Raw genomic sequence first — 60,948 nt, forward strand, 5'->3', positions numbered from 1 at the left:
AACCAACAAAGATCAAAAGAAGGCCATTACATAATGGTAAAGGGATCAATTCGACAAGAAGAGATAACTATCCTAAATATATATGCACCCAATACAGGAGCACCCAGATTCATAAAGCAAGTCCTTAGAGACATAGAAAGAGACTTAGACTCCCACACATTAATAATGGGAGATTTTAACACCCCTCTGTCAACATTAGACAGATCAACGAGACAGAAAGTTAACAAGGATATCCAGGAATTGAACTCAGCTCTGCACCAAGCGGACCTAATAGACATCTACAGAACTTTCCACCCCAAATCAACAGAATATACATTCTTCTCAGCACCACATCGCATTTATTCCAGAATTGACCACATAGTTGGAAGTAAAGCACTCCTCAGCAAATGTAAAACAGGAGAAATTATAACAAACTATCTCTCAGACCACAGTTCAATCAAACTAGAGCTCAGGATTAAGAAAGTCACTCAAAACCACTCAGCTACATGGAAACTGAACAACCTGCTCCTGAATGACTACTGGGTACATAATGAAATGAAGGCAGAAATAAAGATGTTATTTGAAACCAATGAGAACAAACACACAACATACCAGAATCTCCACGACGCATTTAAAGCAGTGTGTAGAGGGAAATTTATAGCACTAAATGCCCACAAGAGAAAGCAGGAAAGATCTAAAATTGATACCCTAACATCACAATTAAAAGAACTAGAGAATCAAGAGCAAACACATTCAAAAGCTAGCAGAAGGCAGGAAATAACTAAGATCAGAGCAGAACTGAAGGAGATAGAGACACAAAAAACCCTTCAAAAGATCAATGAATCCAGATGCTGGTTTTTTTTGAAAAGATCAACAAAATTGATAGACTGCTAGCAGGACTAATAAAGAAGAAAAGAGAGAAGAATCAAATAGACACAATAAAAAATGATAAAGGGGATATCACCACTGATCCCACAGAAATACAAACTACCATCAGAGAATACTATAAACACCTCTATGCAAATAAACTAGAAAATCTAGAAGAAATGGATAAATTCCTGGACACATACACCCTGCCAAGACTAAACCAGGAAGAAGTTGAGTCCCTGAATAGACACAATAACAGGCTCTGAAATCGAGACTTGTTTCTATTCTTTTCCTTGTGGTGTAAGATAAGTTGCTGTGTCTTTAAAATAACTTGTTATATCTATAAGATTTTTAGTAAGCCTCATAATAACCACAAGGCAAAAGCCTGTAATAGATTCATTAAAAATAAAAGCAACTAATTAAAACATACTATCAGAGGAAATCACTAAACCACAAAGGAAGACAGTGAGAAGGGAAGAGAGGAGTTACAAAACCAGAAAATAAGCAACAAAATGGCAGCAGTAAGTCCTTCTTCTCAATAATAACACTGAATGAAAATACTAAATCAATTTTTAGGAGAGGTAACTATTGAGAAACATTTTCAAAACAAAGTTTTGGAGACAGTTTTCATTAAGAAAAAAAGTCCTACCTCAATAGTATCATCTGTAAACTAGGCAATTTTATCCTCAAACTTTATTAAGTGCCTACTCAATGCCAAATACTATGTTGGATCCTAGAAATACAAAGAGGTAAATGACAAGTTATCTGCCTCAGAAAAGTGCACTGTGCAGTTACGAACATAGAGTGAAACATGAAAAGACACTACAAGACTGGCCAGGCATGGTGGGGCATGCCTGTAATTCCAGGTCTTTGGGAGGATGAGGCAGGGAGATCACTTGAAGTCAGGAGTTCGAGCTCAGCCTGGCCAGCATGGCGAAAGCCCATCTCTACCAAAAATACAAAAAAAAAAATTAACAGGTGTAGTGGCATGCACCTGTATCCCAGCTACTTGGGAGGCTGGGGCAGGAGAATTGGTTGAACCTGGGAGGCAAAGGAGCCAAGCTCATGCCACTGCACTCCAGCCTGGGCGACAAGGCGAGACTCTGTCACAAAAAAAAAAAAAAAAGAAAAAAGACACTACAAGACTGACAAAAAAAAAAGTGCCACAGTACCTCAGCAAATGAAAAGATTAATCCATTCCAAGACCATCAGTAAACGTTTTACACAGAAGTTACTGTTAAGGCTTGTTGTTCACTAAAACATGAAGTCATAAAACATCAGACTTTTTCAAAGGCTGACATCAGCACAGTGGTTTTTTCTGGCCTCCCAGAGAGGAGTTCCAGATTTCATTCACTTCTGCTGTCTACTCCAAGCTTCCCTCATCCCACTGCTGACCTGGATGTTATACTCTAGCCTCTTAACTGTATCACAGTGGAGTGTTCAAAGAGGTCAAGGCCACATACTTGGGTGATGGCTCCCCTTCCAAGATATTTTAATAGCAATAAGAGAAGAAAATGCCTAAATCTCTCCTTTATCTTTGCTTTTCTGGACTCTGACTTCCAGGAGTGTAGTGAAGAAAGGCTAAGCTTGGGACCTATTCTCCTTGGGAGAAAGCCTGCTCCCGTTTCTTTCTCTCCTCTCCCTTTTTCTTTCTCTTCTCTCCCTTCTCTTTCTTTTTTCTCTTCAGCTGGTCTCATACTCATCCACAAGGAAGCTGAATCAGTTGGCTTACCAATGCAGCCCAAGAGAGTCCATGGAGGGCTCTCTCCATCTCCATCTGTCCTTATGTCTCACACACTGGGACCTGTGAGTGGAGTAGTCACCACATGGGAATGCTAAGACCTAAATGTGGATTGAATATTGAGGTAAAAATGGTCTGAAGGGCCTTTTGGTCTTCTTTGCTTCCAGGATATTCAAGCCTGTATATACTGTATAGTTCAATATATACTGTATAGTTCAATATATACTTCAATATATAGTTCAATATAGTTTAGAATGTTTCATGAAGTCTTGATTTGTTCCCTTTTATTCTGCTTTGGAGTTTGAGAGTCAAGTCCAAGCAGCTATTTAACATGATGTCACTGTCCTCTGTTGGTCAGTGTACCCTGCATGGATCTTTATTTTGGGTATTTCTCAGAGAAGGATAGCCAATGCAGGGCAGGATTTGGATATTCACGAGTCCTCTGGCCAAATGCCATCCAAGTGTCATATTGATAGCAACTCAACTGCTCCTGTTTCTTTATTTTGAATAACTCTGTATAGAAGCCATAAGAACAAGTAAATAGGAACAATCTAGTCTGTCATGAATGTGTCCTCCCTTTGCCTTTTCAAAACATGAGCAACTAGTTGAGGATCAGAATTGACTCCTAATTTCTCTGACAGAAGGAGCCCAAGAACCTGAAAGATATTGCCTTTTATTTTCTATGATTACATATTGGCCAGTCAAACAGGATTTTCTTCATCTTCAATTTTAGCAACGAAAATAGCCAGATTCACCCGAAAGATCATATTCACTTTAATAAACAAGTTTTAAAAAGAAAAACAACGGCCCAGCAGATTGATGGCAATGGGCCCAGACCTGCTCTCTCTTGGTTGGCCCTTGGGTAAGTTTCTGAACCTAATTTTGGCTTCCTTAGCAGCAATCTTTAGAATCTGAGGAATTTAGCCCCTCTTCTGCTCAGTTTTTGGCCTTAACTAAAAATCTGAAACAATGAGAAAGTCCTACTTAACCTATTAAATTTATATTCTTGCTCCAAATTTGGTAAAATGTCAGCAAAAACAGCAATGTATAATATAAACTCTGGAAATGTCAAAATAATCAATGAAATATCATAATTATTAAAGTTTTCTTCACAGTTGGAAAAATTATCAAACCTCTTTGCCACGAGCAGTTCTAATTTTATTCTCAAAGTCTCCCTAACTATTAAAAATATGTATATGCAATATATTTATAGATGTGTATCACACTCAGAGGATGTGCCAGATAGATATGCCTACTCGGAAAAATGATAATATTCACAAGTCAGTTGCTGACTTTCCCTTCAAACTCTCTGGGCTGGCTATATGTCATTTGGCTCACAACAACCTTCCCAGCCTTCTGGAATCTCCTCTGTATCATAAGATGGCTGGGAGCCTGCAAACTATATCTCACAGACTTTCTCACCAGCTGCTTTCCAGTAAGGTTCTGCCAATGGGAGGCACTGTTGGGGGACTGAAAGGCAAAGGAAGGGAGAAATCTGTTTATTTGTGTGTGTGTGTGTGTGTGTGTGTGCATGTGTGTTTTGTTTCTGGAGGTGCATGAAAGTGTTAGAAAGGGGCCAGGGCAAGTGCATGCTCTAGGTCCTGCTCAAGCAGTGCAATTCCACAGCAGTGGCAGACCTGGTGGTCCTGCATGGTGCTTATGGGCTCTGGCTCTAGCAGCAGCAACTGCAGCCTCTATAAAAAGAGACTGTAGACCTCGGTTGTGCAGCCCAGCAGGGTCATGGGCTTCCAGCTGCCTGCAAAAAATGGTGATAGTTGCAGCAGTAGCAGAAGTAGAACCTCAATAGCCTCTTCATCACAACAATCCTGGTCTCTGGGTAACTCCATTTCCTTTGCTGCTTCTATTGCCAGACAGGTGGTAGGTAGGAGTACTCTCACCTTCCCCTCTTCACTTCCTCAGTCTTCCAACAATTTCCTAACCAATTCCTTAAATGCTTTAGCAGTTTTCCTGAATGAACACTTATTAATATGCCACCCTATCTTTCTTAATTATAAAAAAATCAAGAGAAAATAATAAAGATATATAATTTTGCTAATTTTTCATATAGGTATGTACATACTTGCTGAAAGCTGTGAAATCTTCTAACGTAAAAATAACCTACAGAGGCAGAATTAGTAAATCCCTTAAGTGCAAAATATTAAAAAGTTACAGAATGCAGGTTAAACATAATGGATTAAACACATACATTTAATCTTGAAATGGCACTAAAATTACACTAAAGGAAGTAAGAATGTATAAAACCAGAAAGACAAAGAAAATGGAAGAGAGAAGGAGACATCAGGGATGGTAGACAAGAGAAATCAACACAATTTTGTAAGATGAAAAGGGCATGGATTCGTTTTTTGTTGTTGTTTCTCTTTTTTTTTTTTTTTTTTTTTTAGACAAGGTCTTATTCTGGGCCTAGGATAGAATGCAGTGACGTGACCATAGCTCACTGTAACTTCAAACTCCTGAGTTCAAGCAATCTTCCCACCTCACCCTCCTGACTAGCTGGAACTACAGGAACACACCACCAAGACCAGCTGATTTTTGTAATTTTTGTAGAGATGGGGTCTCACTCTGTCTCTCAGGCTGGTTTCAAATTCCTGGCCTCAAGTGATCCTCCCACTTCAGCCTCCCAAAGTGTTGGGATTACAGGCATGAACCACTGACAAGCATGAGCCACTGACAAGCATGAGCCACTGTCCTGTGGTCTGCCAAAACAGGGATTAATTGAAATTGATTAGCAGAACTCAGAAAACTGAAGCTGAAGATTCAAGTAGCAAACCCTCAAAAAAAGCTTTGTATAGGAACCAGGTAGTTCTGAAGGCAGGAGTATGGGATAGAGTAGGGCTGAAACAGGAAGACAGATTGAAAATTTATGTCAAGCATAGTTTGCTCCTTAGAGCCCCCACCCCAGCCCTTGCAATTATGCTACTGTCCCACCCGACTTATCTTTTCATTCTTTAGAAAAGATGGACCAAAGTGTCTAGACTCAAGGAAAATAGCATAACTGACATTAGGAATGCGGCCTTAGTCTAAATGTGGTTATAAAATGAAAGTTTTTATACTGAACATTGACATCACCACCCCCACTGGCCAACCATTTTCTGCACAGTAGGTCAGCTGGGTTTTTCCCTCCAAGAAGAAAATTCGAGGACTACCCTCTAGGGAAATTTGCCGGAATAAAAGAAAAGATCTACAGAGACTAATATTTTGGCATCCCCCAAGGAAATTGCCTTACAACTTCTTACATGTAAGAAGTTTTATCCATGTGCTTAGAACTTCCAATTCAAATTTTTCTGCCTCAATTTAAATAGGAGAAAATGGTCAAGGATGACTAGATATGGGAAGGAACTCTCTAACATTAAAAACCAGAAACCAAAATAAAAGAACAGAGAAGAAAAACTGAGTAAAACAAAGGCAATATTGAAACAAAAGTCTAAATATAGTATGAATATTCCCAGGGAGAAGATATTATACACATGAAATAAGACTGGAATACTTTAAAAAATAATGCTTAAAAAAATGAAAGAAAGAAACATTTACGAAAAGAGCTATGGGAAATTAAAAATATAATTGCAGAAATTCAGTAGAAGAATTGGAGATAAAGCTGAGAATGTTTCTCAAAAATATAAAAGACAAAAGGATGGAAAACAGAAGAATAACATTTATTCAAATTAGGTAATCATTCCTGGAAGTCCAACATCCAAATAGAAGTTTCAGAGAGAGCAGGAAAAAAAAAACAAAAAACGAATTGAAGAACTTAACAACAAAAAAAAGTTTACAAAAATAAAGAATTTAATTTTCTATATTGAAAGTTTGCAATTGGAGTCTAGCATATTGAATTTTAAAAAGACCTATATAAAAATTCATGGTGAAATTTCAAAATATCAAGGATAATAAAATATTCTAAACAACTTCAGAGATAAAAAATCCAGTCTTATACAAAAAAAAAAAAAAAAAACCTGGTATCTGAGTAGTATTAGACTTAACAATTGCAGCAACAAATCAACAGAAATCAACAAAGTAATGCTTCCTAAATTCTAAGAGAAAGTTATTTCTAATCTAAAACTTTATCATCAGCTATAATTTAATCAAATGTAAAGGTAGAATAAAAAACTTTTTCAGCATCTCCAAAAAACTTTACCTTGTATGCAGCCTTTGTGAGAAATATTAGAAGATGTGCTTCATCAAAACAAAGAAAGAGACCAAGAAAGAGGATGACATAAAATCCAAAAAAATCAGGGAATTCAATGCAGAGAGAAAAAAGATAAATGAAAAACAAAGAGTAATTCCTGGTAATGACAACCTACAGTGTCAGTTAGGATACTTAGTCTAGAGATCCATAAGTCCAGATTTTCACAGGAGGACAATGGACTCCAGAAGGACAGACCTAAAGAAAATTAAAAATGGAAAAAAAAACGAAAGAAAGAATAAAAACCTGGAAATTATGTGTTCAGTAACATGGACTGTAGTGAAACCTGTCTTACAGTTCTGTGAGAAAGTTCAGGGCTAAAATAGTCTTAGGGACCTGGATTAAAAAAAACCCATTGATATAATAAAAACTGTAGTAAAAAGGGAGAGAGGAGATATATAATCACAGTACAATGCAAATTTAAACTGTGAGTACTAATACCTTATAAAAGCATGATATAATTATATTGGGAGAACAGGAGGAGAAAAAATAAGTGTATGCATTAAAATGGGTTGAAGAAGGAGTGTGAAAGAGATAATCTTCTTTAGAAGGGAGCTAATAAAGTCTAAAATTGAAAAAAGCAAAAAGCCATAGAACTAGTAATAAAGTATGGTAAGAGAAATTGAAAGGTAAATATCAGAACAAACAGCTAAAACAGATTGAAAATAAATGTTTCCAGAGAAAGGGAAGAGGAGAGGGGTTTGCTTCTATTTATTTTTTTATGTACTGTTGTAGTACTTTTAAAATTAAGCACAAATATTACTTTGAGAATAAAAAGTAACATCTTTAAAAGTAAATAAAAGATAAGAAATTTGGAAAATTTCACATGCTTATAGAACCCTAACCAATAACAAATTGTAGCATAAGTCTAGTCGTATTCTCTTTAATGAAATTAAACATTAGCTGTTTAATGTATTTCTTGCAGTCTTTATGTACTAATGCACACTGCAATTTTCATAATATGAAAAGATTAATTTTAGATCAAATCAGTTAAAACTTCTATAAATTCTGGATTGTATTTTGATTACTAAGGTATTCTCTTAGGTCCCGTTTTGATTATTATTGCTACATAATGAATCATTCGAAAACATAGTGGCTTAAATCATTTTATTATTATCTCTCTTAGTTCTGAGGTTCTTGTTCGAGGTCTTTCATGCAGTTGTATTCAGATGACTGTCGTGGCTAAATCCAGAGTAATCCCAAAGGCTTCCTCACACACATATCTAGCAGTTGATGCTGGCGGTGGTCTAGGAACTCAGATGAAAGTGTCAGCCAGAATATGTATTCATGGCCTTTCCATGTGGTCTGACTTCCACACAGCATGGCAATTGGGTTCTAGAAGTGAGCCTCCCCAGTGAACCAGGCAGAGCTTTATGACATAGCCTCAGAAGTCACACAGCATCTCTTCCTCCATATTCACAGGCCTCTCAAGGTCCAAAAGAAGGGAAAATGGATCCTCACTTCTCAATGAGAGGAGTGTCAATGTCACACTATAAGAAGAACATGTAGGACAGGAGATCTTGCTGCAGCTCTTTTGAAATATACAATCTCCTGTAGGTCCCTTGGCTTTGATATCGAAAAATCTACATTCACATAATGTTTAGTAACCATTAAGTATCTTTTTCTTTTTTTTTTTGAGACGGAGTCTCGCTCTTTCGCCCAGGCCGCACTGCAGTGGTGCTATCTTGGCTCACTGCAAGCTCTGCCTCCCGGGTTCACGCCATTCTCCTGCCTCAGCCTCCCGAGTGGCTGGGACTACAGGCACCCGCCACCGCGCCCAGCTAATTTATTTTTTGTATTTTTAGTAGAGACGGGGTTTCACCTAGTTAGCCAGGATGGTCTCGATCTCCTGACCTCGTGATCCGCCCTCCTCGGCCTCCCAAAGTGCTGGAATTACAGGCGTGAGCCACCGCGCCTGGCCATCATTATCTTAAAAAGGAGACATGATCAGACCAGCCGAGTTCAAACTGGGATATGTATACTTTGGTGGCATGAATAATTTCAAGGAAATAATTGCTACATCCTGAACTTAACATGTACTCTTTCCTAAAATTTGACTGTCAGAATACTTACTCTGGTTTTTCTTATCCTTGTTATCCTTGTCACACTTTCAAAAAGAGGGATGCTTGTCATCCATTTTACCATGGCACATTGACCCTGACTGATTTCCATAGTTCTAGGACAATTCAAAATATTGGTATTAGTGTTGAGAAAGTAAATGACCCTAATAACTGAATAATAAAACCTAGAATTAGTTTCAATTCTTTGCCTTTAACAAAATTGAAGGAAGACCTAATTGAGATGACAGCTGGTACATCATTAAAAATAATTTTTGATGATAGATAACTATGTGATTTTTGGCATATAACTTGGAAGGAGTTCAAATATTTGAATGACACTGCTAAAACACAACTCTTTCCATTCCCATCTACTTATTTATGAGAATACATTTTCTCAGATCTCGTATCTATAAAAACAAAAATAGAATAGATTGATGCTAAGCTTTGACTCATTCTAGCAATAAGTAATATTCAGCCACAGATATATACATTTATTAAACAAGAAATAGCTCAATCATGAGAATAATGAATAGAATTCTAATATATTTTAGTTTTTATGTATATTATCTAAAAATTATTCATGATGTTTAGGTTAATTATATATTAATATGAATAATGAAAATTGAATTCAGAAGAATTCTTAACACCTGGAGTCTACATCGCCAAATTTTTAATTACTTTTTCAATGTGCATCCATATTTTTATGGTAGGAAAAGGGTAATTACTAAAAGACTTTGAGGCAGAAAGAATACATTGAACTAGGCTAAATCCTATTGAAAAAGTGGTATAGAAATAGAAGTTCAGGGTAACTTGTGACTGTTACAGATGAATTAAAGTACTTTAATATCGATTTTTCATGAGAATCAAAATGTATATATCTCAAAGAAGATACAACTTTTATGTCGATATTTACAATTTACAGTAAACTATATATTTTACAATGATTTAAGCTTAAATTGAGAAATTTTAGAGGTCAATTTATTTAGAGTCAATTTTAGAGGGATATAAGTTTTCAAGATGTACTTAAGATCACTGATTTATAATCTTAAAATAATCAACAAAACAACATAAAATTTGAACCTGATTTAACAGTATTTTACTTAAGGGTTATTTTTGTTAGTTGAGGCCAGGCGCGGTGGCTCACGCCTGTAATCCCAGCATTTACAGGCCGAGGTGGGCAGATCACGAAGTCAGGAGATCGAGACCATCCTGGCTAACACAGTGAAACCCCGTCTCAACTAAAAATACAAAAAATTAGCTGGGCGTGGTGGCGGGCGCCTGTAGCCCCAGCTACTCGGGAGGCTGAGGCAGGAGAATGGCGTGAACCTGGGAGGCGGAGCTTACAGTGAGCCGAGATCGCGCCACTGCACTCCAGCCTGGGCGACAGAGCAAGAGTCCGTCTCAAAAAAAAAAATAAAAAGTTATTTTTGTTAGTTGAAAGGAAGAATTTCTGAACATTTTCATATCCTGTTCACCTATACAGTTATTTTTATTGTACATTGTACATGTAATTGTGAGGCAATTGAGTAGCACAATGAAAGAAGAAAACCTTGTTTCATTAAACCTGGCAGAAGATTGGTATGGCTGAATTTTATTATCATGCCTAAGACTAATTAATTAGAACTGAGATTTCTGGTATTGCCTAGAACTATTTTTACATACACAAAGGAACATGCCTAGAGTGTAATTAGAAATCTCTTTATTATGACATTTTTGAGGAATATGAGGGATATGGAAATATGGGGATAAATGCCTGTCCATTTCTTTTAAAGATTATTAGTGATATTTACTGAATATAAGACATCAATATCTAGATATGTATTCCTTGCTCTTTTGAATGACTCAGTGCCCTGCCAAAAGCAAGCTGGTACGCCCAGCCTCAGATAATCTTAATGATATTATTTACTCCAAGGCTCATCGTTGGTGCCTGTCACAGGGTAGATGCTCAATGTCTGTTTGTTCAATTATTGAATGAATGAAAGAACTGGAATTTATCCAGTTAGTGAGCCAGTCAGGAAGACTTTTCCACTTTCAGAAATGTTCTATTAAAGTACAAATGTACATCGTACAGTGTTCCCAAAAGTCAGCTCATACTTTTGACTACATCAGTGTTACTCAGAGTGTGTTGTAAATTTAACTTCCTGTACCCCACCTCATACTACTACTGCTAAATACTTTAAGCAACATGAGGTCTAAGAATCTTCATTTCTAACAGTCTCCCCAGTTGATTGACATGCACAGAATTGACAGGAAGCTGGAGAATCAGTTTGGAAACAAAAACTAGGGCAGATTCATTCAGAGAATGAGAAAAGAGGAAAGACAGTCAGAGGCTCAGGGGGAAAATAGTCTGGTCAGGGCACCAACTACTGCTGGAAATGAAACAATGCTAAACATTTGTTTCACCGTGTTCAAGATTCAAATTTGAGAAAAGGACTGACTACAGGACTACCCGGGGTCAGGTTGGTACCTTTGTTTAGGGTGAGGTAAGGGTCATGATTAATAGTTTCCCTAGACTGTATCAGATAAAGAAGACATTTTTCTATAAACATAAACCAAAATGCTGGTAGAAATTAGGAGCGTTTTCTAGGAAGCCAAAAATAAAAATTACAGACATAAGGCTATACACAAGGAAATGGAGTGCCTCATAAAGCAGCATGTGTCCTGTCAACACAGAACTTAACACCAGACTTTTGCTCAACCTGAACAATATAGAAAGAATTCCTGCCTCAAGTGCCATTGGATAACCTTGAAATTTGTCTCCCATTCTGAGAGTCTGTTGCTCTGTATTACTAATTGAATCCCAAAATCATCCAATGCAGCGTTTAAAAATCAATCAAACATTGTTTGAAATCCTTTAGAAAAACTAAATAATTGATTATGGTGGTAACTTTTTTGCTTTTACACATTTTAATTGTGTCAAATGATAGAATACTAGGTAATGTTTATTGTAGGAAAGAATAATCAATCATAATCTGCTCAGCTCTTGGCCCTTCTAGCCAACCTAACTCCTTTCACTCATCATATGCCCACTGTTCCCTAAAGAAAAACCTCAGTTATCTTATCCTCTACCATTGTCAAATTAGGACATTGTCAAAGAACCACCTATTCACTCCCGAAAGGCTTTTGCTCTTTTCATATCCTATTTCTTCGCTAAAAGTTTTTTGGCTTAATTTTTGGCCCAGAAAATCTAATGTTCTTTCTTTACTCTGATAGATTTCTTCTTTCTTTCTTCTGACAGATTTGCCAATCCCTTTGGCTCACTGCATTCCCATGGTCCTGGGTAAGAATTGCATACTCTTCACCATCCTGGAACCTAATTAATAATCCCTTCTCAACTTGGTTCATGTTGGCCAGATCATTCTCCAACTCCCATTTAAGCAAGAAAGTTTAATTAAATATGTGACATATTTAAATAACTATGTGACGTGGTTGAATATGGAGAGGCCCACTATTTAGCCAGGAAGTAAACTTTGACAAAACATCGAAGTAATTCAGTAACTTCATAGCCACATCATTTTTCAGGGATTTAAATGTGTATGTGTTTGGCTTTTCTGATTCATGTCATTATTCTTTCAATGATAGAATGGACACGGTACATTGCGCTGAGAGGAATACCTCATTACCTTTCACAGTTCTCTGAATTGCATAGTGTTGCCTAAAAATATCTTTTCACCAGAAGAGTCTAGAACAGCACTCAAAAGAGAGCCATGTTTGCCCTTACACTGATTTTAGTCAGTAGACGCCAAAATGGATTATTGAGCTGCATGCTGCTCATAAATCAACACACATTATGCTTATACTGTCCTGCATTTTAGTCTTTCATCTATGTACTAAGGGACATTTAATGTTAAACTAATGTAAGAATTGTCTTTTATCTGTATGGTTTGTTTTGGATTATTTTCTTTAGTATATTTACCAATGACCAACCTCTTCAAAACTTCATATATACTGATGATCTATGTAATGTATCGAGGGAAATAATTTTATTTCTCTCAAGAAAAATGTCACATATTCAATGAATCAATATTCAGACTGTGATGAAAACCAACTTTTTGATAACATAATCATGCTATAGTTGAAGCTTTTATTGGTGCCACAAAGAGGTCAATTCTAAAATAGATCTGTAATAGAAGCTCACTGGCTATTCACCTGAACTCTGTTCACATAGGTGGTGATATTGGTTCACGTATTATTAAAGCACATGAAAAGATAAAAAGTAAGCCTTATGCCATAAAATTAATTCCAGAAAATTGACTAGTTCTAGGTGATACATTAACCTGATAATTTTGAGAATGTCAGTTGTTGTCTAAGCTAAGGTATATGAAATCAATAGACATATAATTCTTACCTGGCAAGAATATAGCTCCTAATTAACATTTGAGGGATAACAGGAAATTCTACACCAGATACCAAAGGGATAACAGGAAAATCTACACCACATGCAGATAAGCAGGATGGAGGCACTGGCTAATAGCCCTGAACCTAGGATTAGAAGATCAGATTTGATCTTACACAAATCAGTAACTGTGATACTACATATGTCTTTGAGCCTACATTTCTTGATCTTTAAAATGAAAGCAAAAACACCTCTTTTACAGGGTGGTGGAGACAGTAACGGGAAATAATAGATGTAGAAATGCTTTGTAAATTCTAAAGTGGTCCAGAAATATAAGACACTATCTCTTCTGTTTCTTGTTAGTGCCATCCCATAAGCTATCAAGGCATAGTAATAAACCTGGAAAGCACAAATTTAAGGCAAAACATTTGTCAAAGAAACCCAATTGGAAGAAGCAATATAAACAAGTTTAATGAACAGTCTTTCCTATGTTTCTGGATACAATGGTAAGTAAAATATTACCAAAGATACTAAATAAAAGCTTCTATTAAAAAGGCTGTGCTAAAATGCACACAGAGCCTAAGAGATCCATTCCATAGGAATTCATACAGTCAAGCCTAGCAATGTCTGAACTGTTATCCAAGCAAACTGTCTCAAAAATTAATCAATTGATAAAAAAATCAATCAATTGGAATTATTATCGCAACACCAACACAGGTGAAGGTAGTGGCATGCTGTTCCTGGGGTATCTACATGTCTGCTAGATACCTGTTAATATCCAATTAAATAAATAATAGGCTGCAAAAATGGAAAAAGCCATTGCTTATGTCAGTGATATAAAAAAAATGTCTAGAAATAAGGAAAGAATTAGTGATAGAGTTGAGCACATGGAACAGCTACCACTTTAAAAGCTATGTGGACTTAGGCTTCCCAGAAGTCCCAGACCTGTCATTCTCCTAGCTACTATCACTCCTTACATGAAAGCTGTCAGGTTTGAATAATAGAAAAGCTTCTGTTACTTTCTCTGGATACCGAGCTCACTGAGAGGGAGGCAATTTAACTATCCCTCCATAGTCCCGGTTTTTTCTTCCCTGACAGTTGCAATGTCTTCCGAGAATGATCTTCCATAGCAATGATGAAAAATGAGAGTTGAAGAAAAAGATTGTCACAAATTCAAACTAAAGGATTGGTAAAATAGTTTAATAAGGTAAGCAATATAATTTTAGAGTTAAAAACAATATACTCCAAACCAGAATTTTCTTCTAAGCCTCCTTTAGTTGGTTAAGACTCTACTGTTCTTGGCAGTTACTTAAGCTCAAGTACATTTGATCACCCTTATTATAATCTTCAAATTCTACAAATAACAGTCACTTGGATAAATTGTGGTATATTTATATACCAGAATATCATCAAACAATGAAAATATGTGAACCACAGATACATTCAACAGCATGTATGAATCTCATCAACATTGTTAGGTGAAAGAAGTTAGACATAAAATAATACATTTTATGTAATGACAGGTATATGGAATTAAAAAATAGTCACTCCTGGTCTGTGGTGTTAGAGGTCAGTGGAGTTTCCTTAAGAGAGAAAAAAAGGTATGTTCTTTGAAAGGGCTGAATGGGCTTTCTGATATGTTGGAAATGTTTTATTTTGTGACCTGGGTAGTGATTTCATAGGAGCATTAACTTTGTAATAATCTATGAAATGGACACTTATATTTTATGCACTTTTCTGCACTTTTAAAGAATATGTAAGTTCTTAGTTTGGCTTTTAAGGTTGACCATGATTATTTCCCAATGTGTTACTCCAACCTCACCCTCAAGTTGCCTCCGTAAATATTTTATTCTAACTATGTTGCTTTATTCACGCATCTCAAACAAGATTGTATTATTTTTTAACCCTGTTCTTTTGCTTTTGCTGTTTCTAACTAGAAGTCATCTTCTATGTCTCTTCATATCAAAATCCTAACCATTTTTCAGAGTTCAATTATACCTCTTTTATGTAGCCTTCCCTCATTTCAGCAAATGTTCTTTCTCCATCTTCTGAGTTGCAATGATCATTTGAACCTCTCTCATCAATTTGATTTTAATTACCCCTGAATTAAAAATAAGTTCATTTGTTTTATTATGTAACAGGTATATAAATTATTGGAGAGCCAGGAACTGTATATTACATATCTTGAAATTCTTTTCCTTACTTCACAGATTAGCTGTATCTGGTGCTAAGTGGATAATTGAATGAGTCTGTGAATAAATAAGCAAAAAAGCCATTGAGTCAATTATTTATAAACATCTATAATTATTATAAACATCTGAGGGGCCCTTGGATCAAGCTTCATCCTAGCCCATGAATAAGTGTTGGTAAGTCCTCCAGTGTCCTCTTGGTTCTGGCCAACAAATCAGTAGATGAGTGGTGGAAAGTTATATAATATGTTGTATCTTATTACACCCCAAAAGTGAGAGACAAATAGACTGAAAGTCTAGAATTAGTAAATATACTACCTGCCCAAGACAAAATTGTGAAATAAGAAGTTGATCCTTCTCTATCTTTCCTCCAAGGATCATGCCTTTGTCCAATCCCACCTCCACACTGCCTTTCTCCTCTTCCTCCTTTATTTTCAGAGGTCAATAGTAACATATGTTGATTGCTATATTCGAGTTCTCTAAAGAAACAGAGCCAAGAGGATATGCGTATGCAAATTTCCATGTCAAGGGCAAAGCAAGAAGATTATTGCAGGATCTACTCTGCAAGGTTGCCAAAGGCCTATGTTCTTGGCACATGACTGAGGCAAAGCTTCACCAGATGTCCTTATACCCACGCTACTGCCTTAAGGGATGGCAGGCAGCTTGACACCTTTTTCCTGAAATGTCCATCCAGCATCCTCTGCTGAGAAAGGTTAACATAGGTCTCACTTTAAAGGAGAAATACTAAAAGGAATTGTCTGTTATCATAGAATATATACTGAAGGGTGAATTTGGAGCCAAGAGGTAATAACTTGATAACTGGCATATAGGCTATGAGTATCAGTTATGAGAGCCAATAAATTCCCTTTTGGTTTTAGATCTTTTCAGCTGGATTTTCTGAATATTGTACAGAAAGACTGTTAACTGACAAAAGGCCCAGTCCTCATACAACCTAGAGTAAAGCAGAGTTTTTCATTGAATATTCTTTTCCGAGTCTTTCTGCCACTATTTTCTCTCAAAATCTTTCTGCCCTGCTCCCATTTTTTTTAGTTAGAATTCTACATATTCTCTTTGATATATATGTTAAAAGCCTGTCAACAACATATTTTTATTTTAATAATAGAATTATAGAAAATGAAGGCTTTAAAACAGAAGATTGATAGAGTTAGGTATCTTTAAAAGTTTATAGAATATCTTAGGACAACAGGCACTTTGGTTTCCTTCAAATAATTAAGCTATAATCTATAATAACAAAACATAGTTAGAATTTTAAATTCAATTAGGATTGCTCTCAAATCTGCCTGGTAATTCTAGAATTGCACCTTGACAACAAAACATGGTCCCAAAAGAAAGCATTTATTTTCAGTAAAAAATAAAAATACCTAAGTAAGCAACTTTAATAGGGTTTACATGAGTTTCAGTTAAAAGTAAGATATCTAATGCAAAAGACAATTGCTTTCTGTGTTATTTTTAAAAACAGAAGTGCCAGAGAGTAGAGGAATTAAGAAAGTAAAAACTTTACACAATGGTAAAAAATGTGTTAGTGGCTAAAATAATTACGTTATGAAGTAGACTCCCAAGGAATGTATAAAAGTTACAAAATTGCCAAAATAAACTGTAAATTCCAAATTTACACACAATAGTTAGCTACTGGTTTCAAGATTCTAATCAATTCTATCAGACTAATAAAGTTAGCACATAAATCCAAAAAAAACAAACAAAAAAAAGTTTCCAATTAGACAATATTGTTTCTTTGAAAAGTTTCATTTTAAGATTTAGACTAACATATATCTTTTTTTATTCTTGGCTTCAGCAATTTCTTCTAACTGCCTCAGTAGTCTTGTCTTCCTCGGGTTTTATAACCACAAAGTTTATTATTAAAAAGTTTTAGTTCACCTCAAATACTTTCTGTGCTATTTGGTAAAAGTATCTAGGGGAAAATTCACATAAGAAGAGTAAACCCAATTTAACAGAAAACATGAAAAATTGTTGATGAAGGGGTTTCTGTGTGTGTGTGCTCAGCCCAAAGGAAGCATTGGACTGGCTCTGGGAGTGAGAGGCAGCGTGAAAAGATGTAGTATCTCCTCCTCTGCCTGCTTGTGTTGGATAAATGGATCATTTTATTGTCAGGTTGGCTGAGACTAAACATCAACATTATACAGGAAAGTCCCAAAGGTATGCAGCAGAGGGGATGCTATACCAGTTTCCTTCACTTGATGCTATTAAATGAGCTCACAGTCTGTAAGATAAAAGTTAGATACATTGAAGGACAATAAGTACCTAGTTTTATAGCAGTACTTTATGTTCAAACTCCTCATGAGTTTATACACGTTTCTACAGAAAGACTGCATCTAAAACAATGCTCTTAACAAATGAAATTTACAAGAGAAAACAAGCCCTGTGAATTGCTATACTAATAAGTGTTTTTTTCTTTCAATAACAGTAGTACAATAGTCGCTTACAATGTCTGAACATTCTAAGCCCTAACAATAGATATTATATTTGATTTAAAATTTCATAAATATGTTCTATGCTCATTTAGAAATTTTTTCCTGTGTTACACATAAAGAACATTCATCCATTCATGCCACAAAAACATATTTGTTACCTTCTATATGCCAGGAAACCATGATTTCTGCCTTTGTAAATCTGTCTAGCGTATGAGAAAGATTTTTTGCTCTAAAAAATCTGTGATTATCATGTGTTAAATGGGCACCACATTTCAACCAGGAATAATAATCATTTTTATATAATGATACAATTTCCAGAGTGCACACACGCATACATATATGTATGGAAAGAGAAAGAGATAATGGTAATATTCAATATATTTACCAACTGCTACAGTACAGGTTCCAACAAACCTAAATGCAAATGGAATAAGACTGATTTTGGAAAAGATCTATAGAATACAGAATCTCAGCCATTATGTCCACTTGCAAGTATGGTTTAGCAAGCTCCCAGTGATCCAAAGACAGGACCTTAAACTGGGACCTTTTCCCCATCTTCTCACTGTAATATGAGAACTTAAAAGAGGTTATAATATTGGAAACTAGAAATTGATCATTAATACGTATTTATTACTTTCACACTTTATGTCAAAAACTTTGCCTGGTATTCAATCAAGACAAGCCTAGTTTCAGGTTACTAAGGAATAAATATAAAATAAACAATAAGCAGGGGTACAATGAGAGAATATTGATTGTGGTAGAAGCATGGCTGAGGAGGAAGTTGTAGAAAGAGAATGGAAAAGCAACTAAAAAAGGGGATCATTATTAGAGCAAGAACTTGCAAGAGGGAGAAGGTTTGAGGTCAAAGGCAAGAGGAAAGGGTAAAAAAGGAAGAATGACTATGTTGAAAGAGGAAAGAAAATAAGGATGGAGAAGAACTGTAAATCAATTTAGAGTTGTAGGAGAAGTAGAATAAGTCCAGAATGATAGGAATCTGGAAGGAAAGAAAGAGGATCATCCAGAATGAAAAGAATAGATGAACTCCAGGAAGAAGTTATAAAGGAAAATTTTCCTGACTGTAACAACTATTTCCTCTGTGAAGTAGGGAAGGTAATCTGCGAAGAATAAAGAGTGCATTATTAAGTACAAAGTTTAAAAAGCTGTAAAAATTTTAAAAAGAAAGTATCACGGGAAACAGGTAAGTATCTGTAAAGATTTCCTAGAAAAAGATTAAGAGTCCAACAGAGGTCAGAAATCATAAATGTATAAGGCAGACAATCAATATGGTTATGTGATTTGCTCCAGGATTATTCAGTGCCTGGTTTCAGGATCAGAACAAACAGATGGTTGGGTTATTCTAGAATTGAGGATTAGGAATAATGGAATGAGAAGAAGGTCGTGAGAGTGTTGGGAATTAAGAGCGTCAGTGAGAGAGAGGTTTAACTGAATGACCACGGATTGTCAGCTGGAGTGAATAAGGAAATGAAGCCAAAGAAGGCTTATTTGATCAAGAACATATGAAACTGACAAAGTACGGAAGAATCAATGAGAATGAAGAGCAGTCATTCCCCTGAATGAAACCCCTCAGGGTATTCTGCAGCCTGGATGATAAAGTGCCATTTACTTCTTAAAACATGCAAGACTGTTTATAATCTTGCCTGCCTCTCAAGCTCATTTCTAATTCCTTTTCCCAAATGCCTCCAGGCATTCTGTATGTCCTGGCAGGCAGACCAAATATAATGCTTTCTGTCTTCATGTTACTGCTGTTCTTTCAAAGGGCTCCTCTTCTTCTCCTAAACTTCCTGTCCTCTATTCACTAATGAACTTCTCAGTTTTCAAGACCCACTTCAAGCATCTCTTTCTTATTAAAGTCACGTGTAGTACTTAGTATGAAAAAAAATGGCTGCCAAAGTTTCCTTCCACCCTTATACACTCATGCCATTACTCCCACCAAAAAACCCCTTGATTCTGGGCAAACAAACAGAATGCTGTAGAACTGACACTATTCCAGTTCCAGCCTTACCCAATTGCCATATTGCAAAGAAGTTCAGGCTATCTTGCCTGGAGTATGAGATACCATGCAGAGAGAAAATCATAGAGAGGAGAGACTGCATATAGCAACTATACCTCAGACATATGAGTGAGATCTTCTTGGCCATTCCTGTTCATCCCAACCACCAGATGAATGGAGGTGGAGCCCAGTCAACCCACAGAATTATGGGAAATAAGGAATCATTTCTATTTTAAGCCACTATGTTTTGGGGTTTAGTTATTCATTTATAAATAAATGATATCTCTCCCATTTTCAACTTATGTGTAACTGTTCAAACTTTCCACTGTATCACACTACTGCACCTATAATATACCTGTATTATTTTACTTATCACACTAGGATTGCAACATTGTTTTTACATACCTGCTCCCTTCCTATTCTGTGAGATGAAACAATGTTTCAGTGCTAGGGTATGTTTACACTATGTGTGTGCATATATGTGTCTTTTGTGTGAGTCTGTATTCTAAGTCCTAGCACAAAACATATAATAAGTATTTAATAATTGACTTGAACTACATTAAATATGGATTGAGTTAGTGGAAGGTAGAAAGAGAGAGCTATGAGGTTCAGTCATTAGAATTTTATGGCTTATTTCATAAAAGGAGCAGTTCCCTGGTTGACACGGAAACATGTTGGAAGTGAAGTTGGCTTAAGGATAGTCCAGGAATTCAGGTGGGGTGGTAGAATCATCAAGGATGTGGACTTGTGGCCTACTACAATTACAAAATTTGTGTGGAATGGAATATGGTGATATCCAATGGGAAGAGATTGTGAACTTCAGAAAAAGAGATGCTGTGAGTGACAGCTTTCCAGTGAAGAAAAGGCTCTTAAAGTAATAGTAAACCATTAAGAATATGCAGTTTCAGCCTTCTCCCCAATGCATGCTCAAGGGAGAAAAAGTCAGTCTCCATTTCACAGACTTATGTGGAAGTTGTACTTTAACTAAAGGAAGTTTTCCTTTAAGTCATCCGAGTGCACCTTTTCAGTCTCCTCCAGGGACCCCTTTTGTTCCACTGCCACTGAAAGCTTTCTACACAGTCCTCTGCCATTCTCACTCTACATCTCTTCTCTGGGCCATGTGAGCCACTCCCATGGCTTCAATCATTTCTGGTATCTCCTACAGCTGAACTTTCTGACTCCATTTCCTTTATGAGCATCAGAACTATTATTTACGATTCTCTTCTGAATATCTCCAGTGTTTTGCCTACCACTTATGTAAAACTCAAGATGTTAAGGGACGAACTGATTATCTGATATTCAAAACATGTTTTTTTCCTCCCATATTTCCTAGTCCAGTAAATGGCATACTGGCCACTCTGTGAGTATAGAAAGAAACAGCCAGCACACTGGTTAAGAGCTTGGATTCTGGAATTAATCAAACAGAATGTGCTCAAATCTGGCCTTCAGAAATTACTAACTGTATGGTAATTCTAGTCTGCCCAGGCTGCTGTAACAAAATACCAGAAGTTGGGTCACTTAAACAACAGACATTGATTTCTCTCAGTTCTGGAGGCTAAGAAGTCCAAGATCAGAGTTCCAGCATGCTCAGTTTCTGGTGAGGGCCTTCTTTGTGGCTTGCAGAAGCTGCCTTCTTGCTGTGTTCTCACACAGAGCTCCTTCTCTGGTCTCTTCTTATAAGGGTACTAGTGCCATCATGAGTACCTTTATGACCTTATCTAAACCTATTTACCTCTTAAAGGCCCCATCTCCAAATGTCATTACATTGAGAGTTAGGGTTTCAACATATGAATTTTGGGGGCACACAATTCAGTCCAAAGCAGTAACCTTGGCAAATTACTTAACTTTTCAGAGATTCATTTTTCTCACCTGTTAGAATCTTCAAAAGCTTGTGAAGAGGATTAAATAAATGCTTATCCAAACCCTCAAAACTAATCATACCAACTAGATCTCTTGAAGCCATTCTTACCTTCTCCCTTTCCCTTAGTACCCACCTCTTCCAAGCAACTGACCGCCAAATTCTGTTACTTCCATTTCTAAAGTGTATCTTAATATATGCATTTGCCCATTATCAGTTCCACTGTGCTAGTACAGACCTGAACATATTTCAACCAGACTATTCTTGACTTTGTCTAACCCATCTTTCACACCATTTCCAGAGATAATGTTTTTAAAAATATAAATCTGATCATATCCTTTTTCTTCATTTTCAATTTTTTTTTAGTAGCTCCCTGTTTCCTACAAAAATCATGCCAAACTCTCTAGCTTCTGATTTTTGCAGTCTTTCTCTGAACTACCTTTCCAGGGCCACTCCACATCATTTCCCACCATTCCCTGTATTTAAAACTGTCATTCTGTGAACATATTCTTCTGCCTTCATGTCTATTTCCTTTACTAAATCCTCACCCCTACTTGTCCCCATGAGAATTCCTGCTCAAACTCCAAGACCCAGCTTGAATGTGATTTCCTTTCTGTTGTCTTCCCAAAACCCCCAGGTGACATAGGTTGCACCCTCATCTGTTTTCCCACAGGGCTGTATACAAACCTGTCTAGGCTTTATCACACTATAGTATAGTTATTAATTTACTTGTCTATCTTCCCAGCTGGAATCTGAGCACTTCCTCAGAGGCAAGGATAGTGAAATATTTATTCTTGCATTAAAAGTCCATAATATAGTTCCTGGGAAATACTAGTCAGTATATGTAAGATGCTTGATAAATGTTGGTTGAAAGATTGAATAAATAAACTATGTAACTTTAATGGTGCCTGCTGTATATTAATTAAGTTCAAATTTTTCAGGTATAAGTCCAATTTTTCAGGTATATATAAAAAGTAAATCATTAAAACTGGGCATTGAAAGGAGTAGATTATCTACACGTATTTTTCCCAACTCTAAAATTCTATAATCTTATTGTGAACTGGGCTAAAGCTCTTCTCCAGGCATATAGGATTAAAGTCTTGTCTGAGATAGACTTAAATTTGTAGATAGGATCTAGTGGGTTGTTTAAGGTATGTTTCCAATTTATTCTATTACATTAACTTTTATAAACTGTATTTTGTGAATTTTACACCTTTCAATTAAACAAAATTGAATTATATGCAATAGCTGATCTTTCAAAATGATAACATGGTGAAGAAAGTGTTTTTTTCTGAAACCTTGTCAGCTCGAGTGACACGTGAGTATCCAGCACTAAGCATCTGTTAGGGAAATCTTATTACTCTGTGTCTGTCACTAGAAAATTGGAACAAACGTTGCAAGACCTACATACTTAAAATGTTATGATGTGTTTTTAAAATTTCTTTCCACATAAGGTCTTTTATTTTATTAGAAAATTATAAGCAAACAAGACTTGTTTAATTGCTTTCAAAGTATAAGCACATTCCACGTCAAAATTGTATCACTTTCAACTGCTGACTTGTGTGAGAAAGCTGTCAGGCCCTGGTGCCCAAGAAAACAGGGCACCATGGCAGAAATTTCTTACTGAAGGGTATAATGTATGCTCAATTAAACCAATGCAATGTGTGTAATGGTCTACTTCCATCTTAGAACGTACTGCTAGCTTTCTGTTCTGGAATCAGAATTTTCCTAATGCCTGGACTTTTTGTTGAATCCCATGTAAGAAGTGATGCAATCTTTGAGTTTATATCTCAGGGAAGGTTGGGCTCTTTTTTTCTCCTTTTAGCATTCAAAAATTCTCAGATATATTACCTTCTCATTCTGATAATCTATATATACTCTGCTCCCTTTCCATAATTCTCTTAGCTTACTAAATATCTTAGCTAACAATTAAAGAAATTATGCACGAAATGCTAAAATTATAGCCAGCTTTTCAGAGGAATCAATTGTTGGTTATAGTGCTATTTTTCTTAAAAAACATTCCCAAGTCCTTTATTTCTTCAAATATCATAGATATCTATATGTGCTTCAAATGAATGGGAGGTAATAAAATATGATGGAAAAATCCTGGAAAATTCCAACACTCCTTATATTGTTTGTTATTTGACAAGTTTATAACAACTTTGCTTCTCTTAGCCAGCAGAGAGCACCCACAGAGGTGGTAGATGATAACTTTTCCACAAAATATCGCAATAAACAGATAACATTTAAGATATATATTTTCCTATATATTCTAAGAAAAGATGACTGCTAAACATGAATTCCCCATGATAGAAGGATATTGTATGTTACTGAACTGCCATCTACTGGATTTGTTCACCCAGTACACAATATCATCTATAAATTTGTATTTTTCAAGGAATACATGACTTTTTTTCCCAGCCATTTCCTGACTTTCTTTCTTTCCCTAGTTCTAGCAATGTGTGCTTCTAATGACCAGGAGAAAAAAATGTTTCAACTAATTATAGTCCAACCAAAGTCATTCACATCATTTAAGAATTAGATTGATTATTCATAGTGTCATAAGGACATGTCAATTTGAGACAAGAAGAGGTTTAGAGAGGCTTACACTTTTCAGAGTGCCACCTGTCTCCAAAGGGCACATTCATTAAGAAGCTCCAGGTGCAAGTTGTGGAAGCAAAACAGCATAATGAAGTCCTTTGCCTCCTTGTGCACCTTTTGATTAATAACACCCTCCTTCGGTTCTAGCAGATTGTACACCAGTGTATGCCACAAGAAACCTAAAATACAAGCCTACTTTTCTATCCTTCTTTGAATAGAGTAAATCACCATTTATTTATGACCAGAATCAAAAGAATTAACAAAATAAGGTATCTGTGGCACGATCTACTTTTATAAGAAAAGAACAGCTAATAAGCCGACTGATGATATTTACTTGATAACAATGTATAATATGTGTCACTGATCAAATTCCACCTAATCTATCTTCTCTGTCCTATATTCACACATGGAAATGCAATTGATATTTGGCCAGGCGCAGTGGCTCATAAAAGTGCTATAATCCCAGCACTTTGGGAGACCAAGTTGGGCAGATCACCTGAGGTCAGGAGTTCGAGACCAGCCTGGCTAACATGGTGAAACCGTTTCTACTAAAAATACAAAAAATTAGACGGGCGTGGCGGTGCGCGCCTGTAATCCCATCTACTCAGAAGGCTGAGGCAGGAGAATCACTTGAACCTGGGAGGCAGAGATTGCAGTGAGCCGAGATCACGCCATTGCACTGCAGCTTGGTCAACAAGAGTGAAACTCTGTCTCAAAAAATAAAAATAATAATAATAAAATAAAAAATGGGGAAAACTGGCACTTATTGAATACTACTTACTAGACTTTTTTTTTTTTTTTTTTTTTTGAGACAGAGTCTTACTCTGTCGCCCAGGCTGGAGGGCAGTGATGAGATCTCGACTCACTGCAACCTCCGTCTCCCAGGTTCAAGCGATTCTCCTGCTTCAGCCGCCCATATTTACTAGACGTTTTCATGGGCACTATCACACTTTGTCTACACAGCAGCCTGGTAAGGTAAATACCCTTATCCTCATTGTCATCACTGAATGTGACTGAAGCTCAAAGTGATAATAAGAGCTAACACTTACTGACTACTTAATATTTTACTGGCATTGCCTTTATTACTTTAGAAAAATTGACACAATTAATTCTCAAGACCACATTATGGAATACATGTTATCACTATCCTCATTTTATCAGAGGTGACTTCAAGAAGCTAAGTAACTTGCCCAACATTACGCAAATAATATGCAATAGAGCCTGGATTTGACCCCAGCAAACTGGTTCCAATGCCTGTACCTGTCAACTTCAACATTATGCTGTTTATGAGTGTGTGTGTGTATACTTCAGTATTAGATGGGCTATATTATTGCTTTGTTTCTGAAAATTGGTAATTGTGTATTTATTGTCAGGCATTTTACATGCATTATCCATTACAAATACACACATATATGTAATATTTTCCCCATCTTACTTTGATAAAACTGAGGTTTGGAGAATAACAATAATAAGAATAATCACAGTAAACACTCACATTATACATATCACATGCTAGATACTCTTCATGAGAAGAGTTTTAAACATAGTACATATTTAATACTGACAACAACAATATAATGCATTATTATTACTATTATACAGGTGAGGAAAAAGAAAGGTAGCACCTTGACCAAAGTCGCAAGGCTAGCAGGAAGCAGTGCAAGAAATCTAGTTCCAGACTCATGATTTTATCCACTACTCTAGACTTTGAAACAATTTAGAATAGTCATTCCTTGTTTATTGCAGCAAATGTTTGCAACACGCCTTAACTATAATAGCATTCACCACAATCAAACATTTTGTTGCACACCAAGTAAAATAATTATGCACATTTGGTAAAGAGTAAGAAGGAATCAAGCCGGTACAGTTTCACATTGGTCAGGCTTATGCATAGTTTCAATAATGGTAAAAATAAAATTCCTCTCTTCATTTATCCTACAAACACTGAGCATTAACCTTGTTCCACGTGCTTGGGTAGTGACAATAAAGTTTATTTTATTCTATGAAGAATTGGAGATACATAAAAACAAACAGGTAATTGCAACATAAAAGGATAATTGCTAAAAAGAAGTTTTGCTTCCTAAATCAAAGCCAAAGCTACAAAACACTTTATGTTACCTGGTTTCATGGCTCCAAAAGAGGTCATACACAGGGCAAAACTAGGAAAAGAATAAAAAGACAGAAGAACATTCTTTCATAAATACATAAAATAAGGTGCTTAAAATTGTTATAATAGTTGTAATTTTATTTAAAATTCTGTTAACGTTTATGTCTGAATCACAGGTGGAAGTTCAAAATAGCTTCATGATATATGTATTCCTTGTTTCACATCTGATATTTTTCTTTGAGTACTACTCCTTCCTAGTGGGGTTGCCTGGTCCTGAGTTCCCAGGTCCTCCCAGTCTGGCTCATGCCAAATTCAAGCTATCATATTAATCAGAATTTTTAGTTGCAGGTGACAGAACCCCAGTGCAATGTAGCTTAAGCCAAAAGAAAGTGTGCTGACATGACTTAGGTGACTGGGAAGTCCAAGAGATAAGCATGCCTCAGACAGAGCTATATTCATGGATACAAATGCTATATTCAGAGTTCATTTTTTTCCCTCGCCCCACTTCTTTCTCTTTAATTCTCTCCATCTGTCACCTCTTATTGTATCTACTTGACTTCCTTTTGTGGGTAAACTCTCTCTATATAGGTGGGTCTCACATTCACATATACCAGGTTAGCAACTCTAATGAAGAAAAAACTTCTCTTTCGCAATAATCCTAAATGAATCCTCAGGAATATTCTGATTGGCCTTGCCTGGTTCTTATATTCAGTTTTCAGACAAATACCATGATTAGGCGAGCTAACACACAGAATTTGATGATTGAAAACGACTCACAAAAATCAGAAATAGCATCAAGCTTTGCTAATAATTTCAGGAGTACAGGCAATCAAGAGGCAAAGACAGAGCAGAGAAAGTCTGGGACATTCTGTCTGGCTTTGCCAGATGCTTCCTATCCACTGACCCAGAGTGATTGACTATGTCTCTGTACATAGTTTTACTGATTATTATCTTACAGAGTAGAGATGTGTAATTTATAATACATCTCCATTTTATACCTCAGAATGTTATAAAATGACATGCCATTACATGACATTCTCTAGAGAAGCCATCCATGTCCCCATAAATCAATAGATTCCAGGTTTATTTACTAGAAGTAATCCTTATCCAGGGAGATCCTGCTAAGGGCTTTCTGTAGAAAGATCTCCTTCTGTCTAAAATCATTATTCTATTTATTAGGGTGTCTAGTCAGAAAGGAGATTAGAACAGATTACCTGCCTTCCTTCTTTTTCCTAGTGGTGCCCCCATAGGAAAGGAAGTTAATGTTCCATAGGGCTAGCTACTTTACTCCTTCCCCCCATCAGGAGACTGGACATTCTGACTGAACATCTTGAGACAAGAATCTCAAACTGTGCTCGGGGGTAAAGGAAGAACCATGATTGACAGGCCCCCAGAAGCACCTGGACCATGAGATGGCGATAGAAAAGCACGTTGAGTAGATATAAACTGCGAGTGCTTTTGTTTATCATACTGTTCCCATCCAGACAAGAGACTTTTAAGAGTTCTAATGATGCTATAACTTTCCTGTTCCTAAATTTTGTCTATTTCTCTCTAGTTTAACTGTGAAAAACTCTTCAGCTATGTTCTGTGACTCATAGATTACAGCAAAAGAACAAATAGTGACAGCAAAGAATGGAAACAACTATGCCAAATCTTGGAGCCTGCAGGAAAGAAATCCAAAAGAATGCTGAATAGGGCCTCACAATGAACCCTTAAGAGGAGAAAGAATATCCCAAGGGCTTTCCATCTAGGCTTATGTCCTCATAACCATTTTCTTACAGAAATGTTAAGTTCTAACATAGCAAATGAATTTCTTTAACAGGCAGGGTACACAAACAACTATCCTACTGACCTGATAATCCAAAAGAACTTTTTATTTGGCCAAGACAATGTTTATGTTTAGGTTGAATTTGAAAGGCTTTGAACGGCTTGTCACATTCTCCCTCATTCCCTAGTGTTTTACACAGGCCTGCTTCATTCATTTATGTTACTGCCTGAACCCTGTAAACATTTGAGTTTTTCATTCATGGTTTAAGACTTGATTTAACTGAAAATCCCTTTATAAGAATGTAAATTTTAGGCAGGGTGCAGTGGCTCACACCTGTAATCCTAGCACTTTGGGAGGCCAAGGTGGGTGCATCGCTTGAGATCAGGAGTTCGAGACAAGCTTGGCCAACATGGTGAAACCCCGTCTCTACTAAAAATACAAAAATTAGCTGGCAGTAGCGGTGCATGCCTATAACCCCAGCTACTCGGGAGGCTGAAGCAGAAGAATCACTTGACCCCAGGAGGTGGAGAGGTGGAGGTAGCAGTGAGCCGAGATCGTGCCATTGCACTCCAGCTTGGGTGACAGAGCCAGACTCCGTCTCAAAAAAAAAAAAAAAAAGTACACTTTAAACTGTTTTTAGTTATTTACACTAGGATGTAAACAGTTTTTCAACTGCTTTTCACTGTGGGGGATGAGAGTTTTTGAAGAAGGTAAGACTGAAGGAATAACAGGATGGGGACTAGGGTGAGCCAGATGCCTAGGGTTCAACATTTAAGGAGGCGCTCATTCTCAGGTGATACCTCCAGGCTCAGCACCTGAGACTGCCTCCTTAAATGTCATGCCCTATGTGTGTTATTTGCCTCACTCTTATCCCAGTCCTTTAAGGATAAAGTTTAACCAGCTTTGTTTTCTGTTACTTGTGATGAAGTACCGTTAATGCATTTCCCTACCCCACCCATGAACTGAGGGAGTCATTCTTCCTGGGAACACCCATAGTATCCTCTGATTATACCCATACTATACTTACAACACAGTTTTGTCACTATTTACACATCCATATGCACCGGCACTCTGTGAACTCCTTAAAGAAAGAGATTGTGACATAATCTTCTTTATAGCTGCAATATCTAGTCCTGTACCTGTTGAATGGGTAAGTCAATGAATGAATGGACAAATAAATAAATGAGTGTGTTGTCAGCATTGAACATGCCATACCCGCTGTGGCATGGAACACCTGTGAAATCCTTCGTCAGTAAAAATGTTTTATTTTTGCTATAGATAGTTGGCAAACTTCAACCTGCTTTTATTATAATTGCGATATTTTTCTCATAACTTTGTATGTAGTATTTGTATTGTTCCAGTTTTTTATTTAAACATATGTGCTCAAGAAAGAACTCCAGTAGATTTGCGACTGACACCGTATGTATGCTTTTGCCCTCAGTCTCCAGCAGGGCCAGCCTCCTTGACCTAATTAGACTTCTCCACTCCCACATGGCTGGTAAATACTATAATTAATTTATAAAGGACTCTGAAACACCAACTGGCAAAATTTTCCTATTAATGGTTTCTACAGAATGAAAAGAGCATTTAAGTTGTAGGAGAGTTGTAGTGTGTGTGTGTGTGTGTGTGTGTGTGTGTGTGTGTGTGTGCGCATGTATTCACATTTTTTAATGTAGTGAATTTCTAAGAATGTCAAATCATAACACGTACTAAGTAAACAATGTTTAATAATGTCTTGTCATTTCTTTCAGCACATTTATTTTAAATTTGAAAGAAATCTGTGTGACAAAATATTCTTAGAGATGTATATTTGGGGTATGTGAGACTTGAATGTCCATGAATACTCACACACATCCCATAAACTATGCCATTCTTAAAATAAAGTTAAAGAGAAAAAGATAGACCATCAGTTTAAGAAGGATGTCTCAATGCTTTCAGAAAGCAACAACTGTAGTGGCCTTTTGGAGTATTTGCCTATTCAGAAGCCACGGTTGGCAGAATTTCAAGATGGCTCCCAAGATTTCTGTGTCCTGGTGTACATGCCCTGTATTACACCCTCTCTGTGAGTGTGGGCAGGACCTGTGAATACAATGAGATGGCACTCCTTTGATTAGTTTATGTTATATGGCAAAGGGGATGGAACCATTTCTCCTCTGATTACATTATATTATGTAAGACTTTATAGCAGTAATAGTTATAGTAGTAGTATATAGTAGTAATGGTAGTGGCAGCAGCAGCAGCCAACTGGAGAGAAATTCTCCTGCTGGCTTTGGAGAAGTAAACTCCGTTTTGAGATGGCCATGTAATTAGGACCTGAGGGCAGTCTCTAGAAGCTGAGAGAACCCCCTGGCCAACATCTCCCAAGAAAATAGGGACCTCTGACATAAAGTTGCAGGGAACTAAATTCCACTAACAACCTAAATATGCCTAAAAGCTTCAGATGAAATTGCAGCTCCACTTGGCACCTTGATTGCTGCCTAGTGAGACCCTAAGCAGATAATCCAATTAAGCTATGTCCAGACTCCTCATCCACAGAAACTGAGAGATAACAAATACATGTTACTTTAAGCTTCTAAGGTTGTGGTAATTTGTTACATGGCACTAGAAAACCAATACAAGAACCAACTGCTTTTTCTTTTCTCTGGGCACTACCCTTTACTCCCCTTTCCCCACAGGAGTGCCTCCTAGCAGTCAGGTCTATACATTACACCATGATCCTGAAAAACTGACATAGCTGATTGGATAGAGGTGCACACCTGACTCAAGCCAGAGCAACTAGAGTCTGGAAATTTGAAGATGGGGCTAAGAGGCTCCAGGTGGGAATTTCTTGAATGGAAGAGAGATAGAAACTTGAACACTTTAGCAACACTATCTTCTGTCCAGGGTTGCCTGTAGATATTAAAAGCCCTGAGGAAATATTCGAGGAGAGAGAGAATCTATCTATAGCAATCATCTGATTACAAAAAGAATTATAAAAGTCATGGACCCATGTGCGATGGAGTGATTTGCTGTTAAAGAGTCAAGGTAAGGAAAAGCTGAAGAGAGTCAAGGTAAGGAAACATAGCTGCTTATTGGTGACAATAAGACTCCAATACAAATTGGAGTCACCTATTTGTATTAATTATTACTAAAGAAACCATTCCTGTTCAATTTCATATCTCACTGCAAGGAAAAGGTAGTAACACTATTATCATTCACAATGCCATGGCTCTTCAGGTCCTATTATAATTGGAACCGTATAGATCTTTTTGCCTCTGCAGTTCCTTAATGCCACTTATTTAATGCTGATTACAGCATTACTCATATTGCTTCAACATCCATTGTGCTGCCTGTGAACACTAGATACTAATGACTCAAATAGTGTTAGTGTATTTGTTGATGATGACCACAAACACAGGTCTCACACAGAGAATGCAGGAAAATGCAAACAATTATTCATACTGTGGTCATGTTAAATTTATTGTTTGGAATTTATTAATAGCATTTATTTATAGAACTTACTGCATTAACATAGAATAGCATATCTCTCAACCATGTCCTCTCTTGAATTGTCTAGACCTTAATCACTGCATCCCTAGAATGTGACCCTTTTAAGGTTGGCTGCAGCCCTGCTTTCCATATATAGTTATCAGTGGTGAAGATAGATGAGAGGCCCTGGATAGATGAAAAGAGCCATCCCATTTGGGCAACCAATGTCCATCACTTGTTCATCAAGGCTTACGACCAACCCAGAAGAGAATGTCACCACGTTTATTAGAGGTAAAAAAGGACACTGATTGAAATGGCCCATTGGCTTTGTGTTGCTACAGTCTCAAAAGCCCTGAAAGGAGGCAAGCATTGCCATGATAAGTAGTGTCTGATATGTGACACAGAGCTGGCAGAGGGGTGGTGTGACTGCCCTAATGCCAGCAGCAGGGTGAGGGCAGGAGACCCCAGGATAAAGGATGTCTGCAGACACACATACCTTTTTCAAGTGCTCTCCACTAGAGGTGGTTCCTTGGTCTGACCAGTCAGGGAAGAGCCCACATACTGGCTCACACAGTCAGCTCCAGACCAAGAACGCATGGGGGGACAGTGGTAGCCCAGAGCACTGAACTCATCCTGTGTCTGATATTAGTGAAAATCACCCTCAAACCACTGAAAAAGCATCATTCTGGTGGCCCAAACTTGTGCGATGAAAGAAATAATGCCATGAAAGAAATAATGTCCCAGCCAGTGGGAGCTTTGGCCCTCCAAGTTGCTCTCCAGGAACTGGCAGGACCATCTGGCCCTAAGCCACCCTACAGGTGATAGTCCCAGAGATCCTGCGGCACTGGTGGACCCTGAGCATGGTAAGAGGGCAATATGGTCAGGAGGGCCTGAAGGGAAGAAACAAAGAAGCCAATAACATTTTCTTTAGGCTTAGGGTTGTCCCACCCAACAGGTCCTGCTGACCTGCTGGTCCCAACCACCAAAAGCAATAGAACATCTCAGGACTTCCACTGTCTAGGACCCACATAGTACTACATTTTGGCTCCATCCTGCTGAATGGTCCAAGACACCCGAGGGGAATTAGGGCATCTCAAGGAAGGCCAGGTGCAGGACCAGGCTAGGAGCCCTGGTTGCCCAGGTCTAAGGGCAGTATTGCTTTTTTTTTTTTTTTTTCAGTCTTCTGAACTAGGTAACAGAAAAGCTAGTCTGAGGAAAGAATAATGCGTATGCAGAACAAATTCAGCAAAGAGACAGAGAAAGGGTGCTGCTTGAATAGAGGATAGTTTCTTTTAGGATATTTCTGAAACTGCATTCCTGCTCTGGCATTCCATCAAACACCACCTTCTCTTTATAATATGCTCCCCCTTTTTGTTGTTTAAGTCATTTTATTTTTATTTTTGTTACTTGCAAGCAGAGTGAGCCCTAATGCAATATTTAGAGCCAGATTCTTAGCTCTGTAGGTTCAGAAACTCAACTTCACCATTTCCACCAGAGCTAATCTCCTGGGGACCAACATATTAAGAGGACCCATAAACAACTGATATGCATTTCAGAGTGCCAATTTCTCAATCTATAAAGAGAGCTTAATCCAGATGAACAACTTGTGTGGATAAATTCACTCTGGGAATTTCACCACGGTAGGTTAAGTGCGCTCAGGAGAGAAGACAAATTATCAGAGCGCTGTTTGGTGAGCATATAATAAGAACAAAGAGAATGGGTAGAATTTTTCTTTCAAATTAGGATAGCTGAAATGAATTTCTTTTGTAGGAATATTTCTCTTTGAAAAATCAGCTAAAGTCCTTGAACTCAAATAACCTCTTCTGGTCATTATCAGATGTATTCACGCATTTTGTTCATTATCCTAGACTTACTATAGAGGATTTTTCTCTTGACACATAATTCTCCCAAAAAAATTTTGCTAATTACAGTTAGTACAGTTGATTAACTGTTGTTGCATTAACTGCATGTCATCTACCAGCTTTGGCATCTATTATTCCTATTGACCCCATCAAGTCACTATCTCCTCTCTACTCCCAAGGGTGATCACTATCCAAGATTAGTTTGGCTGCTTTTGAACTTCATGTAAATGGAGTCATATAGCATATGCCATTTTGTGTCTTACTTTTTTCAATTCAAGACTGTATTTGTGAGTGAAATAAATACTGTTCAATAATCTGATTGTAATTTGTTATTCTTGTTACTGTATTACACATTCCAACTGTGTAAATATATGACAATTTATTTATCTAGGCTACCATTGATAAGCAATTGGAAAGCTTCCAGTTTGGGCTATTTTGAATAGCACAGCTCTGAACATTATTATATACATCTTCAGTGAACATTATGTACATTCCTGTTGGTAATATACCTAAAAATGGAATTTTAGGGTCATAGTGTATGAAAATGTTCAGATTTAATATATTCCAACATTTTCCAAAGTAGATGTATCAATTACTTTTTGCAATGTATGAGAATTTCAGTTGCTCTACATGCTTTCCAACACTTAGTATTGTCTGATTTTTCATTTTAGTCACTTTGATGAATGCATAATGGTATCACATGGTTTTAATTTGCATTCCCCTGACTTGCAGTACCAACCAAGACATAGAAAGCCCACAATAATCTATCTTTCCTATTGATTACAGTGAGAAACTCAAGACAAAATACCAAAAGCAACTGCCTGAAGACTCTGGAAAAACAAAAACAAAAACAGGTAAATTGGAGTGGAGAATGAAAACCTGGAGAAATGTTCTGTATGTCTGCTTTTCCTCTTTTCTCACAGCTTTTGACCTGAGGCCCAACACCTAGTGAAACTGTGGTGACAGGAAAAACTGACAGAAACCTGTATGTCTTGCCAGAATGGGGATGGGGGCTTTTGTGAGCCAAAAGTTAGTTGAGGGAATACTTAGCTCCCCCTCTTCTGGTTTTTCTTTCTTTCTTTTTTTTTAATTTCTCTCTCTCTCTCTCTCTCTCTCTCTCTCTCTCTCTCTCGGCATTGGCCCAAGAGTGAGGCCCTAGGCTTGGATATCTACAATACTAACAGAAACTCTGTTTTTATGGACAAAGGAAGTAGGAAAGGAGGCCTTTGTGGTCTGAAGAGTGTAGACGGAATCCACATTTTTTCTCTCTCTTTTCTGTCACTGCTTTGTCTCAGAATCTGCCCTAGTCAGCTGCTATGCCAGGCTGCTGAAACTCCAAGACGAACCTCATACTTCTGGTGAGAGGACCTTGCAAGACAAAAGGAGAAGAATGTAAGAGGAGAGAGCTAGAGAAGAGGATCCCCTAATTCTATGTATGAACCTATACAAGTTCTGTGTTCACACCTAAACTGAACACGTGCAGAACAGACACAAAATAGCATAGCAAAACTGAATTTCAATTTAGACTACTGCTAACATCCCCAAATAATCCCTGAGTATTGTAGGTATAGGACATAGCAAAGCCTTTGAAAACCCAGCTGACATGGAACCAGTACTCATAGAAGATGAGACCGAACTTTTGACCCGAACCAAATTGGATCGATTGCCTCCTAAAACAAAAAAAAATCAACACTCCCTAAAGGCTTTTAACAGGACTCAGTCTATGCAACATAATGTTCCAAATATCCTAGATAAAATCCACAATTACACAGTATAAAAGAACTGGAAAAATGTGGCCAACTTGCAAGGGAAAATATAATCAACACCTGCTAACTCCTAGATGACCAAAATGTTATAATACAGATTTTAAAGCAACAATCATAACTAGAGAGTAGTTGAACAATTTCTCTCCTAAACATAATCATACTTGCATAAAGACATTTCAGTCAACGATGAACCACATATACAAACGTGGTCCCATGAGATTACAATACCATATTTTTACTGTACCTTTATGTTTAGATACACAAATACCACTGTGTTACAACTGCCTACAGTATTTAGTACAATAAGATGTTATACGGGTTTGTAGTCTAGGAGCAATAGGCTATACCATATAGCCTAGGTGTGTAGTAAGCTATACCTGCTAGGCCTGTGTAAGTACATTCTATGATGTTCACACAGCAGCACAATTGCCGAAGGTGGCATTTCTCAGAACATATCCCTATCATTAAGTGAGGCATGACTGTATATGCTGTATTCTAAAAAAAATTATTGCATTTATATACCGAATCTATGCATAAGAATGCTCATACTGGTGTTGTTTGTAATACCAAGCCTGAGAAACAGAAGGAATAAACTGTCACAAAACGGAATAGTATCAGTATACATCAGTGAAAATAAAAGAACTACACCTATACACTTCTACATGCAAATACCTAGGATTAATTTGGAAGCATAATGAACAAAAAAAGAGTACATAATCAACTATGCTTATATAGCTCATAAAATTAAACATACATGTATGTTAGGTTTCGAAGGGAAGGCAAGGGTTAAAGAGAGGGTGGCTTAACAGCAAATACAGGATTTACGTCCAGCATAAGACCTACAGAGGTGGGAGACCAGCTTAATGCCAGTGCCCATTGCTTCTTACAGGCTGGGGTGATTTATAGGCCTGGGTGGGAGTGGTCTGGGGGGCCATGGCCTGCTGTCTGGGAAAATGTTGATAAGGTGTTCCCAGGATGAGGCGGCTCTGGCCCTTGTTCTAATGGAATGTGGTACTTTCTCCCAGAAGAATATAAGAGGCAGCCTGTTTCTCACGCCCGAATCCCGTGGAATGTTTCACTTTGACTAAGGTCTGCAAAATGGCAGGGGGGGCTTACAAAAATGGTGCAGTTTGGACTAACAATGTACATAAATTTTTAAAAAGCAAAAGAATAAATCCCAAATATGGGAAAGTGTTATCTGTGGAAGAAAGTAATGGGATGGTATCAGAAAAAGACACTGGTAATTTAAATAGTGTTGGCAATGTCTCAGTTTTAAAATTACCAGCTGGTTCCCATGTATAAGTTGCTTACTTATCTGTTACACCTATTTATGTATATATAAAAAATAAGTTTCTAAACGACATCGCATGTGTATGAAATAACAGAATTTTTGTGCCTTATTAAAATAATTTCTCTAAACACTTTAAGAACCCGAGCTGCCTCTTGCCCTAAACGAACCCCACACCCCTGAATTGATCAGTCACTTCCGCCTCCACCTTTCCAGCTCCACCTATGGAAGCGGAAGTACTTTACTCTTGGGTCCTCCCACCTGTAGGGGGCTCTCCGAGGCTTCTAGTGCCACGAAGGCCTCCTGCCTGGGTTGTCTTTATGGCGCCTGTGAGTTTAGTCCTAGAAAAGATATTTGTATTTTAACTTTTCCATCTAACAAACAGTAGCACAGGCATCTTAGTCTAGACAACAACGTACAAGCTGAATTCCTGGCCAGTTCCCTCATTATCAAACCCTGACGCAGTAGTAGGCGCGAGTCAGGCAGTGTGGGGACAGCCCCGAGTTGCTGAAAGTCCCCGGCCCGCTTTCCTCCTGTGAAGACATAGCTGCGGGTGGCTGTGCTGGTGGCGTTCAAGATGTCGACCAAGAATTTCCGAGTCAGTGACGGGGACTGGATTTGCCCTGACAAAAAGTGAGTTCAAGAAGGGTCCTGAATTGGGACGGAGTTTGTTAGTGGAAGCTTTCCCAAGTCCGTCCGGCATTTTCCTTTTTTATGATTTTCTGTGACTTAAGACGGTTTGAGGCGGCGAACCGCCAGTTCCCGGGCGGGAAGAAGGCTCCCAGTCTCCTCACGAGAGAGGTCTTTCCGGGAGCCTTTGTTCTAGATAAGTCTTCAGCGTTCCCTCGAGATTACCTCTCCAAGGTAGCCTGTCTTATAAGAGTGCGAGATGGCCTACCTTTTTGCCCCTACACCCCACCCCCGCCCCGGCCAGGTTTCAGCGATAGGAAATCTCTCCGGTCAGGCCAGCTTGGTGTTGGATCTCCCCCACGTGACTTTTCCCTGCAGAACTTTATTCTTGTTCACGGAAAATATTGCTTTCTCGCACTCGTCCTTTTGCCTCTTATAGTACACCTTGTTTTGTATTTTTTACTCAAACTTTTCCTCCATACTATTTTTCTCTTTTCCCGAAGCTCTACCCTCTTCGGTTGCGGAAATTCTGACATTTTCTTTGTGGATCATTTCTCCACAAGAATTGGGCTTTTCGCCTCCTTAGAGCCGAAAAGGAGGGAAGAGGCCTGTGTTTTTGCCTACTCAGCCCTTAAGATGCCTGCAGCAGAGAAGCACGTGTGTTAGTGGCTCTGCTTTTTGACATTGTTGCCAAAGCCAATGTACTCTTCCAGATTGTTAATCAGATTTTTTTTGAAGGGTGCACAAATAGGTGTATCTATTCGGAAATAACATGGAAAATAATTTAGTGTACAACTCATGTTCACATAAAAGCCTTTTATTTATTGTACCTAAGTTAGCCACAAATAGGTTTTGATTGTAAAAAGCAAAAACTTTGAAACAAACCTGGGTTTAGTTAAAATTCTATTACTTATAACTGCTAAAAAAGGAATAGAATTGCTTTTTTATGAAAGCATGAAATAACATGGATAGGGTGTGTAAACAGTGACGTGTAGCAAATTCTAATTGGTAGCTATTGATAGTAATTTGATATTAAGATGACCTGAAGGAGTAGTTCAAGCCTAACAAATGATATTGAATAGAACCAAAGTTATATGTTATGGATAGTATTGCTCTGAATGGTAAAACATTATTGAAAACGTTCAAAAGATTTAGAACAACTTCTGACTTTGTTGTTACCTGTAAAATAATGTGCTTTTGTCAATGTCTTTAATGACAGCACACCCAGGGGTAGGACTATCAGGGAGAGTGCATTTCAACTCATTTACAAATATATGAATAGAATGTTGTTTGTACAATATGTTTAAATGCAGGATAAATTTTCAGAGTATATTTTCCATGCTTAATGGAGTTAAAAGGAATATTTTTAGGGGAAAAACTTAGCCTAAATATTATTTAGAGTGTTTCACTTTAGTGTCATCCCATACTTCACATCTGTATTGTATTCTAATATAATGCCTTAAAAATCAGCTTTTTAAAGTTTAAGCATTCCATGTCATTCAGAGCATTTAACATACTTTTACCAATATACACGTGCACTTCTAAGGTCATGTGAGTGAACCAGTAATTCTTTAGGTTTGAGTTTGTTGAGTATAAGCATAAAGTCATACTGTACTATATGTGTTGAGATTATTAGTTTTGGTGGTTGTGTCATTTTTTTCAGCGAAGTCTCAGGTTTGAGAAATGCCCTGTAAAACTCAGTTTTCTTACAATTATTGAACCTTTCTGTATTTTTAGTCAGTACAACCTATCATATTTGGTTCCTTACCATCCTACCTACTGCCTGTAAAAAGATAATTTCATTAAGATCCATGAAGCCCTCCTTGATTTATAAGTTTTTTTCCTCATTGGTCCACCCCTAGGGTTTAAAACTCCCTGGTAGCTTGTAATTACTGAAGTGGAGTTAACTCTCGCTTTCAGCTTTGTAAAGGGGTTATAACTGATGATATGTGCTAATGTGAAGACTTGAGGCAGAGATCCTAAGTAACTTAACCAAGATCGCATAACTGGTAAATGGAAGATTGGGATATCTTATTCTGAATTTGTGGCTCCAATCTAGTATTTTTCCCCCAGTAAATTGTGAGGAGTTTTTTTTTGGTAACATTGACATTAACATGACTAAGATGGATTAGAAGTTATGAATTCCAGATATGTAGTGAGGACAAGTTAAAATGTAAAATTTTACAAATTTAAATTTTTATAAATGCTTTTTATTCTGTTTTCAGATGTGGAAATGTAAACTTTGCTAGAAGAACCAGCTGTAATCGATGTGGTCGGGGTAAATATTTAAAGAAGATTCTATTTATACTGTATATGTATCATTTATTTATTTCTCCAGGTTCATATTGCATGATTTTTCTGTTTTCAGAGAAAACAACTGAGGCCAAGATGATGAAAGCTGGGGGCACTGAAATAGGAAAGACACTTGCAGAAAAGAGCCGAGGCCTATTTAGTGCTAATGACTGGCAGTGTAAAACGTATGTTTTTTAAATTATTGTCTGCTCTTTCTTCGAAAATAATAGATCTGGCCACTACTTGTTTATATTACAGCTCTTCTTAGTCACATTGACAAGCCAGGGTAACCTTTTAAATCCCAAGGTATTGTTATTCAGTCTCACCTTTGAGTATAGTATAAAGAAGTTTTAAATTATTCTTTGCATTTTTTAATGGTAATAGTTGTCACTATGATGGATTATGTATACCAGTAAACAAATGCTTATGGTAAGCTCAAAACCAATTGAGGGGTGGTGGTACTTAAAAGTACTAAGGCTTATTTCTTCCTTTATTGAAAAATCCCGATTTTAAGACTGTATAGTTAGTGTGAAATACACCACAAAACTCATTTTGCCTATTTACAAAATAATGTTAGATTCATAAGTTGTGTGCCATAAGTAATTATGTCTAATTATAGGTAGGTTTCTTAATGATTTTTATTTTCAGGCTTAGATGTAATTCTTTATCGATTTTTCCAACTTCCATCTTTTCTCTATGCAGATGAATCCTATGTGTATGAAAGAGGACTAAATCAAAAAAGTATTAAATAAATTTCTCTTTTTGTTTGTTTGTATTTTTTGTTTGGTGTTTTTTGTTTTTGAGACGAGGTCCCACTCAGTCACCCAGGCTGGAGTGCAGTGGGGCGATCTCAGTTCACTGTAACCTCTACCTCCCAGGCTCAAGCAATCCTCTCACCTCAGCCTCCTTAGTAGCTGGGACCACAGGCCCATGCCACCATGCCTGGCTCATTCTTTTATATTTTTGGTAGAGACAGGGTTTTACCATGTTGCCCAGGATGGCCTCAAACTCCTGAGCTCAAGCATTCTGCCTGCCTTGGCCTCCCAAAGTGCTGGGATTACAGGCGAGGCATGGGCCACTATTCCCGACCCTAGAGTCTTAAATAAATTTCTGATCCTCTGGATTATAAATTTGTATTGGAAAAGTTTCCAGCAACAGATTTGGTCACTGGATTTGGTATGCTTTGGAATTCAGTGCTTGAACTGATACCTCAAAAAAATAAATTAACATTATTTATAGGGTATAACCATACTCTTTAAGGTATATTCAGAGACTGAGAAATTAGTGGAGCTTTTAATTTAAAGTTACATTTTTTCATAAGGCATCAGAATTTCTATACAGGTTCAGTATCACTTACCTGAAATGTTTGTGGGTTCAGCATCCCTAATCTGAAAATCTGAAATGCTCCAGTGAGCATTTCTGTTGAGTGTCATGTCCTCTCTCAAAAAGTTTTAGATTTTGGAACGTTTTTGGATTTTGGATTTGTGGATTAGTGATACTCGACCTGTGGTTATAATTTGTCATTTACTTCTCAAAATGACAGAGGCACTTTTCATACTATATAAATTTTGCTTCTCTGCTTAAATGGTTCAGTCCCTTGTTGGAACCCACATTTACTCTTCAGACCATTGTACATTTTCTTTGTTTACATTACCACTTAATAAACATTTCTTTGACAGTGGTTTCATCCTAGTTTTTATTTTAAAATTCTAAAATATCTAAAAATTTGATATTCATCTATATTATAGCCTACTAATTTGGTATTTTTCACTTCTAAAGTTGCAGCAATGTGAATTGGGCCAGAAGATCAGAGTGTAATATGTGTAATACTCCAAAGTATGCTAAATTAGAAGAAAGAACAGGTACGATAAAACCACATTGTAACTAAATGATTTTTTTTAAAGCACTAAATATTGAAACAATAATTGTATCACCTTCGAGTAAGAGCCACAGTAAGTGAGGATTCTGTTTATTCTGCCCTGAATGTTTCTTAATGGGATTTTTTCCCCCCATACACACATACAAATCTTTTGTTTCACAATTTATAAAATAACAGTGTTAGGGACCTTTATCCTAACAAGGAGGGACATAAGAATACTTTTAGAAATATTCTCCTCCTCTCCCTTTCACTGGTTTGTGTGTTTGTTATTAGTAATGATATAATGATATCCTTTTTAAATTCTTTTGATAGCCTGCTGTGACTTAAAGGGCAAAGCCACACCATTTAAAGTGTTCTTCTAAAGCTTTGGCAATAATTCTGAAACCTAGCTGCGTGCTAGATGATCTGAAAAACTTTTTAAAATACAGATTGCAAAGTGCAGAACTGTTAAAGTTATTTGGCGGTGGGTTTCCAAAATCTGCAGGTTTTTTGGATGGTGTTTGATGATCATTGGCCTAAATAATAGTTGATCACTGGCTTTGTGTGTTGTTACTGGTGAAATGAAAATGTTTACCTAATAGCATATAGTTTTTCCATTATCACCAATTAGCCCAACCACATTATCTGTTTACTTAAAATCTGATTTTGTCATTCAACTGCTTATATGTCACATGATCAAAGGATTCCTTCTATATCTAGTCACTCTGTCAGACTTAGGCTTGGTGAACTGCTTCCCTGTTTTCTTTGCCTCTAACTTTAGGCCGTTTTCATTGTCTGTTTAGTTTCTAGGGATCAGAGGGCCACTGTTGAATCTTTTCGACCTAGCTCTTCCAGACTTCAACAGAAATTCTACTTTTATTCCCCCCACCCCTTTTTTAAAACTTAGATTCTCATATGTGAGAACCTTATAATGTCCTTGATCCCCGCCCTCCCTGGCCCAACCGCCATTTTCAACCCTCAAATCCTACCTTATTCTTAGGAAGTGATTTTGCCTTTCCACCGATTGGGTAAGTTAAGACCTTCTGACAAGGATCTCGTTTTTTTTCTTCCCTCACGTAAGGTATGCACCGCACCTCCTCCACCCGCCCCCGCCCCCCGTTTGATTGATTGTTTATTCTGTCTCCTTTGCAGTTTCTCTTCTTTTGGCCACTGATGTTGGGATTCTTTACAGCCATCCCTGGCCCTCTTTCTTTCCTCTATTTTCATGGTGTTTTCTTCTAAGCCCAAAGTTTAAGTAACTTTGCCATGATACCCAAGTTTATGTCTCCAGCTCAGATTTCTTTGACACATATATCCAGCTGCCTATTCAACATTGCCATGCAAATGTCAAACTCATTATATTCAAACTGAATTTGTGATTTTTACCCCTGGGACCTGACCCTCTTCCAATGATCTCTTTCTCATGATTAGTACCACTCACCATACATTTATTACATAAGCTGGAAATCTAGATGTCCTTCTTAGCCTAAATAGCTGTTTCTTGTTATCTCCCATACCCCCAAAATTCTTTTCCATTACCACCCTAGGCGAAGATATTACTATGTTTTGTGGAAAAATAGCCACCTAGCTGGTTTCTACATATTTTTATTTCCATATTTAAAACCCTTTTTTAAAAAACCCATTTTGATGGCTTTTAGGATAAAGTCTAAAATCTTTTTAACAGTTTCAAAACTTAAAAAAACTTTTGACCTATTTCCTGACTCCTTTATAGTTTCATTATCACAAGAACTATAGTTTAACAGAAGTAAGCAAATTTTATATTGATAACTTCTCACTTTTCTTATTGTCATTTTTCAGTCATTCTGGTGTCTTGAACCTTTCTCACTTCCCTTGCTACAAGTATTTGTCTTTGCTGGTAACAGTTGAAGGTGTGAAATAACTTACTTTGTTGCTTTCCACTTTCTTTTGGCTATTTATAATAAAGCAGTGCAGGGTTCGGGGAGCATTTCCTAGCATGAGACAGGATATGAATAAAAGAGAATGTGATTGACTACCTCTGAAAGATTGCTGGCTTATCCTGCGTAATTCCATCAAATTGTTCAGGAATTTACTTCCTCTGTTTCAGGATTTAGGATTATTTTTATTTTTGTCAGCTTTTTAAAAAAAAACCATTAAAGATAATGGCATAAAAACAAACTTAGTACACTGTGATTTTTATTCTTTTGGATTCTTTCCTTAGAATAAGTTCTCAGGAGTTGAATTAATTGTTCAGAGTGTAGAATCACAGAGTTTTCCTGTTAGTGCCTTAGTTCTTCCTTTGAAGTACATGTTATATTTATCCCCCTTTCCCGCTTTTTTTCCCTTGTCACAATCTTGATCCAAACATTCATTTTAAACCTGTGTTTGATTTTTCCTGGCCCTTGCTCAGCTTTTTACATGATACTGTGAGTCAAATTTGAAAATATATTCATTGTAAGACTTACTAAAATCTACGGAAATTCTTGGTTGCTTTCTAAAGCTTTCCATAGAAATTCAAATTCATTAGATGATTCCAGAATTGTGTTTTCTGTATTCATTCCTTGAAGACATTTATAGGCCACTGTGCAAGGTGCTGGGGATACCTAGGTGAGCAAAATAGTCTTACAGCACCAAAGATTAATGAAGTCCTCTTTAGGAAAGCTATGCTTAAGCTAAGAAGTGAAAGATGAGTTACCTGAGTAATGGATTAAACACTCTTCTTCCTGTTTGTGGAGAAGTAATTAGGAGAGGTGGCAGCAAGAGTGGAAATAAAACCAATTTATACAGCATTATCTGAAGTGCTTGAAATTAGTAGAATGAAGGAAACATACATATCATTCCATTGATTCCACTATCTCAGGTATTCAGTGAAAATGGTATGCTTCAGTTTTTTCACAATAGGGAGCTAGTGTATTTTCCATTTATACAGAGTTAATGAGCTAGATTTATATTGTATGGGTTCATACAACATACCTTACTAATGTCTTTGTTGTCAACAGACTATTTTGCTGCCTCTTAAAATAATTTTATTTACATACTTTTGAAAAATTAACTACATGAGTTATAGTTCACGTTCTAATTTTACTATATTTTTGAGCTTTCCATATTTGTCATACTACTTTTCAGTTTTTTCCTGTGTAAATTATTTCCCATTTAGATCCCATGTATGTTTTAAAATATTTTTATTAACTTCCAAGTATTTTGAAGTTTTCACTAGTACAAAGTATAATGAAGAAAAGATGCTATATTAGTGTGGGTTTTTTTCAGAAAGTGAAATTTTAAAAATATTTTTTAAATACTCACGATAGGCAAATTTTAAGTTACAAGTCCTCATTTTTATAAAACATTTTTATTATAAATCTATTTAATATTTTGCTGATGAATGAAGTCCCTAAGTCTGGAAATCACCGGCCTTATGTACTGATACTGCTCTGGAGTATGTGACCAGTTAGATTGTATTACTCTTGATCAACACATACCTCTTTAATTTTCAACGGGAGACTTTTTCAAAATATGTCAACTCACTTTTCCTAAAACTAGCTCATTTTCTTTAATTCCAGTCTCTCCTTTAAGCTTATGTCAGAGACCTGCCAATTGTATACATTGGTTGTGACATGAGAGAATAGTGGTTTGCTAATCTCAACTACTTTTTAATAGAATCATTTAATTTCAAAATTTACTGGCTACTTCAGAGAACCTGTGTGACTTTTACCTATGTGTTAAAACCAATTAAACCAGGGCCAAAGGATGGCCTTTATTGTGTTATTGTGTTTGTCTGTATAATCGGGAATTTTCCAAGCTCTAATAAGGCCTGCTACATTTTAAAGTAGCAAAATTTCAGTGTATCAGAAGATTTCAGACTATTCGCAGCTGGTAAACAGTGGAATTTAATGCTTGGTTGTTACTGAGCCCACCCTTCCCAGAAGAATTATGATAAACTGTAAAGTCCTATAAAACTTGGTTATAGCAGAAGTTTGAGATGTTTTCCACCAATATTTCTATGAATTAAATAAGTCATGTAGGACAATTTGGAATTGAAAAGAGCTAGAATTATAGCCATATGACGTTCCAACTGAGTTCTCTGTATTTTCTGTGGTGATTTCTAATATGCTTTCTAAAGACTAGTAATTTATTAGATGGGTAGGCAGCTGTTGTTGATTAGATGTTTTTTGTTGTCTGGAGATGTGGGCATGATGTGTTTATTATTTAAATCAATTGTTACAGGGTAACAATTTTTGCCCTCTTTTTTAAGGATATGGTGGTGGTTTTAATGAAAGAGAAAATGTTGAATATATAGAAAGAGAAGAATCTGATGGTGAATATGATGAGGTAAGCTATATGTTGGTGTTCAGGTTGAATATAAATTAGAAAAACATAGAAAAAATTCTTAAATGCAAAGGAAAACAAACCTTTTTTTAAGTGCAATTTGAGTCTTCAGCAACTGATCATTTTCAGGAAATCATAAATATCTAAAAATAATTTTTTAGAAAATGTATTAAGTTTAATGCATTATCAGCTGACAAGTATTTTGAAATTGTTTTTCTCTAGTTTGGACGTAAAAAGAAAAAATACAGAGGGAAAGCAGTTGGTCCTGCATCTATATTAAAGGAAGTGGAAGATAAAGAATCAGAGGGAGAAGAAGAGGATGAGGATGAAGATCTTTCTAAATATAAGTTAGATGAGGTGAACAATTTTCTTGTCCTATTTCCCTTTTGTCTTATTGGAGTTATGCCATAACATGAATGCTTTTGATAACCTCAGACACTTGGTGAAAATATATTCTGTGTTTTCATTTGTTCTCACAAAGGTTTTGGATTTCCACTCTGCCAAGTACTATTTGTACTTGGAACACTACTGTTCTGGAGATACAGTGGTGACCAAAACAGAACCACTTTTCTCTTACTCAGTTCTAAAGGAGGAAATATATAAATAGATAATTTTGATAGCAATAACGTTATGAAGACACATGATGTGATAACAGTTTAAAAGCAACTTTGATTTTTGCTGATGGATAATGTCTAAGGAGGTGAAGTTTGAGCTGAAACTTGAATGATAGGAAGGAGCCAGCAATAAGAGCCGAGGTGAGAGCACATTTAGACAGAGAACAGCAAATACAGGTTCCCTAAATAGGAGATAAGCCAGCAGCCTTCAAAAATACCATACATAGGCCAGTATAGTTAGAGCAGAGGGGAGAATGAAATGAGGGGGACAGCACACATTTCAGGTCTGGTGATACTTGTTCTGTCAGGCCAGAGTGTAAGTTTTATGCCATGTTAAGGGTACCTTAGAGCCTGATCATAAGCGGTCTTGGAATGCACCTAAAGAAATAATAAGCCAGTTTTAAAATTTTTAAGAAAAAAGTGAGATGTGTTTATCTGTCCTGTGTTTCAGAGTGATGACTGTCAGTATAATGAGATACTAGAGAGGCAGAATGGATCTTCAGATTTGAGGAGACCAGCTAAGAGGTTACTATAATATGATGGAGAATAAGGAACAGAGTTTCTAACTAAGACTAAGAATGGTGAATTCAAGGACTTTTAAGGAGATGGACTTCAAAATTCTTGGGTGATGCATAAGTGTGACAGAAAAAGTGTGTATGGCCTCCAGGTTTATGTCTGTGCAATACCTGAGACAGAGTTGTCAAGTGTCTATTTGAGATGAGTTTAGTAGGTAAATTTTAGAATTCAGAATGAATTTGCTGAGATACCTGTGATGTATGCATATGGAGGTGCTCAGTACACTTAACTGTTTTATCTTTCCTGGTAGGTAACACTGATATCTAAATATCTAATTATAATTGAATTTTTGTTAGGATGAGGATGAAGATGACGCTGATCTCTCAAAATATAATCTTGATGCCAGTGAAGAAGAAGATAGTAATAAAAAGAAATCTAATAGACGAAGTCGCTCAAAGTCTCGATCTTCACATTCACGATCTTCATCACGCTCATCCTCCCCCTCAAGTTCAAGGTCTAGGTCCAGGTAAACGGGTACAGGTCAAGGGTAACACCAGTCAAAATGTCAGTATCTAACTTTTTTATTTATAAATTTTGTTTTTCTTGACGAAATAAACTTTCCTTTTTATTTTAAAAGTTTAATTCAAATCAACTTTTAAAATAATTTTTCAGTTTAGTACCATACAGTTGTTGTCCAGTATTTTTAGAAAAGTAAAGTCCTAGCATGAAACTTCCTTAACCTATTTTAGCCTCATGCTTTTAACTAAAATAGACTTAAAAACTGAATTAAATTTTTATATACACTTAACATTTAATTAATCTAAAGAGATAGCTTACATATAGAAATTAAAGGGAAGATCTGTATTTTCATTCAAGATGTTAAAGGCTAGCACAGAAATTTTCTAGGCATTAATTAAATCATTGCTTATTACATAATGTTTTTAATAGTTTGCTTTGATATCAGTATTCTGAATAACGGAGCAAATTCAGCCATATTAGTTCTGTTGACTTCATGCTCAATTTTGAGAAGTCCAGGAGTAAACTAAAACTCATTTGGTGTACTTGAATATTCTTTGTTTGTTGATGTTAAATATGTAATCTCTGATTTTATAGTTAACAATAAAAATAAAATTTTAGGTGAGTGAAAGCAGTGATTTAAATTTAACAGTGTCCTCTTGAAAAACCTTAATCACAGTTAAGTGATGGCATGGGCAATGAATTTTAATCATATTTAGGAATAAAATACTAGCTATTAGTGTATAACAATTAGATATATGTTAATTGAGCACTACAAAGCCTAAAAGCTTAACAGAGTGGGGCTATAACTAGTAATTTTTTGGTAAAAATATAGTGATCTTTTTCTACAGGTTATTATTATAAGGGACAAATTATAGTTGTAAATTAGATTAATGGATTTTGTGAGTTTTAAAATTTGTATGAACGATGTCTCCCCTTGTGTCATATTTTCCAATAATATAATTACCTAAATGACAGAATTATACATTTTCCTTTTAATTCTCTAAGCACTGAGTAAACAGAAAAATATAGGGATGAAATACACACATGCCAACATTCAAAACTTTGTACTAACTCGAAACAAAAATAGAAGGGGATTTATAAAGGAAAATGATGGAGACATTTTAGAGAAATTAAGTGTAAACTGCAACATTCTGTTTTCTTGGATGTATTCTGGATAGCTTCTAGTTACTTGTAAACAGAAAGTATTCATTGTTTTTGTAATAAAGTGATAATGTTTTATTTTATAGTTGAGTGGCTTTAGGGTAATTTAATCACTTGGAAAGTGATATTTTTTTAATTACCTTTTGTTACTAAATCTTATCTAATTTAAAATACTATGTTTTGAAAGTATATATCTTGTATAGTTATCTTTTTATATGAAAATGAACTCTAATACATATCTTTCTTTCAGTGTTCATGTCACAAAGCTCAATTAAGTGGTCCTGGAAAAAAAAAAATCGTTCCATGTTGTTCCAGGTCCCGTTCAAGAAGTTCTTCCAGTTCGCAGTCAAGATCTCGTTCCAGTTCCAGAGAACGTTCGAGATCTCGTGGGTCGAAATCAAGGTGAATGAGGTAGCATCTCTCTGTAAAGCAGAGAGAAAAATATTTAAAGGCTGCAGAAGGTGTTGCTGCTTTTTTTCCCCTTATTTTGCTTCTACTTGCCGATTTTATTTTAGCATTAGAAAACTAATGCATTTGCCTCAGCTTAATTTTCTCACCATGAAATGTTTCCATTGCCAGCAGTGTGCCAAGACATTCCCATGATTGAAATCAGGTGGCTATTTTGCAATATGCAGCGTTTATTATTTTGGCACTAAGATGTTATGAAGTAGGAAGATGAAGCCAAGTCTTATCGACACATCTCTAGTATATTAAGATTATGTATGGCCAGGCACAGTGATTCATGCCTATAATCCCAGCACTTTGGGAAGCTGAGGTGGGAGGATCACTTGAGGCCAGGAGTTCAAGGTTGTAGTGAACCTTGATCACAGCACTGTAATCCAGCCTGGGTGACAGAGGAGTGTCTCAAAAAAAAAAAAAAAAAAAATCAAATAAAACTACATATGTAAATAAAAAGAAAAATTTTCTTCATTATTAAAAGGAAGAAAAATAACCCTGCCTCAAAACAGGTCCTGTTTTGTACGGCAGTTGTTTCAATATTTTCAGAAACAAATTTGCCATTTATATCAGATAAAGTTACCAGAGCACTGTATACACATTTTCCTTTCTAATTTTACACACAGTATTATTTATAGAGCACAAAACACTCAAAACTAAATCAGGAAGTATAGTTGGTTAGTTGAGATAGGATGTGGTCTTAAGTAGTAAAAGTGGTGTAAACTTTCAGGTTGCATGTAGTCACATCTATAGAGGGAAACATAATTTGAAAGATGCTCTTTCAGTAAATTTTTCTTTATTTAGTCAAAATATGCTTTCTTTGTTTTTAAGTTAATTTATGATGACCTACTAAAGGCATCTAAAAATAAATAAGAAAATGAAATTCCATATTTGTGGAAATTCATATTGAAGTCTAACCGTGGCTCTTTTGGTAAAAGTATTTGCTGCTTTGAATCAAATTTAGCATTAAAGGGCTGCCACAGTGTTATCATGTTAAGGAGAAAAGAATGATGTGCACATTTGCATTATAAGCCAATAAGAAAGAGATAACAAGGCCAGGCTCAGTGGCTCACGCCTGTAATCCCAGTACCTTGGGAGGCCAAGGTGGGAGGGCTGCTTGAGCCCAGGAGTTCAAGACCAGCCTGGGCAACATAGTGAGACCTCGTCTACTAAAAATAAAAATTAAAACAACCAGCCAGGCATGGTGGTGTGTTCCTGTAGGCTGAGGTGGAAGGATCACTGGAGCCCTGGAGATTAAGGGTGCAGTGAGCCGTGCTTATGCTACTGCACCACAGCCTGGGGAACAGAGCAAGACTCTGTCTCAGAAAAAAAAAAAAGAATAGAAGTAGAGAGCAAATTATTTTTTATTGTTACCATTATTTAGTAACAATATTTAAGGGCTTTATAGGTAAAAATCCTTAAGTTCTGGTATTCCCTTTGGGAACCATTATAATGAAGGTTTACAGAACAGCCTTCATATTCTTCCCAAACATTTTTTCATTGCTTGTAACTTTCCAAAGAATTCTCCTTTTGGGCTTTCTGGTTTTATTTTAAGCCCAAAGGTGAATTTTTTGGGAAGTTTGAGCTAAATTCCTTCAACCAAAATATACAAGTGAAGAAAAAAAATTTGTATTTAAACATTTGCACATTTACTTCTACCTGAAGCATGTGAATGTCAACACTTCATATTTCATAAGTAGTGGGTTTTCATAAAAATAAGTATTGTAAATATAAATCATCTTAAAGTTACTTTTTATTCTTGAATATTTCGCAGTTTAGTACAGTTACTAGTCTTTTGTTGCTGTGCCATATACCTGGTTTTTCCATAACAGTTTAATGAGTTGAATAATTCCATGTGGAATTATGTTTATTTTCCTCAGGAAGTGGTATATAAGATACATATTTTATCCTCAAATGGAAGGATGTAGTTTCTAAACATAAAGTCCTGTTAATGCAGTTACCTGCTGATTTTATAATACTATAATATTTGTGTATACTTTGGAAAGCCTTAAAAAAGTTTTGAATTCTATTTTGATACAGTAAGCAGGGTTTTAATTACACGATAGAATTTTAAAGAGACAAAATTAAAATAATGTTTAAGTAGAATGTTTTCATGGTTGATCCAGAAGTCTTCTGTTAAGCAGTAAGTATTCTTCCTTATAAAATTTTCATAGTTGTTATAAATCCTGTTTATTTTTGGAGCTATCTGATAACTAAATAATCTTCCTTATTTCTTCTTTTAATGAAATGTTTGATTTGTTTCTCAATCAATGAAGATCCAGCTCCAGGTCCCACAGGGGCTCTTCTTCCCCACGAAAAAGATCTTATTCAAGTTCATCATCTTCTCCTGAGAGGAACAGAAAGAGAAGTCGTTCTAGATCTTCTTCATCTGGTGATCGCAAAAAAAGACGAACAAGATCACGGTCACCCGAAAGGTTTGGGTTTCTGTAGAAATAAGAATGGGTGTTCTTAAGTGTGTTTAATAGACAAAGTAAACTTTCCTAGTCAAGGGTTAGATTTTTATTATCTCTTGTGTTCCAACTTTCTACTTTTCAACTTTGAACTTCAAAAAAACATTACTTTGTTTATCCTTTGTACTTTGATCAGGTTGTTTAGAATTGTAGATCAAACCATTCTTTGATCATTTTATTGTTTAAATTTTTATTTCCATTTATAATTTTTATAGCCAACTCTCGGTTATTTCTGTCTTTTGAGATTGCAATTCAGAAGCTATATGTCGAAGTAATTTATGAGTTGACTTTTATACTTAGGCTTCTTTAAATACTAATAGTCAAGAATTCTAGGGCATCTAATAAAAAATTAACTTTCAGATCATTGGGAATCTGTCCTCATTTAAATATGTGTAAATGCATTTCCACAGCAAATTGCTTCATCCCCTTTGTCTATAAGGAAATTATTCCTTGTAGCTAATACATTTTTCATTTTGCAGTCCAAATCTTTTTTGAGAAAGGCCTATATTAGGTTACTTTATCTGTACTGACACTTTTAATATTGGAAGAGTACAACTGTCATCTGTCAGCCTTTTCTGCAACAGGCTAATTACTCAGTTTCATTAATTTTCTCTTTGTTCTCAATTATATAGTCATTTTAATGGCTTTATTTGTAGTCTTTGCAAATTTTTCATATTTTATTAGCTTGTGAAAATAAAGATTATGTAAAGTCTGTTAATTGCTGGGTTCAGTGGTAGGATTATCTCATGATTCCTACTTGTACAAATGATTAGTTTTGCTTCTTCACATTTTGGAGTTTAGATGTTAAGATTTCACACAGTCTTGTTTCTCTGCATTTGTTTCTTTGTAAAAAAAATTACTCTGTTTTTGAGTGGAATTCATTCTGTTGCTTTCTTACCACTTCTGCAAATTTTTATCTTAGCCACATATAATCCCCCTAGTTTGTTGTCATCTAAACTTAATGAACATGTTCTCTATTCCATAAGCCAGGTGATTGGTGAAAACACTAAACAACCCTGAGCCCAGGGCCAACCCCTACGGAACACCACTACTTTACCCAGGTTGATATTGACTTATTCATACTAGCTGCATGAATATAACCCTATAGCAAATTGTACAATCATCTTGTGTGACCTAGATTTCCAAAACTTATTTATGAATATATTTTCTCATACACAGAAGCCTTGCTGTATCTTTTTTACATAATAGACTTCTTACACTTTCTACACTGTGTCACAGGGATTGGTTTAGTCACACTTCCATTACCAAGTTTATATGCTTTTGTTGTACATTTTCTGTAATTTTACACATTTTTGCAAGGCTTTTCTTCAGTATCTTAAATAATTGAGAGGTGGCTATATTTTGAAATGAGATTCTTTTGAAGTTGTAGAGAATTTTTTATTGTATTTATATGATAACTGGGCTCATATCCAAAGTTCTAAGCATCAGATAATTTTATGTGTGTAAGTTCCTATCTCAGTTTTTAATTTTTTTGCTAGCATCATGGTACTGAATTTTGTATACTTTCACAGTCTTAAGAATGAATGCTGAAATTTAGCTCTAGCTTACTAGAATGCCTGCTCTCTCCATTATGTCTTACAGACGCCACAGGTCATCTTCTGGATCATCCCATTCTGGTTCCCGTTCAAGTTCAAAAAAGAAATAATGTATTAAAATTTACATCTTAAAAAAATCCAGTACAGTGCATGAAGCATATTTTTAAAGAAGTTGGTGTCTTACTTGGTCAGAAGTGCTAAATCTGCTAGTAGAGGTGCATGCCTTTCATTGCTTTTCAAAACAATACAGCTGTGTTTATTTGTGAAGTTAAAATTAAATAGCATTTTAAGCCATAATGTCCCAAAATAGATGCTCTGTCATTCATTATTTACAACCATTTGCTTCATTTAAAACCATTTCAGCTATAACAAAGTACTTTGCTTCCTAATTTAAACCCATTTTTGTCATTTCCAAATACATCCTGTGCATTGGCTAAGACAGGATTACCTAGGCTTGCCTGAACTTTGGGCATGGAGGCAAGACTGGAAACTAGTTGGAAACAACATACTTATGGAAAAGAAAGTCAGCCTGTTTATGCTGTTAACAGATGTCAGAGTGATTCTCACCAAAAAAAGTTAAACTGTGTTGTAAGCAGCTAACTATAAATGTCTATTTTGAAATTCCCTATGCTAAGGGTGCCTTAGAATCATTGTGTCTCTTTTATCCAGCTTTACTTTTTTGCTCCACATTTAATGCAAAAGAATCTTGTGACGTCTACAAGGAGAGAAGTGGGATATATTTTCCTTTCTGACAGATAATTTGTGGCAAAAAAGAATGTCTTAAGAGTTTATCTCTTCTCTGCTGATATGGTTGCTTGATAAAGACATCTCAAAATGTTTACCAGTGTTTTAAGAAGCTTTGTGTGATATTCTTCCAAATCTAGTTAACAAATATAATATGGTAGAAAAGGCTAAATCATACTTAATGAGCAAATTGAAGCAAGCTTTTAAAGTATATTTCTCTTTTGGTGAAAGGCCAATGGAGACATTGTGAATTTAAGTGAACATTTGCCTCAAGATGTTAACTATAAACACACTGCATACAATTTTCTTCTGAGTAACAAATGAATGCTTATCTCTGCATGATGTAAGCAAAAATCATTATTTTTCCTATTCATTTGAAATAAGTTATGGCTTAAAATGCTTTCGGAGTTTATTTCTCAAAATTAAAATCTGGTCACATGAGCTTCAGTTTGTTTTCTGGTTTAAAAAATAAAAAGGTTTCTCTTAACAGTATTTCCAGTGACAATGCAAGGTAAGTATATCAAAGGAAATCAACAATTGTGTTTGGGGGCTTTTTGTTATGGGATATTGATTTCTTGTTTTTTTTTCCATAACATTGTCTGCTGCAATTTAAATAAAAATTACGACATTTTAAGATATTTCGTAGACAAACCAAACAAAAATATATGTTTTTACTTTAAAGTGAATGTTTTTCTCTTCAGCTGACTAAAAATGAAAGCAAAATATCTTATGTAGAAATATTTTGATAATATTTTTACAGTGAGCTTTCCCATGTTTTTGTCTTAATTTTCTTTGCTGCGTTTATGTAGGTTGCACAAGAACTTTTACTCACTTGTAATTGTGCCTCAGACTTTTTGAAAGTCTACCTTCTAAATTGCCCAGATGATCTAGATTCTACATGTTACCATTGGTTTATTCTTGTGCTTTCTGTATTTAAAACTTTGGCTGTACTAAAGCAAATGCAAGGTTATAATTTAGCTAATAGTAGTTTACAGACAATTCTGATGATTATGATTTCATTTGGTTTAACTAAGCTGTACTAGTTCATTTCATAAGGAAATGATACTGTAGACAAATGTAAATAAAGCCTGTGAGTCAAGCATCAAGTGGTGTTTGTTAGAAATAAACTAGAGATTTTTAAACTGTGATCTAATGTTCATTTTTAAACTAATTACAGTTTTCTGTTTCCTTTGATTTGTTAATTTTTTACACTCTTTATATTCATCTACCTTTTATATATGAGTGCTTGGTATTTTAAATTCCAAAGCCACTATCACTGCAACCTCAGAATTTTTAATTTAACCTTTTTTTTCTTTTTAAATAGAGAGCTCCTAAATTAGTTGCACACTTCTTGCCAGAACATTACATCCCTCATTCCATGTGGTAAAATACCATATCATAGTGTGCTTCCTGAATTACTCTTAAACTGTCACCGTATATAAAGCACTCAGCTGTCCACTTAACAGCTAAGTTTTCTTAAGTTTCTATTTGGAATCCTTTCATGTAAACAATATTGAATGATATCTGGTAATAAATGTCCAAGTTTAGAACTAGATCTAAATACAAGATCATCTCTAGGCACAATTACCAAGCTAAATTAGGTCTCTGAAACCATGTCATCTCCCCTTCTTGCTATGTTGTGTACATAGCCAGTGTTGTGGATGTTGGTAAGAAGGTAGGGAATTTCTCCACTTTGCCCCCTGTTTTTGACATAAGGGTTAAATGTTTTTTAAATACAAATACCCTCATGGCTTTCCTGACCTGGAAATGGTATTTCTATTTCTGGGGAAATTGAGTAGACAGGTTTAACTAAAAGACAGTTTCGTTCGTGTATGTGTATGTGTGTGTGTGTGAGAGAGAGAGATTTGCAGGCATTATCTAATTCTCCCTATGATCTTGTGAGAGTATATACTCTTGCATATCTTCTGTTTTGCGAAAAGGATGGTTAAAGCATGGGGAAATTAAAAACTTGTCCAAGGAAGCCACAGGATAGCAAAGTAGGGATTCACCCCCAAATGTGATGGGAAATTGCAGTATTATGTGTAATAAAAGCCAAAACTCTTTGAGAAAATAAATGTGAAATTGTTAAGCCCAATGAGCAGATATTTTTTAGTCTGGTAATTTGGTAGAGAATGTATAATTTCAGCCAATTATAGTCAGGGAGGTTAGACAGACACTATTTTGGATAACTTTAGATTTAAAGAAAAGTTGCAAAGATTGTGCAGACAGTTCTCATATACCCCCACCAAGTTTCTACAGTCATTAGCATCTTATATTGCCGTGTGTGTATATTTCTCAAAACCAAAACCAACATTGGTATATTACTATTAATTACATTACAGATTTTACTTGAATGTTATCGTTTTTCCCCTTAAGATATTCCATAATCTAGAGTACCATCCTGTACTACTAATATCTTCCTGCTCTCTTCTGTTCTATGACAATTTTTCATTCTTTCCTCATTTTTGATGATTTTGACAATCTTAGAGAGTACTAGCCAGGTACCTCTAGAATATCCACCACTGCATTCCGTATTTGACTGGTTTTTCTCACGATTAGACTGGGATTATGGGGTTTTGCAGAGAATACCACAGAGGAAAAGTGTCTTTCTTGTCACTTCCTGTGCAGGGTACATCATAACCCTGTGACTTCACTGGGAATGTTAACATTCATCATTTGGTTAAGGTAGGGTTTGCCCTGATTCACCACTGCAGTTACTGTTTCTCCTTTTACCTACTCTTACTCCTTCAAATCAGGTTATACTAAGTGTAGCCCATCATCATAGTAAGACGGGGGAATTAAGTTCCACATCCTTTTGGGGTTAGGTATCTACACAGTATTTGGAATTTTTCTATAAGAAAGATTTGTCTCCATTTCTTTTATATATATACTCAGTTATATTTATTTTATACTTGTTACTTATTTTTCATATTGGCTTTTGTGACCTTTGACAAGCCTTTATTCTCTGTTAGAGGGGAAAGTAGATGGAGAGAGGGAGGGAAGAATTTTTGGAGAGGTATCAAATAGGAGAAAACATGGGGTCTAGAGCCATGACAAGGCAGTGGGGGGTGCCTTCAATATTTAATGAGAGCCTCCACAGTTAATTACAGTATGAGGAGGGATGGGTCCAGATTGCATTACAGCCAAGTTTATAGTCATTGAGAGTGAACAGTAAACATTTAATGGGTGTTTTTTTTTTCCCTCAGCCACATTGAACTACCTGGCTGCTTGAATAAGGGTGTTGTAACATTACAGATATAAATAATAAACATGTAGTAATAGTTCTTAAATATTTGTTTAGCAAAATAAAAGGTGCTGGTATAAGAAAAATGTTAACATTAACTTGGTAAATTCGAAATACTTCAATGCATGATTAAAATGTATCTAAAAAGATTTTGAGGAAAGCTATACAATTTTTTTCAAAGAAAAATACCTAAATTCGAAGCTAAAAATGTATAGGACAACTCCTCCCCTTAACCTCAATTTAGTGCGAGAAAAGCTCTTATAAAATACAGTTGTACTTAAGTGTCTGTGGGGAATTAGTTCCAGGATCACCCACAGATAACAAAATTTCAAGGGTGCTTGAGTCCCTTATGTAAAACAGCATGGTATTTGCATGTAACCTATGTATATCCTCTCATATACTTTAAATCATCTCTAGAGTAACCCTAATACAGAGCCATACATTACTTCACGTAGATTCAGCATAACACCATGTGGCAAATTCAAGTATTGTCTTTGGGACTTTGTAGGGTTTTCTTTTCCCCTGAATATTTTTAATTTGCAGTTGTTGAATCCATGGATGCTGGATACAGAACCCATGAATATAGAGGGCCTGTTGTTCTTCAGGTTAGAGATAAAGCCTCTGATAGAACAGTTTTGCCTGAATAAAGAGGCAAACTCTGAATGAGTTGACTTGCAGTCTTGAAGGACAAATTTATAGATAATAAGGCAAGCTAAGGTTATTCTCTTTGCAACACTGAACTTTTGATGTTTTTAGGGAACTAAAAATACCATGGCTGTGGGAAACCTCGGAGAAGGACAGGGAACTTTTTATTAATGCTGTCGGAATTAAACTGGACCACAGTGAATACTGACTACAGAATATTGATAATTTAAATACCTAAGTGTTGAACACAGAACAGTGGGATTTTGCACCTACCCTAAAATGAAACATCTGTGACCTGTTATTGGTGAGGTTATCACAAAGGCTAAGTACCTCTAACCTAAAAGTAATAGGAACTAAAGTTTACTTTAATGGGTGTGATGCAGTGGTAGAGTTGTGACTGATACTTGGTTACTATCTGGTTCTTCCGCTGACTTCAATTTTTAGTTCATGGTAACTGAGTGACTCGAGACATTCTTTATGCCTAAGTTGTTAACACCTATAAAATGAAAATGACCGTTTCTACCTTGTGGGAATTATTATAAATAATGTAGCATATATGTATACAGCAAATATTGGCAGTTTTTATCCCTTCTGCATGTTTACAGATATTTCTCATATATACACACATATGCACATATATACATATATGTGTATATACATATATACATATATATGTGCATGTGTGTGTATATATTCTCAGATGCCTATTTCCCACTTACTCTTTCTAGAGCACCAGATCCATGTATCTAGCTGCCTCCTGTGTATCTCCCTTTAATTTATTATTATTATTTTTTTTGTCAAGATGGGTCTTGCAGTGTTGCGCAGGCTGGTCTCGAATTCCTGGACTCAAGCAGTCTTCCTGTCTTGGCCTCCCAAAGTGCTAGGATTATAGGTGTGAGCCACTACGCCTGGCCTGTATCTCCCTTCACATGTCAGACAGCCAATTTTACGGTATTTAAATTCTTCCTAAATCCTCTATTCACCAAACCTGTATCATGTTGTATTTCATATTGATAAACATCATTATCAGTAACTTGATAATCCTCTTAGATTTCCTTTTTGTGAACACTACCACTGCTTTGGTTTGTAGGCTAGGATATTGTAGTTTCCTCCTAAATGGTCATTTGGCATTTAGTAGGATTTCAGTCATATTTGCTAAATGAATTTTTTTCACCAAGCATTGATGCTTTCATCACTGATGCTAGAGTGCTCTTAACTAACGAGCATTTCATTTCATGTTACTTCTTTGTTTAAACCCTTTCAGTGCCTTTTCATGGCTTTCAGAATTTAACTACAATCCTTATGCATATAGTAAAAAGTTCAGGGGTTTTTTTCAGGACTCACACTACCCCCACCTCCCAATTCTAGCCTACTTACGTGCACAGAACCTATACACTAGCTGCATTAACTATGCTGAACTACTAATAGGCTTTCGTCTTAGTACAAGTTTCTTATACCTGGGATACCCTACACATACCCCACTACCATTTCTTTTTTCATTTAGCCTTCATGACTCAATTCAGAACACTAGGATGCCATCCTGATGCCTCTTCCCTTTCAGTGGGAATTGGGTGAAACTCCTAAAAGTTTCTCCTTCCCCAGTATCCCTCTCCCTTAGCATAGTGTTTGTCATTATAGCAAGCACTCAAATGTTTGATGAGGGTCAATATCTGTTACCTTTCTCAAAGAGGTTTTGATCAGTTGTATTTTTTCCTCATTACTGATAAAATAAATGTTCTTCGCTGGAAAGCATTCTTTGATTGTGAAAGGAGTTTTTATTCTGAAGTTAAAGCTTTGTAAGACCATTGTGACCGTCATTAAACTTGTGTCAGGAGAAACTTTTATTCTCTTTTCTTTTTAAATCTTTATTTTAGAGACAGGGTCTCACTATGTTGGCCAGGCTGGTCTTAAACTCCTAACCTTAAGTGATCTTCCTCCAGCCTCCCAAAGTGCTGGGATTATAGGCGTGAACCACCATGCCCAGCTTTTTTCTGTTTCTTAAGTCCAAGAAGGCCATTTCTTCATAAGCTGAAAAAACTTTGAAGTTATCTGTCCAGCCATACTTCAGTAGAGGGTAGAACATGTAAATAAACTTTATTGTCCTCCATTTTCTACTTAAAGTATACCAACTTATATTTTATTACACACAACTAAGATAGGTTGAGAAAGAGCAGCCTCACTGGCATACATTTTGAAATTAGATTATTTGTATATCACCAAGGACAGAAGCACAAAAAATTACTATGCTGGAAGTAAGACTTGGGGTCAACTATTGGCTTTCTTCCTAACATGCTGCGTGATCCTCTGCAAAAATATTAACCTAAGGAACTTCACTATGGATTGGTAAATTGAGTTCCCTATAAATGTATGATCCTGAAGTAAGTGCATTGGGATGCATCATTGGCAAAATAAGCAACAAATCAAAAAGTAATGTACCGAACTTGGAGGAGCAGATGATAGAGTTCAAAATGCTTTGTTAGGTTAAAATACTATGAACAGGCATATCATGTACTAGGTATAACCGAATTTTGTAAGTATAGTTAAAAAGCTTTCAAACAAGAAAATGTAAAATACATTATTGCTTGATAACTAGACCAGTAAAGTAGATTTTTACTGATAAATTGTTTGGACATTTATTTTGGCTTATATACATAACACTAACTGTAAATGAGCTATTTCTGTGAAAACACCTAAAAGTCAAAACACTTCAGTGTTTGGATGTGTTCAGTTTGGATGAAGCAAATTCAGTTAATTATGGTCTATCCTCATATTAACTCTTAGTGACACTGTTACCTCTAATCTAGCTGTTGACTGTGAACCTGTCAAAAATGTTGCTTTTTCAGCAATTATTTCCATGTATCAGAATTCTGATCAGGGAAAACAAATTATCTGTATTCTTATAATTTGAATAATGTATTAGAGCCTAAGAATTTTAATGTGGTATCAGCAACTGTGACACAAGATTGTGTTGCCCTATATCACACTCAACAACTATGTCTCCTGTTTGTTATTATTGATTCCTTAGAATCACAAAAGGGAAAGGTTAAGGAGAACATAGTTAATTCTCCCAGAAGAAACTACATCAGTATTCTCAGGCTGCACCCATAGTACCTGTGGCACTAAAATCTTAGGATAGAAGAGTGCTAAGAAGGAAGAAAAAACAGAATAATGAAAATTAAGTTTTGTGTTTTTTCCTCATATTAGTGATAATGAAAATGTGTTCAAATTCAGGCCTCCCATAAAGTATTGCATATCATAAAGTCTAAGGCAGGTACCTGACTGTGAAAAACTACGTTTTGAAGCACTGATGACTGATAAGAGAGAGACATAAAATGTTTAACCTGTAATTTTGGTGAAGCCATTGGAAATTAGCAAACCTACACTATGT

At 36.2% G+C, this 60,948-nt stretch overlaps 1 protein-coding gene across 1 annotated transcript; it reads left to right on the forward strand.

Annotated features, from left to right (window-relative positions):
* Positions 1-37,092: 37,092 nt before the first annotated feature.
* On the forward strand, positions 37,093-54,809 carry ZRANB2 (zinc finger RANBP2-type containing 2; the record flags this gene model as incomplete). Its single annotated transcript, NM_001134156.1, is given in 11 exon segments — positions 37,093-37,182; positions 39,405-39,457; positions 39,548-39,656; positions 41,251-41,333; positions 45,561-45,637; positions 45,857-45,991; positions 47,121-47,290; positions 48,760-48,846; positions 51,177-51,335; positions 52,358-52,432; positions 52,974-54,809. Coding segments are annotated over 10 exon segments (963 nt in total). The 3' UTR covers positions 52,392-52,432; positions 52,974-54,809.
* Between the last annotated feature and the right edge of the window lie 6,139 nt (positions 54,810-60,948).

Source organism: Pongo abelii, chromosome 1, assembly GCF_028885655.2.
Source record: "Pongo abelii isolate AG06213 chromosome 1, NHGRI_mPonAbe1-v2.0_pri, whole genome shotgun sequence".
NCBI lineage: Eukaryota > Metazoa > Chordata > Mammalia > Primates > Hominidae > Pongo > Pongo abelii.